The 72,089-nt window shown below is 40.7% G+C and overlaps 1 protein-coding gene and 1 long non-coding RNA gene across 3 annotated transcripts; one reads left to right on the top strand and one right to left on the bottom strand.

Moving 5' to 3' along the window:
• Positions 1–22,077: 22,077 nt before the first annotated feature.
• Positions 22,078–40,286, bottom strand: WDR75 (WD repeat domain 75). Of its 2 annotated transcripts, XM_005145590.3 has the most exons (21): positions 40,159–40,244; positions 39,877–40,006; positions 38,970–39,035; positions 38,256–38,349; positions 37,253–37,377; positions 36,866–36,936; positions 36,296–36,412; positions 35,522–35,610; positions 34,616–34,774; positions 34,225–34,284; positions 34,019–34,134; positions 33,383–33,555; positions 32,403–32,566; positions 30,995–31,178; positions 29,032–29,126; positions 28,513–28,608; positions 27,754–27,923; positions 27,159–27,218; positions 25,954–26,097; positions 25,787–25,878; positions 22,078–23,711 (listed from the first exon to the last, which is right to left on the bottom strand). In XM_005145590.3, the coding sequence occupies exons 1-21, from the start codon at positions 40,242–40,244 to the stop codon at positions 23,504–23,506; spliced, it is 2,499 nt and encodes an 832-aa protein (XP_005145647.2). In that variant the 3' UTR covers positions 22,078–23,503. The 2 variants fall into 2 exon arrangements, with proteins under 2 accessions (XP_005145647.2, XP_030901720.2); XM_031045860.2 differs by lacking the exons at positions 22,078–23,711; positions 25,787–25,878; positions 25,954–26,097; positions 27,159–27,218 and adding an exon at positions 27,254–27,354 and having other exon boundaries at positions 40,159–40,286.
• A 15,268-nt stretch (positions 40,287–55,554) lies between these two features.
• Positions 55,555–71,513, top strand: LOC115945930 (uncharacterized). Its single transcript, XR_004080114.2, has 3 exons — positions 55,555–55,787; positions 58,039–58,264; positions 70,906–71,513. It is a non-coding gene; the product is annotated as an uncharacterized lncRNA (long non-coding RNA).
• The last annotated feature ends 576 nt before the right edge of the window (positions 71,514–72,089 follow it).

The raw sequence follows: 72,089 nt of genomic DNA, 5'->3' as shown, positions 1-72,089 counted from the left end.
CCAGGAAACACAGTCATTACAAAGCCTATTAGAGAATGTAATTAACTCCAGCAAGAGCTTTTGAACTCAGCTTCTTATAATGTCTTCCTCCTTGTTACAGGCATTAAGCAGTCACCTTTTCTAAAGCCTCAGAGAGAACCGATTTCTTCTTATTAATTCAACTTTATTTAAATGATCAAGAAATGCTCTTTTCTCCTCTTGGGTCTAAGAAATAACAGGCCATGCAAGTTATCACAGTCTCACCAGAGGACTATAGTTGAGAGATGAGATATGTACTACTCATCATTGATGTGTGTGTGTAAAAAGGCAACTGAAGTTTCTTCTAAGGTGTCTCAAACTTAGAAAGCTCATAGAATGCTTTGAAAATGTTTGGGGCATTTTCTTGTTCTGTTAAAAGCTAATGTTGTGAAAGGGGAAGGAGAAAACATACTTGCTATTCTCTTCCTCTCGAGGAGGCATAGAGGTTAGGAGAATGCTTGTTCATCCTTTGTGATCAGCAGCTGTTTCAGCAGGCTTTCAACAATAGGGAACATTAGTACCCTGTATGTGTTTTGCCAAATGAATTACTGTTTTTGGTATGAGGTTAAGGGCATGATTCAGCAGTTTCCTAGCCAGGAAGTATTTAAAACCCAGAGTATTTTAAGACTCACTATCACGTGTTTCCTGGTTAGAGTTTTCCTATCCTACTTTATCTGAGATTATATGGTAAATCTATTAATGTATCACCCATTAATAAGTATGGGAGCACCCTGAGTTACACACTATAGTGAGAGGGCTCAGTCAAATGGATATAGTGAACATTAAAGGTATTCCCATTGTATAAAATTATTTACAGCACTCTTTATAATGCTTTAATTTTTGTTAGAAAATTAAGTTTGACCTGAAGAGACCTGAAATTAAATATAACCATGGCTAGGTCAACTCGTTTGTATTGTACTATACTACTCTTATGTCACTTTGCACACAGATAGAAGGATTAGTAATCTTCTTAAGGTTACTAATAGAAAGGAAGCAACTTTTACATATTTTCTGGATTGGGGTTCTGGTTACATTTACTCCTTTAACATTGACGAGAGAAAAACACAGTGATCAGAGAGGTCAGCTATAAGGCTGGAAGTCTGAACTGTCAGGAAATCAGAACATAATGAGAAAGATAGGATTCAACTCTCTCAAAATGTGGGATGTGTGAGTGAGCTGCTCTTTAGTCTGCAGTGAGATGTGCGCTACCATCGTGTGTTGAGGATTTATGCTGTATAGTAGAAATACAGCATCATTATCAGCAAGCAATGCCTTTGCCATAAAAATCTTGCATAGAGCTAAAAAGGAAACAAAACTCATGTGATGGACACTTCAGCAGTTTGTTAAGTCCCATTTCTTTATTCACACAGGAATGCTTTGCACAGATCCCCTCTCCCCACTGCTCTGCCATCTCACTGGGTAGCTGGCTAATAGAATGAGCACCCTCTCTTTCAGTTTCCCAGGGAAGAATCCTGACATGGTGCTTTCCTATGGGAAAGCACTTTGGCCTCCTTGCTACAATAGCCCACTTGTCTCATAAACTTTGAGCTTTCACAGCTCAATTTTCAGCAAGAAAATAGGATGCAGCACATCTGATGCCCCTTGGCACATCCACCCCATTCCTTGCGCGGAGAGGAAAAGCCTGTGTGCAGGGTGCTTACCCTGGGAGCCTCTACAATCTACAGGGTTGTGAGATGGCCTGAGCCCAACACGTGGCCTTCCAGCTCCCCGCCGAAATGACCATGCCAGGGACTGCCCAGACTATTTGTCTTCTGTGGGGCATTAAGATTAGTGGGATTGTAAAGGGCAACTTCCAGTATCCTTGAAATCAAACATGCTCCTCCAGAGAAAGATTTCATGGTATTTCCTTTGCAGGGAGGGGCAGAGAGTGAGAGGTGGAAAGAATCCGGTGTGATAGCACAGTGAGCACTGAGAAAACGAAGAATAACCACAGCTCTCAGCAGAGGTTAGTGATTCCCATTGTTTACATGGGAGTTAGGCACCTAAATACCTTTGCAGATTCAGTCCATGATCTAGAACTAAAGTAAGGCTTCTACCTAGGCTGTAAAACTAGATGTTGGTTCAGTGACTGAACTGGGAGGAGGGAGGGAAAGGGTCTCACTAAGCCTCAAACGCTTGAATGTTCTTGGCAAAACCAACAACAAAATTAACAACAAAAGTACGCACACTCCAAAAAATATTTTGGGAAAGCCAGAATATTAAGCCTTATCCAAAGCATGACTTAAAAAAGCATCATTCTCTACAAAAAAGTTACTCTGCAAATTAGAATGTTAAAACGCTTTTAAATGTCAACCCCCCAAGCAATTTGTTTGACTTTTTACTCAAGTGATAAGGAAAACCTGCTTATTTTGGTTGGAGCTCTTCTGTGATTTAAATCAAATTAAAACAAAATTGCTCTAACACTGTAGTCCCAGCCTGCTGATTTGTATTTCTGTACAAGATGTATGAGAATGAGATGGTGAGAATGAGTGTTATGTCACATCACACAGCACAGGAATAGCAACAAACCAAAGAATTAAGAAATGAAACCCTCCAAGAATAAATCACTTGCCCTTTGGCAAAGGTAACTTAAGAAAATGCCTGTTGAAAGTTTTGTGGCTCCTGTGTTCACTCAGCTGTTCATGGGCAAGATTAAGCACTTCGGCAATGAAAATGCAAATGTGAGGTATGCCACGTGAGGTTTTCTCTTGGCTATTTCTGGCAAAGAAGGGCCTTTTAGGTCAAGAGATGAATAAGGCCACCCTGTCAGTCAATATGACTGTGAGGGAACTGTTTATGAGAAGTTATGTTAAAAGAAGTCTAGGAGCTGGATACCATAGAGAAAGCTGACCTGTAACTACTGTCTTAATGCAGTATGAATTAGCAATTTACAATTAAAGCTATTTTCCTCCCTGGATTCCCACAGCATTTACGTTTTTTGTAAGCAAGTAACCCCAAATGAAAGCCATACAGGCCTCAGGGCTTGACAGCCACTATATGAGGCAAAGTTCAGCTCTCTGCTCTCCATCGCTGGGATTCTTGGCAGGCGAGACAAAGCTTTCCTCCTACCACTGCTGGAGCCTTGCCATGGCTGTTTTGAATATCTCCCTATTTCAGTCCCTGGGAAGCTGGCAGAGAACATTTGACATTATACATGTATCTTTTTTTTGTGGGGGGAAAAGCTAAAATTGGCTCTTGAAACTGCTGTGTTAATACCTAGAGAAATGGCTAAAAAGTCTTGAAAGTTTTGAAAGCTCCAAACACTTCAAACAGATCCTTCTATTAAAGATAAATCTGTGGCAATCCAGAGCACTGGTAAAGTTAACAATTTTACAGTATCTTGCATTTATTTTAGATTCTTGTAATAAAGGTTCTTGTGAAATTCCTAGGAGGTAACAGCCTTTTCTTTCAGGGTTTCTTTGGTTTCTGGGTTTTTATCTCCATGTAAGAAACTCCCTTAACAGCTCACATTGTGCTTCTGGATGGAAATCTGACTTGCTTTTAGCTGCTTTAACTCTATTCTTCTATGTAAAACATCATGCTATTCAAACTGTACATGCCAGTCATTTTGAAAAATGAAACACCCTTTCAAAGTAGGCTCTGAAATCACTTGACCTGCATAACACTGTTTAATGAAAACAGATGGAAGTCTGTACAGGACCTTCCGCCATTTAAAAGATAAAACAATATTGCCTTTGCCACTCATATTTCATTTCAGATTCTGAAAATGTTTATTATTAGAATGAGAAGGATTATAAGCATAAAGATTAAATGCCACAAATCTGATAAGGCTATTGATTTGAGGCCTAAACATTTATCATGTAAACCTTAATTTTAAACTATTACAGCAAGCATTTTATGCAGATTCCCTGCATGGACTATTGCCCCAAGGAATGAGAAGAAATTAAAAGCATTGCCTGATCACAGAGTAACAGCCCACTTTTCCTTCCGCAGACTTTGATTCTTTATTGACACAAGCAGAAGACCCACTCACAGGGTGAGGAAATGTGTGTTGCCTGCTATAAGAAATGTTTATTACTACTAATACATATCTTGAATTGCATTAAAACACAAACCTGAATTCTAATCATCAAGTCACATTACTGTGTTCTGCAACAGCTGTTCTGTATCTCCTTGAACAAGAAACAATTTCTTGTTTTGAAGCAAAATAATAATAATTGGGTTGTTAGGATTTTTAAATTTTTTGCAAATTGAAGTTAGGCTTCACATAAAATGGATGATGGGGAACAATCATGAGAATGATTTAAGTTTTATGAACCTAATGATGCTTCAACTCAATTGTTTCTCCTTTTGCCTGTAATAGTGCTCATTATTGGTTCTGTTTCCTGAGTTAACCAGAAACCAGGAAAACTATACAGTTAATGTGGAGAGGCTGCAACAGAAAAATACAAGTTTTTCAAAACGGCCTGGGTTCTATTGACTGGCTGAGGACACAAGAAAAAAATTATCAGCAGTAACCAGCAACCTAAAAGAAGCTCTGGTGTTTTGAGAACAGATTGTTATTCATCGCCCGTTGCAGGAAAGCGACAACGAATTGTCAGATTCTGGAGGACTTCTGCTTAACAACTACCAACAAGGTGGAAATTTCATCTGTCCTGCTCTCTAACAGAGAGGACACAAATGTTCTCTATGAACTAGCAGTTAGCCAACTTTAAACATTCCTTTAACATCCAGACCTGGTGATCATCTTTAGCTTGGTATCCTAGCTTTATCTTGCTCTTCCCCTGAGCTTCCAAGTGGTAGCACTTTAAAAAGATTCATTAAGAAACAGTTCAAAGCTCCTGCCTGCACCTTCACCATTTTCCCCTTCATCCTGCCTGGTGCAGTGCATCTCTAAGCACAGTTAACACAGGGCTCAGTTCTTATGCTACAGTCCTGTCATGGTGTATCTGTTAATGGAAAATTTTAAGCTACTTTTGATGGAACATTACTAGTCATCATTATATGTTGTTAGGCTGCAAATACAAATTTATGAATAAAATAGTGAAAAAACTTCTGTTTAAGGAAGTATTAAGAGAGATACAGGATACAGTAAAACATTTCTGTGCAAATCAAAAAGGTGTGGTTATGAGGTCAGTGATGTATAAAACATCATCTGCAGTGTACCGAGCTTATGGTTAATTTAGTACAATGAACTTTGCTTCAGCCATGAAATATGTCATCCATGAAGCCATTGGTAGGGAAGAAAGGTTGTGCTGGAGAGCAGGTTCTTCTGCTTGTTCAGAGGCTGTGAATAACAAGGATGCACTAGCTCTTGAAGAGCCTGCTCCAGTGCCTATTCAATGTCAGGAGGGCTTCCTATGACTCTTAATATAAGGATCTGTGAACTCCAAAGCATTATGTCTATGTGAATCAGAAAATTCACAGAAAATTCCTTTGCCTTAGGATCACTTGTTAGAATATTTGCTGTTATTTCTTTACTTAGAAGGAAAATTTCATGTTTCTCAGCACAGATACAGAAAATGTAATTATGCTGATACTTGTAATTGGGGAGTTTCATTTCCTTTAAGCTCTTCTCTTTACTCTGCCCTTGGAAAAACAGAAATGCAATTAGGAAGTCAAATTGCTGTCTATTGGTTATCTGTGGAGAGTTGGCACATTTCTCACATGATCTCTATTTTTTGCTTTGAAAAGAGCTAATGTCCTCTTTTACCTTGCATATGCTCTGCAGTTGAACCTATGAATCCCTAGACCCTGTTTGCACTCTTTCAGAGAAGTTACTTTTTTTTCCTATCACAAGCTAGAAATAAAAAGAATAACAATAATAATAACAATAATAAAAAAGGCTTGCAACTGAAGGTAAATATTTTATGAGTTATAAACACATTTATAATATTAGTTTTAAGTAATTTCAGAAGATATAATAAGAAGGGATTCTCAAATGACAGTGTAATTAAAAAGTGTTTTTGTAGAATTGGTATCATGGGCTGAAAGTCATTTGCCACATTGTAGACACTTGCCAGAAAGACAGGGATGACAGGCAGCAAGTGCAGAATGACTGTGTATTGCTAAGAGGCACTGGGCAGGAAGAAACTGTGACACTATTCGGACACTTTGAGAGGTACATATTGGAAGCTTATTTAGAGCAGGATAAAATCCAGTAGGGTATGTAAAAATCATATAATCTGTCTGCCTATAAAGCTAGAAGAACACTTTTCCTTACGTCATCGGCTAAAGTTAGCCAGTCGGGTGTTTCTGCCTTTTGGTGAAAGTTATTTTTCATTCAATTTATTTACTACGGCATCAGAAATGCAAATTGTTTCTTTTAAAATCCTGACAATACTCAGGCCTCAACAAACAGGGGAGGTGGATTTGTCTGCTAAGTTTTGGTGGTTCTCCCTGGTGGAGAACTACACGTTGAAAGGAAAACGAGTTATGCTATATCAGCTTTTGCTCTTTAGTACCAAACCCATAATATGTGTACCATGCATAATAGTGCATCCTCATGTAAGCATGCATGTACTATCAAACTGTAAATGTGCCAAAAAAAAAATACTGGAGATTTCAGAAGAGGAAGTTCCTTCATAGAGGAAACCTAAGCTGTAAATAGTCTATTTAAATAGATCAAACCCTGAGTTTAGTGCATTCTGATTCGGGTAATAAGCATGCTCTGTGATTTGCTCATGGGAGCAGTCACATTCATTGTGCTCATGACATACGAAAATATACAAGAAATAATACTTCTAAGGTTTCACATCCTTCCACAATGTAATCAGGAGACTCAGGAGTAGATGCCTGAGCAACGATAGGAATACTGTGGAGTTGCGTGTTTCCCATGGAAATAATTTGTGACTTCCCTCTCTTTGCTGCCACACATCTTCAAAGAACAAAACCAGCTTGTGTTCTGAGCAGAACAATTATTTGCTTTACATCAAAGTTTTATGCAGTTCTTAATTCAAACTGGGTTTCAAAGGGGTAAAATTAATGTAGGTCTCTGTAACACATGGGTGGTGATGTGTTCGTCACTCCTAGCATGTTTTCTATTGATCTTGTTATACTTTATAAACACTAATAATTCAGTTGCTTGCCAGAAAGAAAACACGTTTTTATCTTTTTAAATAAGGACCAGTGCTAATTATTGCTAATTCTTTCTGCTTTTAGGAAGAATTATAAAAGTAGTCATCTCCACATCTTAGCTGCTATGTGATTGTAGTGTGATTACAGATGATATATCTGAAAGTGTTTCAGTTTAAGTATCTGGGTGGTCTAGTCCTGTATAGTATAATTTCCCTCTTGGCATCATAACTTTTTTGCAGCTTGAATTGTTCCTATGGGTAAGAGTTTTAAAAAACCCCAAAACAGGCCTGTTGTCTTATGCTTAATGGATCAAACTGCTGCCTAAACAGGTTGTTTAACATCACTCTGATGCAACTGAAGTAACTGGGGAAAAATCAATTTAAAACAGGAATGGGATTTCTCATACTGTAAAAATCTACATGTTCTGCATATTGTACTGTAAGAATCTATCAATATTGACAATCATGGAACAGAGTTCCATGATAACCCCAGGTTTTTTGTTTTATCCAATTAGTAGACAATGTATTTAATCCTCAAAATCAAAGTTCAGTGTTCACTGATAAAAAATGTGGACAGTAATGTTAATATCTTTGTGCTGACTGAATTGTAGAATAGCTCAAAGTCTTGTCTGTGATCACTTGGTGTAACAGTGCAGCATTTGCCACTGTGGTGATGTGACCACCCTGTACTGAAGGATTCTTCTTCAGCTGGTCTGCAGGTTACATGCAAAAAGCCAGTTCTGAATGTTCTGCTTTTGAAATTCACACTCAGGCCAAAACTTGTGTGGACTGACTGTTGTTTGTGTTTCCTGAAAAGGTTCAAATGGCTTCAGTTGGTAATGCATTCTTACTAAACTATCCATTCGAGCCATTATGTCGGTACATTACACTGGTAACGTGTGCCGTTACACTGGTAACAGCACAGATGTGTGTTACTGCAGATAAATAACTTTGTCTTCCTGACTGCGTGACTTAGACAGGCAAACACTCCTCTTGGAAGAGGGAAATCTCACTCCTCAGCCTCAGCCCTCTATCTCAGGTAGAGTCCTGGTCAGGAGTAACAACTAAATGTCTCTTCTTAGTGTCCATCTACCTGTTATGTGGAGCTGTTAATGTTTCTGTTTTATCATTTTTACTCTAAACCCCCATGTTTTCTTTTCCTGCTTACAGACCCTAAATTCTTCAGAAAGAGTTTTGTTTTGTTTTGTTTTTCCCCAGCCAGCCCAACAGAGGAATCTTCGGAAATAAATAAAAATGAAGTGCTTAAAGAGTCTAATTTAGACATCGTGATTTCTTCTTACCTCTACAGCTGCCCTTACACATCTCCTGCCTGCCTTCTGACTACCTATTTGTTCAGGCTTCCAGACTTGCTGGAGTCAAAATCAAGTGGGATAACATGAACTCTGTTAATCCCAAGGCATAGTCCGATTCTCCCACGTGTCCAACTCCTTAGTGGCTCTACCTGTCTAAAGGCTAATTTGCAACATAGGGGTCAGAAAAACTTGACAATTAAAATTGTTTCTAGCAACACAGTGCCTGATGGAAGCCATCGTGCCCTTTTCGTCCTTCAGCAGTGGACAGGGTGAATTTGCATGCTCTGCTTTGCTTCTATTATTCTATTGCTCCACAGTGTATTTTCTGTCAGCATGGCGACGTGGTGCAGCTGAGGGCAGGAAAGTTGCTTCCATGCTTGGCCATATGAAATACATGTAGTCTCATGAAGGAAGTCAGCTCTCAGGAGCTAGAGGAAGGAAACACTTTTCCTGTTTCATAGTAGCCCGGAAGGCTCTAAAGCTACTTTTGTGATGAATCTAACCAAGTTGCAGTTTGTTGATATGAAAAGAGATGTGTATGTTGCTAATTTCTGAATATCTTTCCTTTTTGGGATTCGAACGTGATATAAAATCCTTGGTATAGGCACATTTTTTAATAGGAAAAACAGTATATTTTTCTTTCAGTTCTATAGTTGGCCATAGATCACAAACTGGAGATAAAAGCACTCAGTGAGAGGCATACTTCATGCTTTCTCCATCTTACTTATTAGACAGATTTTTTTGTTCTAGGAATAAAAGTGAACTTTGAGACAGTCTGAAAGACACTTCAGCAGAAAGAGGCCACACAGCACAAAGTGTGCTCTGTGGGAAGTAAATGATTAAGGATTGTTTCTGTTTCTTCTTTTGGTCCTTTCTGTGGCCCTGGAGGTCTTTGTGGGAATATATTCCAGTGAAACTACAAAACCAGTCTACTGGGAGGTTTGTTCTTCAACAGAATAATGAAAATAAGTAAATGGTGTAGGAAAACTTAAAGGAAAAACTGGAAAAACACGTTAAAAACCAGACATGAGAGCAGTAAAATGTAAGACAGCACATTACTCAATAGCTGTTTTGTTTTTTGTGGTTAGTCAGACTGTCCTTTCTCTGCACAACTGTGAAGATTGCTAAGCACAAAAGATCCCCTTTTGTAAACGATCCAAGCCACAGCATATTTGCTGTGTCAGCTTTCTCATCGGTTTAGGTGCTTGTAGCTGGAGAGAAGTGCTTGTGCCTGGTTCAATGAACTTGTGACTGGTTCAGTGACCAGACATGTCTGAAGTAGAGGTTAAGGAATAAAAATGACCCTTACATCATATGATTTTGACCTGGAGAATAAAAGATTGGGATTAAGGAGAAGTGAGGCATGGCTTTCAGCTTTGGTTTGCTAGAAGAAAAACAGTAAATATGGTAAAATACAAATTTAAAAACTATGTGTGAGAAATTAAAAACTACAGAATATTAAAGTAGACTCTAAACTGCTTCAGTATACTGTCCACAGTAGCAATATTGTTCCCATGTGAGATCAGCATTCTTGGAAGCATAAATGGTTGTGATTCATGCTTTTAGTTTTAGTCTTGGGGGTCTGTGGCCTCAAAACCTCTCCTGTGAACACAGGCTGAGAATACTGGGGTTGTTCAGCCTAGAGAAGAGAAGGCTCAAGTGAGGCCTTAAAATGGTCTTCAAATACCTAAAGGGGGCCTACAAGAAATTTGGAGAGGGAATTTTTACCAGGGCATGTAGTGACAGGACAATGGGGAATGGCTTTAAACTGAAAGAAGGGAGATTTAGGTTAGATATTAGGAAGAAATTCTTCCCTGTGAGGGTGGTGAGATACTGGCATAGGTTGCCAGTACATTATAGACATTGAAATATTACCAGTGTACTTGGAGGCATTGCTGCTCTTCTGAGCACAGTTACCTCCAACTGGATATGCACTAGGAGGCCTTCATTACCCAGTACAAAATGCCTTTTTCATTACACATTTCCCTAATCCTTTATGTAAATATCTTATATTTTTCTCCCAATTTCCTTAAAAGGCTGTACTTTTAAAAGGTTTTCAACAATATGACACATGAAACAAATTCCTCAGCAAGATCCTTAACTTCTCTAGCAGAGAAGCCTCAAATTTGCAGTAATGCTGATAGTTTCCCAAATGATCCTACGAAATGAGCCTTTAGTATGTTCCTGCCACAGAGGCTTTTCAGATAGGTTTTTTGTTGGGGGATTTTTTGGTGTGTGTTTTGTTGGTTGGTTGGGGGTTTTTCTCCTAATCGTTCACAAGTACAAATTTCAGCAGTTTCTTGGCTACTGAAATATAATCTAGTGACAAGTTTTTCTAGCTTCCCTAAGCTAGAAATCTGCATTCCCTAAGAATGCAGAAAGTTAATACCAAAATACACAATTTCAGTGCCACGGAGCAAGAGCCTTCTATTAGAATTAAATGGTTTGGGTTTCCCCACTGCATTTACAGGTCTTAGGAACTACTAACTACTTTAGGATCTACTGCAGTAGCTAATTGCTTATGCTGAATGTGTTAGATAATGTGTTTTATTGGGAGACAGTGCTGCTTACGGACATGAAGTAATCTATATTTTTCATGACTCGGAGATGTCACCACACTGGGATTCATTCCATATGCATAGAGATAGAGAGGTACACTTGTAATGGAAAATGTGAAAAAGCATCTACAGATATGCACTGTTATTTCAAAGCTGTAAATTCTTTTAGGCCACGCAACCCTAGGAAAACAGACACAAAGTACAAATATAATTACATGCGTGATTACTTTGAATCTTTATTACGCACTACAAGTAGGAACTGAGATCATGTATATGGTTGTTCAGTTGAGACTTTTGCTTTCTGTCCAACTTTTCCATCTGATTGACTTCATAGGTAGACTTCAGTGAGGTTTCTTTGTGCTTTTAAACATGGGTGTATGTACAAGTAGCTGAGTTGCTGTCCAAGTAAGATTGCTTTTTTGTTTTGGTAGATCTAGGAACTTTGGTCTTTGGGGAGACAGAAAATGTCATTAAACTTAATGGACTTGTAGGCCATGCTTAACCTTTTGGAACCTCTTGAACTTCTGTGGTGCTAGAAAACCAGAATCACAGAATGGTTTCAGTTGAAAGGGACCTTAAAGCTTATCCAGGTCCAACCCCATGCCACAGACACCTTCCACTAGAGCAGGTTACTCCAAGCCCCTGTGTCCAAACTGGCCTTGAACACTGCCAGGGATAGGGCAGCCACAGCTTCTCTGGGCAACCTGTGCTAGGCCCTTATCACCCCCATAGTAAAGAACTTCTTCCTAATATCTAATCTAAATCTCCAGTGCTAGTCCCAATACTGACCCATGAGAAACACCACTTGTCACTGGTCTCCACTTGAAGGTAAAGCAGTTGAATACAACACTTTGAGAGGGACCATCCAGCCCATTCCTTATCCATTGAGTTGTCCATCCATCAAAACGATGCCTCTCAAGTTTAGAGACAAGGATGTCATGTGGGACAATGTCAAATACTTTGCAGAAGACCCAGCAGATGATGTTACTTGCTCTTCCCATATCCATTAAAGCTGTAACCCCATCATAGAAGGCTACCAAATGTCAGGCACTATTTGCCCTTAATGAAGGCAATCACTAATCACCTCCTTGTTTTCCATGTGCCTTAGCTTAGTTTCCAGGTGGATCTGCTCCATGATCCTGCTGAGCATCAAGGTAAGATTGACAGAAGCTAATTAAGACCGTGTGGTGCCTACCTCCTTGACATGAAATTTCACCCTCCTCTCCTATCTGCATTTCCCACTCTCTGAAGGGCTCTAGAAGTCTTTAAGTTTTGCTAAATTTTATGTAAGTAATTTCTAATACATCTTAATTATCCCAGTAAAATAGTCTACCTTCATGTGCTCTAACTCATGTGGAAGGACTGGGTCTCTTCGTAACTTTAATGATATTAAATTCTGAACAGAGAAAGAAGGAGAAACTTAGATTTTATTTGGATTGGTAAAAATCAAACATTAGAACTGCATCTACTATTGAACAACTTTGAATGTCTGATGAATCAAACAGTTTCTCTGACTAGATTTAATTACTTAGCACTGTCCCTTGGTCTGTTGCTGTGCATTCCCTGCACATACAGCTTCAGGTATCCACTGTGAAGGCTTGATTTAGGGGGAATTTTTCATTTAGTGTGCTAAACTACCATCATGGCAATCTAAATTCGATTAGAATTCGTTTCTTTTATTTTTCCTTTAAACCAGTGTCTGCTCCAGAGTTTCAGAAAAATTAAGCCAAAAACATCATAAATGTTCTGTGTCTATCATCTGGTTCTGATTACCTGATTTATTGTCTAAATAGCAGTGGGACTTATTCAGCAAGCAAGTATACCATCCAGAAACCTGGTATTGATTAATGAGATACATGTGTTGGACTTGCTTGCTGTGTAGCCCGTTGGTTTCCAGGCATATTAGTGCATTGCAGAATGTTCCCTGATTTCTGTTGTTAACGCACAGCTCTGAGTTGATGTTGCTTAACCTACAGGCAAGGCAAAAAACTGAAAGGAACTAGATTCTTTGCTGTAGAACAGTGCCCTGTATTGTAGTTACAGAGTGCTTAACGGATCCTTTTGCATTGATTTTAATTTCCACAGAAGAAACCCAGAAATAAGTGGGTCAAATGTACCAGGAATGTAAACCAATTCTAGGCATGAAATTGAAGGTAAATACAGAGAAGACAGTTTCCTAGTAACTTTTTTTGGTTAAGGTGTTCAGAAAAGTGGATTAATTAAAACCAAAGTAGTCCTGAAACTGCATTTCCTCTTTCAAAATGACCAGTTGTTTTCAGACTGCAACAATATATACTATTGAAAGAGTTTAATGGAACAAGTGGCTAATAAAATCTGTCTAAGCAGTGATTTCTGACAATGTAGGAATCACACTTGATAAAGAATATGATGAGAAATTCTTGTCTTGTTCTATGGAATGTACCGTATGTCAAATTCCTTTAAAGATTCGCTATACATGTCCATAATGTGTTTTTCCTTTCTTTCATCATTTCATTTTCCCCAGCTGAGCACAGCTATGGGATAGTAAATAGGTGCTGTGTTTCCTTTCCAGCCATTCCTGGGACTCCCATACCTTCTCTAACCTATTGGTCATGTTTCTCTAAAAAGAATACACCGTAAATACTAACATCTGCTTATACATCTATTGGATGTATCAGTAGATTTATGGGAGGTGGATGGCTGGAGTAAGCCAGAGACACAGCTGTCAGGTTTCTTATACAATAGGTTTCCTCAATTGTCTCTTGAAAGAGCAGAAGTGTAACTGAGCTGTGTCCTCTGGAAACTGGAAGCTGAAGGTAGGTTTACTGTCAAGAAAACTTTCTCAGGTATTTAACTCACATTTCACATTTCTGCCCATTATCTTTAGATGTACAACTGCGGTGTGCCTTCCCCTCATTTCCACATACTGTTGTAATAAAAGACTACATACACAGTTAAATTAGTTAAATTCTCATAATCTACAAAAGTTTGAAGGGTGCTATAAACTTCCTAAACTATTTTTGAGGTTATTAATGACTTCAATCAATTAATGTTTCTTTAAATGCAAACATTGCTGGTTTACGTATGTTTGGTTTTTAATCCTCTCGTGAGGGACTCACAAAGTGAGCAAACAAAGCACATTGGGTTGACAAAAGTTATTTCTTCTGGTTTGCAACTCACCCTTGAAGCAATAAAAGGAATAAAACTGAGCTTTCAGTAATTGCTTTTAAGATGATTCTTGTCTCTGTCAGTGCTCTGTCAGTGTGACAGCAAAATGTGCAGAGAAGTATGTCCTCAGGTGTCCTTCTGTGCCATATCTGGAATATGTATTTGGCCTTACAGGCCCTGAATATAAAACCCAACACATTTGCTTTTGATTCTCATCTCTACTTGTATCAGTGATCACACACAAGGCCCTTTGCCCTGGGTGATGTTTGGGCTGTATTTAAGCAGCAGCCACTCTTCCTAGCATGAGGCAGGATCAGAAGCAAGAGTAACCTTTTTCCCCTCAAAAAACGTGGACCAAGATAATATTTTTCTGTGCCTTTCAATCCTTCTGATCCAAAATATGCACAGTGTAGTCCTATTACACTATTACTTCACAGAAAATAGCACTGCAAATACCCGCTTCTTTCAAATCTCTCTCAAAACTACCTCCTTATAGGTTTTATTTAGTGTTTTCCAATTATTTTGTTTTTTTTTTTCCCAAGGATTTCTAGTATTCTAGTTTCTTTTTCTGTAGATATATATATTTATTTCATTTTATGCTATTTTTTCATTATGGAAATGAAATTCCTAACCTTCTTGATAGTTTGGGCAAATAGTAAACACAGGATTAGCAAACTTGCACAATGGCTTGGTTCACATTTCTTTCCTTGCAGTGTGATCTCACTAATGAATAGTCAAATTGAATTTTGGAAATGAGCACAGGGTAAAAAAAAGCTTCTTTGTACTTCTCAGATTCCACTTTAGAAGTAATTCAAGTTGACAGGATCTAATAAAAAATTAGACTTTTGAATCTACCATTTTAAATAGAATTTTTACCATGTGTCCTGGATTCAGGACACTATGACATACCTTACTCTCTGAATTTCTTCAGAAATAACAACAGCTAAAGGTTCTGAGGTAATTTCTGTGGAACCCTGCTGATGTCATTCTTACTAAATTCTATAGGTCAGAGCAAGAGCTATTAGGAAACTTAAAAGAAAATGGCAATTAAAGTGATTATTTCAGTAAAATGTTAAGAAAATTAACCTAATCCCTATTGTTAAGAGGACATCTTTGGTTTCTTTTTTCCTATGGAGGGAAAAGAATGTAACAAATGAGTTGGTTCCCTGAGGTTTGTCAAGCAATTCATATTTTAAACTTCATTCAGGTCAGAGCAGTGTTTGCATTAGTCTAGATGTGTTTTCTTAGTAACTCTTGAAACTTTTAAAAACTATGTCTAAATCAATCACATGCTTTAGATTCCTCAATGAAAGTATCCTCCTTCCACAGCTCAATTCTGCATTCTTTAGCACATCAAACAGAGAACAATGGCTTGTTCCACGTTTCATGATGATATCCAGTACCAAGTAGCTGAGAATGTTTCATGTCTATAGCATTTTGTTGGATCAGCAAGTCCTTGTGAATGGAAAAATTTGCATGCTTTGGAAACAACAGAGTTCACTATTCCTGCCAGGGCTTTGCTTTTGCAAAAGCAAAACTGCACTTCATGTAAGAGTATCACAGACATTATAGCCAGAGCTTTAATTATATGTAGACATTAAACCAGAAACAAACCCCAACAGTTACCACATATCAAAAGAAGCGTGACCAGCAGGTCAAAGGAGGTGATCCTGCCCCTCTACTCTGCTCTCAGGAGACCTCACTTGGAGTACTGTGTGCAGTTCTGGTGTCCTCAACATAAAAAGGACATGGAACTGTTGGAACAAGTCCAGAGGAGGCCATGAGGATGATCAGGGGACTGGAGCACCTCCCATATGAAGACAGACTGAGAAAGTTGGAGCTGTTCAGCCTGGAGAAGAGAAGGCTGCGTGGAGACCTCAGAGCAGCCTTCCAGTATCTGAAGGGGGCCTACAGGGATGCTGGGGAGGGACTATTCATTAGGGACTGTAGTGACAGGACAAGGGGTAATGGGTTAAAACTTTAAGCAGAAGTTTAGATTGGATCTAAGGAAGAAATTCTTTACTGTTAGGGTGGTGAGGTACTGGAATGGGTTGCCCAGGGAGGTAGTGAATGCTCCATCCCTGGCAGTGTTCAAGGCCAGGTTGGAGAGAGCCTTGGGTGATATGGTTTAGTGTGAGGTGTCCCTGCCCATGGCAGAGGGGGTGGAACTAGATGATCTTGAGGTCCTTTCCAACCCTAGCTATTCTATGATTCTATATCTGTATCTTCCTTGGAGACACTTCTCTGTAATGCTCTTCCTTTTTTCTGAAGACATTGTGTCAATTTTAGTATGTATTCCTGTGATTATCAATTGGGGCATTATAGACCTGGGAGTTATTTCCTGCAGGTTTACTGAAGCCTCATCAGTTTCTTCTGTAGGTATTCTCTTTAGCATATGCTACCTGGTTACTTTAATATGTTTTTATCTCTGTTCTGTTTTTTTTACTTATCTACTTAATAGCTTGCTCCAAGTTCACAGAACCCAGAGCCTAAACATCAATAGAAACTTCCCTTAAAAAATAAAGAAGTCACTGCTCAAAGTTAATCAGTTCTACAGTGCTGTTTGCTATTGCGTGATCTTCTGCATCATACACGTTAAGTTTTTGGGTTGTCTCTGAACATCTTGGTGGTAATCTGAATTACTGTAAGAAAATAAGTACAAAAATGTAGCAACTTTTCAAATCTGTTAGGCAATGGCTGCAGGAAGCCTCCTTTCTGCTTTTCCAGATTATTCTTACTTAGAAACTATCATCTGGATTTGTTACACTTCTCCTTGTTGAATATATTTTCAAGTCACAGGTCATTGGGGTCTAGATGTGAGATTCTGGTCCCTGTGCATTAGTGTATGATCAGGATGGTCACTTCCCATTGCCTACTACCACTGGTGGCCAAGTACATGAGTACAGCAGACAGGCGCAGCAGCTGGCATGACTGACTAGGAGATAGTTACACAAAGGAAGAGAATTGATTTCTAGGGTGGATCCATCAAAAAAATGAAACCTCCTGCAATTTCTGTGTGTGCGTCTGCCTCCTGTTCCCTCCCCTTCTAAATAACTTTTGAACCCTTTGGTCAGTTTTAATCCTGTTGGATCGAGGGGTTATGGTGCAGAAAGTTAAATGAGGTAAGAGGAGCATCCTGCTGAAGAAGAGTCTGTGATTCAGCACTAGTGAATTCCTGTGGAAGAGACGTGAATGCTCCAGCTAGATGAAAAGTAGCCACTGGAGATCAAGCAAAAGACAAAGCCACAAAATGATAGGGAAACTAGCAAAAGCATGCTATGCATGGAACCTTTTTGGTTTTATTTTTTCCTAAGCCTTAAAGCATATTTATCTCTTTTTGTGAGCTCCCCTTTGCTGTTCCTTCTGCTGAGACAACTCTTGCAATCTGAGCAGGTATCTGTGAGTTTCTGCAGATTCATTCATTCTTGGGTAACCAAGAGCTATGTATGCTTAAAATGTATTTCTCTGGATGTAGGATTTCCATGTTATTCATCACATGGTTGTATTTAGCCTGAAACACTGCTTGAGAACCTCTGAATACGTTTTTTATTGTAAATAGGCAGCTCTCATGGGGTTTTTACATTTATCTTGTTTATTGAAATGACCCTGTTTGAACTGGCACACATCTTTAAGTTGAGGTTTCAAGGATGGTTGTGATATATATGTATCTCTGTAGTATATGTCTTTGCAGCATTGCTGTGGGGTCTACCGGATTGCCTCAACTATGTAAGTGGCTTTATTTATTATTGAGCTGAGAAGGGTAGGAGGAAACCTTCACCATTTGTATATCCCAGCCCATCTTTGTTTTGCAAGTAGTTCTACTTACAATGCATTATTGAAAGTGGAAATGTTTCTGGAACATTCTTTGCGGGTTAACTGGAAAGCTGGATTTTATTGCTTCCAGGTGGTTTGCACTGATAGGCGTTTTTGGGTGGTTTTCTGGCTTCATCTAAACCAGTTAATTTAGAAGTGGTTTTATATTTTGCAAGTGATGTGAGTTTTTCTTTCCATGCAATGCTTGAGATCAGGTAGTGGATTTCATAAAGAAAAGGAAAGATAAACTGTCACTGTATCCCGAGTCTACTCGCAGAAGATGCAGTCCAGAAATAGCAGTGTACTGACTGATGGAGCAAGCACTGTGAACGTTTTCCTTTCTTAGTATGTGTGATAGTTCTCAGAAAACCAGCTTTCATCCGCGCTATGGCAAGCGGAAAAGGGCTCCTTTCATTTATGGGATATTTCAGGGCTTAAATAGTCTCTTTGTGCTAAGAGTATGTGCACTGCTTTTTAGTTTTGTTTACAGTTTCAGCACTTTTCCTTCCTTGATTTTGCAGTGACATGGGAAATAGAACAATCTGCAGCCTCTGCTGGTTCATGTGATGAATAAGGAGACTAAAGCAATGCACTTCAGGACTTGCACTTCCTTGTCTTTGCAGGCGTGAGCACAACAGAGCGTGTGTGTTCCTCATCGGGCACAGTGTACACTGCTGATGGGGATGAACCCACTCCGATTCTAGGAAGTCACACCTTTGATTTGTTTTTAGCTGTCTTTTATACTGAAAGGTCATCATTAACGGAACGTTAATGAATCCCCTGAACTTTTTGCTACATTAAGTTCAATTTTCAAAGTGGAAAAGAGAGGACTGTGGAAGATCACTCTGCTTTCCCCTGTATTTCGTTCTTAGATGAGCTAGGACTGGAAGCAAGAGAGAAGCAGGGCCGGGGGAAGCTCAAAGCACAGCAGAAATTTAACCTATACAAAACCTTTTATTGCAGAAGCACCCAACTTTGATGAAAATTGCATATTGCCTTTGATTTACAAGAGTGATGAGGTACTTTTTCTTCATTGTTTGTAAAGTAGGTGGCTAAAAAATGAAAGAGGTGACATCCTGTATAATGTTAGAGAATTTGTTTGTTGGCTTATTTTAACATTTTGAGGAAAAAATGAAAACTCCTTTGGTCACTAAAGGAAATGAAATAGCCAAGCTTTGATCACAGTCTCAAATCTAAAAATATAATAAACTAAGTAGCACTGCAAACAAACATAAGTTGAGGCGTCCATAATAGAAACTCACAGTCAGCTTTATGGCTGAGGTAATTTAAATTCTGCGCTATTTTAAAATAAAGGGGTTAGAAATATGAAAAAGCCATTTTGAAAAATTGGCAAAAAAACCCTTGCTTTTCTGGACAATCCCTTCTATCTCAGACCCTATCCTTTTGTTCCTGCTTTTATGAAGTTTGATGAGTTTATGGCTGCAGTGTATGTTCCTGAAAGATAAGCCTCATTCTTAACAACACAGCTGTATCTGTGCAGGTCAAGAGAGGACAAAGACCATGGCTCCAATAATGATACTTCATTACATGTTAAAAACTTCATAATTCTTTAACTGATTTCACTCTAGAAGCTAGGAAAAGACCCCCCCTCAACAGTTTAATGCCATGCTGGTCTCATTCTGTTTAAGCTGCAAACCGCTGCTTTATTTGAAGTTTGTTTGTTTAGCCCCTTAGCTTGGGAGAAGAGGATGTAAGGGGAAATCAGGAACTGCTGCTTTGGAGGTGAGGTGTCTCCTGTCTCACATCAAACAAACACCTCTCAGGAAGGCTCTAGGTGTGGTTGCAGCTCTCCTAGCACAAGGGACAGGCTCTGGGACAAAAGAGTGGGATTTTGGTTGTGTAATGTTAAAACCTCATCTCCTGAGCATACACAAACCTCCTGAAGTCCTTCCCTTTTGGTGGAATTTGGCTGTTGTTTTGTGAACATCTTAAACTATTTTTGTGTATGTTCTGGTTTAATTATAAGCAGAATTCTTTCCTCAGCTTAGTTTCCAGTGAAGGCAGTGACAGCTTGTGTTGGCACCAGGGATGCAGAAGTAAGCAGCTGACGTTAGCTGGAAGGTGGGAATGCTTCATTCCGTGGTGGCTGCTTATGCATTCAAAGCATTTGGAAAACCTGCAGCCTCTTGAAACTGCTGATACACACGTTCAGAGCTGTGTGGTAACTCTTCCTTACAGCCACTTCGTGTCATTTACCTAAAGGGCTTCATTTGGTGTAGTATGAATGATATTAGTAAGTTCTTTATGTAGCTTGGACTACATTTACTTTCAAAACAAACATAACACTAAAAGCACTGTTTATAGCAGTACTTTAAGATTTTGTATTTTATCTTGTTGGGATATGTCTTTCTGTCCCCACACTATAAAGTCAAAACGTGCTTTGTCAAAGTCAGGATTTCATGCTGAGGTCCTTTACAGTAACACAAATTTCAGTCATGATTTCTGCCATCCGGTAATGATTTCTTCTTGTGAAGATACCCTTGTGACAAGTTCTCCCCTTTACACACCAAGTTAGGAAAGCAGTTAAAATCCTGAGCTGTTCAGAGTATTATTTAAATGTCTTTTGCAACTCTAGAGGTGAGTGACCCTGCTGCACTGGCTAAATTCCAGTTTACGTAATTATAATCTACTACTTAACTCCCATAGAAATGCTGTGCAGAGGCCAAACTAATGCCCATGCAATTTGATCCAACTGGTGTATCCAGAGAGAAAGGTGCCCTGCAAAGATTCTGCATCTGAAGTAGTATTTGTTCACAACAAACATGGAAGAAGTTTTGCTAGAAAGAAAGGTTACTTTTATAAGGAAAACTGTGACTGTCAGAATAGGTAAGCTTTCAGCAGATCACATAGCTTAACAGCATGACTGTTATTGGATGTTTGCAAAATCAGACAAGTATCTGTCAGGATTAAGTATACCTGGACTATACTGTCTGTTAAGTCTCCCTGAATTGTATTTCAAGTTGTTGTTTACATCTGTCCTGTTCTCTGCTGATTCTAATTCTGGCTGTTACTGCATGCTTTGAAAGACTCATTGCAGACTGAGATACCTGAAAGAGGCTCCCCCAAGGCTAAACATCCAAATGACTGTTAAGACAGAAACACATGTGATATACAAAGATCGAGGTGATCCTAAAGCACGCTCTACAATCTGGAGCTCTTACGGTTCCCCAGTTCTTGAGCATCAGAGGAAATAAAGCCACTGACTAGTAATATCAGCCTTTCCAATAGTTTTCCTGTCAAGTCTGCCCACCAAAGACCAGACTGTGTGTTGGAACTGCTGTTTACTAAGAACCAGCCCAGGGCAGCAAAATACCAATGCACAGCAGTGATTTTAAGTCTCTGTGGAACTAAGCTTAACTGGAACCAGCAGGTTAAAATGACTGGTCACCTCTCCAATAGTTTCAGAGCAATGTCACAGAGAAGCAGCATCTCAGTCAAACCCCATTGCCATGATCCATTTCCATAAGGCCTTATCTGTTTTTTATAATGGCTTCCATAGCTGCTTATATTTCAGGTCCTCTTGCTTATCTGACCACTTGTTCAAGTGGAGGATTTGGTAAGTAAGCAATTTCCTTTCTAGGCTCCTGCCTAGGACAGACCTAAAGAAAGGTGGACTGCTTCTGTGAAAAATCGCTGTCCTGGGGAGATGCAGAAGGCACCTCCAGTTACTGAACACTGGCCTCTAATTGTTGCAGAGGTATTTAATACCTACTGACTTTTATCATGTAACTGGAATGATGAGATTTAGTTCAATGTATTTCTCTATGGTTTTTTGTATCAAATCTTTCTCTAAGGATTATTATTTATCAAAGTAGTCTTTAGAAGGAAGATGCAGAAGCCAAAAACTCAAATTAAGATTTGACTTAGTGCAGTGCAGTAAATGTAGAGAACTTTCATGGCCACTGAGATAGGAAAAAAATATCCTGTTTTAAAAAAACAAATATTGAGGAATAGCAGGAGAAAAAAAAGTTTAAAAAATAATGCATTCCAAAGCAGGCACAGGTAGATGAGTTGCAGCCCTCTGAATTCATTGTTGTAATTGCAATATCTCTCAGAAGACCTTTTCAAAAAGGTTGGTCAGAATGTGCCTACTGAATGCAGCCAAACTCTAACCACAACTGTATTTCCTGCTTGAGCAGAAAAAACATATACACAAAACTACAGAGTGAGGACTGTTAACCTAGTGCATTTAATCAACTGTGCAAAGCAAAATGAATTTAGTAAAGGCAAAGGTTAGAAAACATAACTGCAACAACTTTTTTTGCTTGATGAAGACTCCTAAATGTAGCTTCACTACTTGGAACATAAAATGAAATTGTATTTTTAGGAGCTGAATTGCACCTAAATTGTCTCTTTTTCATACCTGCTTGTTTTCCAGCAAAGAACTTTACTTTCACAACATGTGGGGTTTAAAAACCCCCACATTACCAACTAGCAAGATTCCCTTCTGACCTTTAAAGCCACACTTAAGTGTTGCTGACACAAAAACAGAATACCAGGCTTCGATGCAGCCAGTGTTTCTGATACATGCACCCTGATCTCTATTCAACTTGCACTTGTATTTCCACAGAACTGAAGTCTGATGTTACTTAAGAAAAAAGACAAACTTATTGGTGTCTTTCCTAGATTAGGTCATATTGGGGGAGATCTGTTTACTAAGCCTTTTTTCCCCCCTCTACTTTGTTTTATAAACCTCCGAGTTTCCAAATGCTGTCAATTGTCTGCTACAGTCTTAACACATTTTTCCTATTTGTTCTATTGAAACTTTTCATTTAGAGAAAAATCCCTTGGGTCCAAGCTTCTGAAAAGGCTTTATCAGTTCTAGATCTGTAGGTAAGAGGATGGAAATACAAATTACATAATATCTGGGGACCTGTGATTTTTTCAGTTACATATACAGGTTATCTGAACAGGGAGAAAAAACCAAAAGCATAAAACTGCTATAGTTATGACTGTTGATGTGTTTTCCTTTACTTCCTGTAAATTTGAGAGATTGTGCTTACATAAGTACCCTATTGCCCAAGAATCTCCATACTCTATGACCACTAGCAAGTATGTAGATAACTACTTTCAACAGTCAGACTTATTAAACCATTTGTCATCAGTTATCAACAGTAGAAAGAAACTTTCTAGAAGGAGATTTGTGACTTACCTGTATATACAACACTACTAAAACTATCCTGTTTTCCCCTATCAGACCTTGAATTAAGCAGTCTTTTAACTGAAGCTCTTAGCTCCTGTTGCTTTGGCAGCAGTAGGCCAGCCTCAGTGGGGGAGATTTTCAGGAGCTTAGCTGTCACTTTGCTAACAGATCACAAGTCAGATAATGAACTGTTTTGCCTTTTAAATACACTTGTAAGGGGTAAACCCCCCCCCCCAGGTTAAACGTTTTCTAAGGTCACAAAGAACCAGTAACAAACTAGGAGCAGAACCAGCTTTTTTGAACTTTAACCCCTTCCCCCAGTTCTCCTTGCTTATGGAAGTAGAGGCTGCTAAGATTTATGGCCAAAAGACTTGACTTTCTTTTTCTTAATGAATATTTAATCCACAAAAGCTTCAGTTTAAAACCCCAGTATAAAACTCCAAAGATGTCCATTTAGAAAGCTGATATCCAACTGTAGTCCATTTTTCTTAATTTCCGTAGCTCTCTTTCCTGAGATTTAGACAGTTTACATGTCATCTCTCCTAATAATTCCATAGGATTTGTATCTTCTTGTTCCATTTCAGTCACATCTCCTTCCTCATCCAAATCATCATCTGTTTTTTCACTTTCCATTTCCACTTCATCAGCAACTTCTTCAGCACTGGAAGAAGATGATTGGAAACAACTCAATTAATGGATACTCTCACATACTACAGGAGACGTACATTATCCTGCAAATAACTAAGTAAACATTAGATTTTAGGATTTAATCTCAGGCTACTTGCAAACTGCTATACTTCTCAGTTACAAGCCATTTTTCAAACAGCTGTCCTCTGTTTTAAGTAAGCTTAAAGAAACTATTTTTCTTTCTCCACATATTATGCATAATGTCAGAACAGGCAGATCATTATATAAAGAGTTATAATCTCACAGGATCAGAAACACTGGATGCACTGGTAGAGGAGATAACATTCAAGAAGGCTATTCTTTTCTTTCAAATCAGAAAAGGGTTACTTGGTCTTAAAAATTTCTACAAGATCTAGTGCTACTAGAAAAGAAAAAAAGTTGTTTTTTAAACACAGGGAGGTGCTTGCAATGACTGCTTCCTTTTGACTTCAAGAGTGAGACTTGTGCTGAACTAGAAAGCAAACTTGCAAAGAATGATATAGAACATCAATGTTAACACTATTAATTCAAATGTGTGTATATATTTTTAATCTCATTAGGAATGACCTGCATGGCAGAACAGTACTCCCAAAATCGTCTGTACAAACTATTTATCACTCACAAAGTGCAAAGGGTCAAACACAGATAGTATACTGTCTTATATCTATATAGTGACATATTCTTGTCGTTCTTCAAGAGCCCAATCCTACAGCCCTTATAAGTAATTTAAATGTGCACTGATGCTAGTTACCCATGTCAAAGTACAAGATCTACATGTGCAAATATTTACACAGGCCCCTGAACTCCCAAATTCTTCAGTACTGAAACCAGATGCAAGTTTCTATACATTCTTTGTATTAGACTTTTGCCAGTGTTTTGCTGATGTGGCAAAAAGACTTCTACTTGTGTCACCCAGAAGAAAGCCAGCAACACTAGCTGACACAATATAGCAGACTTGACTACACCGTTGTTATGACAGAATACAACATGCACCAAAACTGATGCAAACAAGGTTTTTTTTTTTTGGGTAAGCCCTGGCAGTGTAACCCATCTTCTCTCTGCTCTCTGCAGATTCAGGATGGCTGCTAACACAGTGACATGTTTTAATCTCTCACTTGGTAGAGTTTCATTAAAGACTTTAATAGACTGCTCAAAGAATGCAAGCATTTAATTGGCTTCAGTGTAAGCAGCAAGATATGAATCCTAATACAAGACTATAGTCATAACCCTTGTGCCTGCATTCATTTTTTAGCAGCATGCATGAATCTCAGAGGAGCAAGCTACAATACATTCTAAGTACCTATCAAACTTCTCCATTCAATTGGGATTAATGCACTGTAAGGCAATCTTAGCTGTATTCACAGTATACACTGGGAAGTGGAGTGTACACTACTCAGATTGTGTTGTTTGTTGATTTTATAGAGATGAGGCATTGGAACAGGCTGCCCAGGTCACTGGTGTAATTGCCATCTCTGGAAGTGTTCAAAACCAGCACAGATGAGGCCCTTAGTGATACGGTTTAGTGGGGGCCTTGGCAGTCCTGGGGTAATGGTTGGACTTGATGATGTAAAGGTTTTTCCAATTGAGTTGATTCTATGATTTTAATTAGGAATGAAATTCGAGCTCTAAACAAACTGTTAAGATTAAATTTAAGAACTAACCTCTTGCTGTATCTAGAAACCAAAACTAAGAATCATGCAGGAAGTTATCATCTCAAAGTTGAGAATCTGACATTTATCCCAAAATAGCATTAAAAACATTAAATCCCTGGAATAATGTTAAATTCATACAGAATATTTGAGTATCAAAGGCAACATTTTGCATACCAGCACATTATGCCAAAGAACAGCAAAAATAACAGCAAAAGAGCCAACAGACCAAATAGCCACTCTGCATCTCTCCCCAAATCTAAGTTATTTTAAAATAACACCTTGCCACAATCAAATGATACACTAATTTATGTCAACAGAAGAATGAAGAGTGTTGGAAAGCTGCATTTATGCTTTAAACAAAGATGTACATAATTTAAAGTAACTTCAGTAACCAGGAGAGTTCTTCCATTTTTCTTACCTTTTGTTCTCTTTGGAGATGAGCAAAGAATTAATAAATATAGGACACAGGAAGGAAGCAGATGGCAGAACATGTGCTGGAGTGTGCAAAAGCTGAAAAATAAAAGAGAAGCTTTATGAAAGCTTTTGTCATGATTTTGCTTGTACACTTACTGTAATTACTCTTACCTCTTTGACAGCAGGTGAATCTTGCTCATGCTTGTTATGAACAACTAGTTTTCCAAGGTCTGTATCCTCTTGTGATTGCTGACGTCTGTGCTTTCCCAGTAGCAAACTAAACGGGGTCACAGGAAGACTTTCTTCTGTTGCCAGCTTGAAAAAGGTGAAAGTTTTAATTAGACTTTTAGTGTCACAAATCTATCCCATTTTGAGTTATCAAAATTCAGGATCAACTGAAGTGACAAAATTTGACTCAACTGAGCCATATGGCTCTTTGTACTCATTCTCTGGTAGACATCCTGAGAGAAATCTACACAGAGTAGTAAAAATTTCCAGGATTTGGGGTTCAAGAACACCAGATTTAGCCGGCTGATGTACCAATTAACTTCCAAATACAGAAACTGATGTGTGTGCCAGAAACACTAAGTATGGCTTTCAGATCCCACTTATGACTAAAATATCATTTACACCCCAGCATCATCTGCTAAGCAACTTAATTACGTAACTGGAAGCATTTTCCTAGCTCAATAAACCTTGAGTACTGATTTACTTCCCCAGCCTCCAAAGAAAGCAATTGCTTGTACCCACATCCCCACTAGATTTTGTATTAGAAAGATATTAACTTACATGCTGATCTATTTCACCTAACCAAGCAAATCAATTGAGTGCTGTTGTTTTATTCTGTTCAATGGATATGAAACACTTTTCTTCAACATGAATTTAAAGGACTGAATTTCCCATGGTACTTCCCCACTGAAGTACAAACTGGGATGTAATTTTGAAATTCCTTCTCACTGATACTGACAACTGTTCATCCTCATCAGACTCTGCAGATCAGGCTACACTCAAGGTTCCAAGTGTTAAAGAAACCAAGATAAGTGAAGAGCTTATTCAAATATCAAATGGTTTTGCTTCACTTTTGTGAATCCCTTTAGGAAAGTGTAACTTTTTTGTTCAGGGAAAACAAGGGAAGGTGAGAGCAGCTCATTAATACTTCTTTTACTTTTTAAAAATATTGTTACCTTTTTAAAGAATAGCAATTCTGTCAAAAAATAAGCAAATTCAGATGACTGCCCCTTCAGCTAAGTGCCTATGACCCCATCTAAGTATCTGGTGTGCATTTTGATGACAGAAGGGAATTTGAATCTGACAAATAAACCAGCAGAATTCTGAACTGCTCTGTACATCTCTGTCAGAGCTTCTGTAAGAGGTACCTGTTTGCTGGATGGTGTGAGCCTTTCTTCTAGAGACCTTGTGCTAAGCGTCAAAAGCTCCTAAAATACACAATAAAGCATCAGAGTTATAGTATGCGAAACTGCTTTTCATATTCCCATACCTTGCCTGTGGAAGCTTCCAACTGGTTCAAAAGCTTTTGTTAGTCAAGTGGAAGAAGGCAGGAGGTCGCTTCTTCTTTATTTTATAAAGAAATGGAAAGGAAGCAGGAATGGACATAGAGGCTCTGTATTAATTTTTTGGGAAAACGAATAAGAAATTCCCCACCCATCCAAAAAAAATTACAGGAAAAACTGAGTATCATATAAAACATTTGGATAATCAGCAATGCAGCTTCTAGATGGCTGTTGAAGTTAAACAGCATAGGCAATGTTCCCAAAATATCTAGTTTCCTGGATGGACATAGTAGAAAAACAGTTGAAAGCTTTTAATAATGAACAAAGCATGGCTTACACTGCCCTGAAATCACAAAAAGAAACTCTTACACTCAACAGAGCAGAACTCTGAATCTGTATCAATCTACATTCAGGAAAGTACTTCTTCCCCAAGAACCACCCCTCCATCACTATTTCTTACTTGCGCATCTGTAAGAAAAAACAGTTGGGAACTTCTTAGCCAAAGGTATTTTTCTGAGCCAGTCATTTCAGGTTCATCTCTTGGAACAAAGGCAGCAAGCAGGATCTTCTCTTTACAAAGGTTTCTCTGGATATAGACTGGCCGTGGCTCATTTGGTTTAAACACAAACACTAAAAAAAACAAGAACATCTTATCTTTAAATCATGACATTTTGCCTTCCTGAATAGTTGTGAAAGCCCTGTGTACCACTGCCAGTAACGGCTGGGCAGGATTGCCTTTAAGCACTAGTTTGCAGAAATTATAATTGGATAACCTTACTGCATAATAGAAGGTGCCTTTCACAGTACTTCAATCCAGAGAACATATTTGGAGATTAATGTTTTTGTAGAACAGTAGCTCTAGGAAGTGTAATCATAATTTAGAGTTAAATCTCTAAAATGTAGCTGTTTTCTGAAATTCAATCAGTTTTCTATTTATAGGAGAGGGTCAAAACCATTCCACATCCTCACCCAGAAAGCATGGCTGATCCTGTGCTATATCCTGCATCAGGAACTAACTGTTAGAAGGTGGAAAGCCAACATGCTTGACTTGACTGCTGCTGTCAGGCATGGCTCAGCTTCCCCCAGGTGCAACCACAGACTCAAGTTTGTCTTATGGCTTTCATGGGGCTGAATTCCAGGAAAACCTTTTCTAGAAATTATGCTTTCACAGCTTTAAATTCCACTAACTCTTACTTGTCAAAGAAGCCCTTGTACTTACAGCTGGATTCTTTGGAGAGCCATGAGACAGCAGCAATATGTTCTGACAGGGGATCAGGTTGCAGAACTAAGACATTGAGGTGGGCACTCCATTCCACTGAAAAGCAAACACAGCAACAGCCAGAAATGAAGAGGGGGCATTCAGTTCTATCCCACTACTTTGCCACACAAAAGGTCAAATGAGAATGACATGCAGCGTCATTACCTCTGGAAAAGGCATGCAACTTCATTTATTCCCAAGTGGATTAAAATGCACAAATACTATTAACACCTACACTACCACGAAATACTACTTATTGCTGTGTTATCCATCATCTAACTTAGAATTTACTCTGCACATCGCACAAGGTGCACATATGCTGCACAGGATACTATCTTGCCTAAGTATGAAAATTACTATATTTCCATAGGATATTTTGTAGTGGGTCAACCTGGAATCAAACTAGAATTGTTTTAAGGTTTCATAGTAAATTCAGGTGTTAAATGTTACCACACTAGCAAACATTTAAGTTGATCTTACATGCACAAGTGAGCAGGTTCCAGCAACACAGAAAGCCATGATCAGTGGCACCAATAAGGTACTTGGAACATGTTAGTCTCCCAAAGCAGATGTTCCTACAGAAGTAAAAAGTCAAAACAAGTCAGTGACCTTCAGACTTCATCTGTTTCTCTATGTAGTGATGATTCACAAGTCACAAACATTCCGTTAAGATTTAGTTCTGATATTTAATTTAGAAGTTCGCTTTTTTTGCTTTCATCTCTAGTGACATAAAACTTCATACAGAGCTACCAGATAGGTCTGGAAGATTTAAAAGTATGCATAAATCTACCACAATTATATATTCCTGCAACATTCCAAACTCAAGGAATGATTTTAATATCTTAGACAAGTTTCAAACCCTTAAGTAATTGTAAGTGTTCACACTGGGACTGGAAAATAAATTCCATGTTTAAAGAATTCCTACTATTGCTCTAAGCACTAGAGAAGAGAAGCAGTAGAAGTTATTCTTATAGGCTGCTCCACTTGAAGAAAGTGTGTGATTTGTTTTCACTGATTTTAATTTCTCATTCTCTTGTCTGACAGCAATACAACAGCCTTCTAATTTCTAATGCTATACAAAGTTTTCAAGAACACTGATAAGGGTTGTAATTTCTGTATTAAAACATAACCCTTTTAAGTTATGCAATTAATATAATCCTAGAGGAATTTATTTCCTTTTAACATAGCATATAGTAAAGGCTACAACAAAAGGAGCAGCTGGCCTGGGAAAAGCTTGCCACTCTACCAAGCTGTCAAGAGAAGTTTTCACCATAGATGCAGTAAAGGTGTGACTTACATGCCTCGCACAATTTTCCTGCACACCAGTTTCAGAATCATGTTTCTCAATTTCAAATCTTAGAGGGCAGTAGAAACAAAACACACTTGATCATGCAAAACAAAAGATTACAAGCATACACACACGAACATGGAAGTGAGAAATCTATCTTTCTGTGATTCTTTTTGTCAGTCTTTTAAACATTATGACCACACAACATTTTGCTTTCCATTTTATGTGGTTCCTGGAAGCTGGTATATAAAATACTTCTGACATTACTGCAGAAATGATTATGAGAAGCAAGTTTGAGAAGCAGGTAGAAAAAACCTCCACACTAAAAGAGAATGCTAACAGGAGGTTTGTAGCATCTTCCTGTTCCAGGAATTGTTTAGATACAGAGATCTAGCAGAGAGATTAAGCAGATGAACCCGTGAGGTCACCTACTGCCCTATTATTTCAGGGTTATTTTAAGAAAAATGGTACTTTACCTGGATCAGAAACTGCTGAATTTTAGTACAGTCCAGGAAGTTCAATATTGAGGTAGTCCTATTCTTCGAGTCTGTCTTTTATCTCTACCATCAACCTATGCCATTCCTCATTATCCTTACACAACAGAACAGCACCTAGACCTTCAGGATGTCTTTTATCATGACAGCACACAATGGAGCATGCCGAGATAGTCTGCCAGGCAAACATGGCTTTTCCCACAGAGGTTAGAAAGGATCAAGAAGTCGATTTTATAATACAGATAACTAGGTCAATATACCTTTATAGTTTATTGATATAACTGCTGTTTTTATGCATGCATGCATGAATAAAGAACAAATTTCTTATACTTTTTCAGTACTTTGATTCATCCATAGATTAATAGGGAAAAAAGAAAAGGGCTATTAACACATTCCTGTTATGGGCACAGTGACACATATTTGAGTATGGGAGGTACAGAAGTCACAAGAAAGTAAGAAGTTGGAACTGCAAAACTTGATCTTACTATTTTTGACAGTGTGTTACCCACCACCTAGAAGCCATTTTAGAGTCTTTTCTATATATGAATTTAAAGACTGTTAAATTCAATGTTTAGATGAACATACAGGAGGTCTGGGGCTGCTATGAATTGATTCTTTCTGTTCTGAGAGTTCAAGACATAAAAAAAACAGATAAACATACCTTATTTTTCCAGGTGGATGGCAAAACGTACACTTAAGTTCCCAAGTAACTGAATCCCATACAGTGACAATTTCTTCAAAGCTAACAGCAAGCAAAGAGCCATCTTCTGAGAAACAGCAGTTTGTGGCTTGGTAGTTGTGGTAGCTGCCTACAAAGTCACAGCTCCAGCTCACACTCTGTTGTGCTGCATTGAGCAAACAAGGTAGTTAATTTGAGTTTATACAGGAAGAAAGAATTCAAGTATTAGAGCTGCAAAATAAGCTCAAGAAGACGACAGATTTGTTTCAGAAGTCTTACATTTTTGAAGAGCACAGAGATTCTGTATTGTTCTAATACATGAAACATTTAGTAGGTTTTTCATTTGTCCTCGGTTTTGCTTTCAAACAATGAATCCTGAGACTGATATGGTATAGTATTCTTGTATTCTTGTTTACTTTGCCAACTACATTAACTGTGCTCTCAAACATGCAGATGTTAGATAAAAGGAAAAAAGATACTGAATGAGATTCAACATTTAGTGTTCTGAAACATACTGTTCTTTTAAACTGTAGCAAGAACACAAGCATTACTAAAAATCTGAATACAGAACGCATTTGAGTCCAGCAAAGCTTACAGTTCATTTACATGAAGTCTGAGGATCACAGTGGACCATAAGCATGGTCAACTTTGTGTTGATTAACCTATCAGTGTAGTCTGCTGGGATACCTGCCCCAATGCTGATAATAACCATCAAATAAACAGCAGTGATGTACTTACCACATAATATACGCTTCCGAATATAAATAAGCTTTTCATGCTTTTCAAACATGAGTAAGATGAGGAAAGGAAGGCAAATAAGTTCACCCTATGCTAAGATATAAGTTCACCCTTTATATAATGACTAGAAGTTGATGATTAAAAGACCTGCCTGTAAAAAAAGGAGCCAGAAACAGTTCACTACTTTAAACTGCATGGCACCATCTAGAGGCAGACTGAGAGATCTGCTGCAGTTAAAAACATTCCAGTGTGTTCTACTTCTGAAGTGATGAGTTTATTAAAAAGAAACTGCAGCACACTGAATCTTTCTATCTGAGCATTCCCTGCTCTGTCCCTGCTGGGCAAATACACCACATAAATCAGCACTAATTTCTACTTTTACACTTTTAAACAATCAACAAATGCTGCCTTTCTCTTCTGCAGCAAGTTCAGCAAGGCCTTTGCTGTTTCAGGAACCTCCACATCAATCCATAGAACTACAAAACTATGACAGAACTCTTGTTACATAGGAAACTCAGGAGAACACAATAATTCATGCAACCGCAGAAACAGGTAAAAGCATAAGACGCAAGGGCCTAGTTCTGACAGGACGAAGTTAGGGTAAGAATTTCTATAGCATGTCACAAGATGACAAGCATGTGACCATAGTTACCTTCTGGATCAGTGTCTTCTACCATCACCCAGACTTTAAACACACGGTCTCTGCCAGTTGTTACTAGTATCGGAGAGTCATCTTCCAATTCATCCATGTCACGAAAGCACATGTCTGTTATGTGGTTCTCATGGGGCGTATTTACCCTAGTATTCAGCTTAAAGCTAGAGGAAAACAAAACAGAAGCTGCAATTTTATTTCATTTTGAAACTTGGGAAAGATTTCAGTTTAAGGTGATTCTGAAAGGGGAAGGGAAAAAAAAGGAATCAAAACAACTTCTAATTAGGTAGCTAAATGGTATTGCATTTACAGATCACATTTCCCTAATCACCTCCATACAGCGAGGGAGGTTGTGGCCCAGCACTAAGAAGGGATTATCACTAAGCAAGCATAGTTCTCAAATACTCAGCCTGAGCTCTGGGCAGTTTTTCCAGTACTTAGAAAATCAGTCACATATCTACTACACAAATCAACTTTATTTTGCTTTGTTTCTTCTTTAAGAAAATAAGAACTTATAGTAAAAAAATATATATTTTTTAATAAGAAAATAAGGGAAAGTGTCTGAGCTAGGGGTATGTTAGTATATTAGCTAAAAAGTATGTTAGCTAAAAAAAGAGATCAACTATAAAACCATAATCATCTGTACCCTAGAAGGACTAATCAATTCATGATGGATTAGACAGAGGCTGGTAAACTGAACAAGCTATAGAAACCTTTCCTTAAAGGTCATGATTTTTAATACCAAGAAAATCCGTGAATTTAAGTGCCATGGTTAAAACAGCTTGTCTCATTACTGTAAGTGAATCAGATTGAGAGCAATAATTTTTGATCTGTATTAATGTCAACTTTGTGTTGTTTCAGATGCATGGCAAACCCTTTGGAGTTCATCTGGAAAAACTGCCTTTACAAGGAAAGGCTGTGCAGAATTTGTGTGACACTCAAGATTTTGACACCTAGAAGGTCAGTTCTATTATCATTACCTTTGTGTTTCTTCATCATAGAACCACAGTTTCAACTGTAACTCAGGGTCAGCTGCCTCTTCTCTCTCTTCCACTGTTGCCAGCCACTTGCCTCGGGCACTAAACGCAACCTTGACTAAGTCAGCTTGCTTTAAACCTGCCTGGTGAATGTATTGTCGCTGCACAATATCCAACTGCAAAACAAAAAGGACAAAATTAAATTTCAAAATTCAAGTATAGATTTAAAGATATCATTTATAAAACCATGGAAAAAGGATGTTCTGAAAGCACCAATTAGAACTGACTGGCTCTGGCATACAAAAATAATGTGGGGAAAGTATAATTAGGGCACGTAACATTCCACAAGAATACTATGGATTCGTGTGGAATTTCCTTGTAGGAAAGGATGAAAAAAAACCCAAAACTGGGGGGATTTAACCTAGAATTTCTTGATTTAACATACTGTATTTATTCAACTATCAACATTTAGCTATGTTTCACAAGAATTTCGTGATAAAGCTGAAAACATCTCAGCTTGGAATCCAGTCTTACAGTATACCTGCTGGCTTTTGTCCTGTTTGCCATATTAAGTCTCAAATAAGTTCTGATGCATGACTTATTTAAGTTAAAGTTTTAGTATAAGCCCATCCAACTTACACTGAACAGCTGTTGATCACTCTGGAGGGAATAGAACTGCAAGTGACCAGGCTCTCCATTCAGCACCAAAGCTTTGGTTCTAGGATCAACCACTAGACCAGTCTTCACATCTATACCTAGAAACAAAAAGTCAGATGACAAGTTACCCAAGATGGAAAGTGAGACATTCTGCCCCCAAAGTGGAAGACAAATTTTATTGCACTTACTTTTGATTAGCCCCTGAATACTTTTGGAAAATCTGAGGTTGCTGTTGATAATTGTAATTCCTGAAAGGAAAAAGCAGATAAGGTGTTGTGATAGGTTTCTGCAATATAACCACATCTCACGGCAGGGCAGGGACCTTAATCAGCTGTACTTAATCCTATAAATGTGTCTTTTCTCTGTCTATGACAACCCTACACCAAGGTGGGCAGCCAAGTTACAGCAGTCACCAGGCATATTCACAAGACTAATAAAAGAGCAAAAGATCATTTAAAGCATTTGTTCTTTCAGATCAATATTGAATTTTTATGTAGCATTTAGTTAATTCACCTGAAATTAACAAAATAAAGCTCAAAGATTTGCATTAAGCAACACATAAAATATGCTTTGGCTTACTGTTGTCTTTGTGCAAGGTGCAACAGAGCGAGCCATCAGATGACACGGAAATGTACTCAATAGGAGATCCCAAACGAGGAAGAAAATCCTTCCGACAGTCTGATTCATTGTGCCACAGAACTAGAACAGATTCAACTCCACCACTCAGCAAGCTGGTTCCTTTTCCAGAAATAAAAATACAGTTACAGGTTTTGGTTAAAAAAAGTGTCATCAGCATACATGTTTACAATGACAAACAAGTTTCTAAAAAACCTTTCCTAAACTGTCATGAACAAAGCAATTATTCCTCATACTGAGCGTGGGCACAGGTAAGTTTCTCATCATCCCATGTTAAACTGCTACAGAAACTAGGAAGAAGTAGCAAGAATTTGTGCTAACAATAAAATTTAATCTGTTTTGGGAGTAGCAGATCCCATTACTGTCTGAATCATCTGAACTATCTGCGTTAGAACATAGCTGAATTGTCCTCCTAACAGAAGTACTTAGCAGTAAGAAATGTTCTAAGGATAATAGCTCAGGTCACACAATTCAGATAAAAGTTAACTATTTTTGCCACTAGGTTTAAGCTCAGACAAAACTGGCTTGTTTTATTTGGAGACAAATAAGACTGGCAAGAACTCATCAGTATTACTAATGGAATGAGGGGAAAGGAAGTGGTGGTGGGGGGAAAAGAGATAAGAGGAGGGGCTGGATTTTACATTCTAACACAGAAGGCAGGTATTTGATACTATGAATGCCAGTCAAAATATATAACAAGAACTTCCTCCTTTTTTGTTTCAGATCCTTCCTGGACATACTTGAAGTTCTAGATACTACTTTGTTAATGGACAGACGTCTATTGATTTTTCCCTCCCTGCTGCAACTCTAACTTCAAGAGCATTTGTTTGCTTGTTTTTTTTTACTCACCCTCCACAGAATAAGCTAGATCCATGACAATATCATGATGCCAGTGCAGTGTGGAAAACGTGTAGTCTTTCTTGTGGTAGAAATTCCTCCTATGTGGGGAGGAACAGAAGAGTTCTTTAAGCACAACATCAACAGAGCAAATGAAAGGAAATACTTAAGTATACCACCCTCTCCTCTAACTTCTAGACAAGGGTTTCTTGTATGCTCAAATGATGCAAAGGGAGGGAAAGAACAGCTCAACATCAACAGAGCAAATTAAAGAAAATACTTAAGTATACCACCCTCTCCTCTAACTTCTAGACTAGGGTTTCTTGTATGCTCAAATGATGCAAAGGGAGGGAAAGAACAGTGTTAGCAGGTTTTCAGCACCTTCCTGGTGCACACTGTACATCTTAGACATACTCAACAATTCAGCAGTTGGGAGGAACTTGGCAAGCATATTGTTCCTATCCGTGCAATTCTGCTAGTGTGCTGTCACTAGGCCTCTATGTGGCCATAAAGAGTTATTTTAGCTGTTTCTGCATTACCTTTTTCGAAAACAGTTTAGATTCGTGGAGCACAGGAGTTATTTTCCCATATGATATTAAACTGAAGCTGTACCTTGAAGTCAGTGTGTCAGTACTGCAGCTTCACAGGGCTTTGCCATTCAGTGGTCATTATGACTTCTGAAAATGGCAATGCTATGGGTGAATCAGACTGCTTTGCTCAGGTTTCACTTAACTCTTATGATCACATCAGTTTATGGGGTACATAGTCGAACCAAAACATGCATACCAGAGGCGAATCTTTCCATCAGCATGGCCCGTTGCAATACAATCCTCTGTAGGATGACATGCTATGCAAGTGAACTGACTGTTTCTATTTTTTGTCTTCGCTGTATTTACAGAAAACCTTCAAGAGTTTAGAAAATAACTTTAATTATATTAGGGTAAACAAAGCTTCAAAAGGATTACCTAATGCACATACAAATAATTCTGACTAGCAAAATTACACATCTCCAAATTGTTATCGTCACATGCACTCTCAAAAAAGAGACATATTTTTCTCTTTGTTTCATTATTTTTTTGCCTTCAATCAAACTGAAAGATTTGTCCTTCCTTTTCTCTCCCTTTCCATCCCCACCCCCCCTTTCTCCCTGACCAAACTATGTCACTTGTTTCAGTCCAGCATCAGCCTAAGCATTTATCTGAAAAGAATGCATGCATGAGCTAAAAAGCTAAGCTGCTATTGTAGCACCTCACTGTTTGCCTCTACAGGAGGCTTCTTACGTAGTTACTACATCCCCAGTTAAGAGACATTTATGATATATCTCACTGAATCAATACCTGATGCTTTCATTCTCACCTGTTCAACTGCTTCTGTTTAAAAAAATAAACTTGGAGATTAGCCTCCTTCACTGATGCCACATATTGACCCTGTTATAGTAAAACAACAACACAGGACATAGTTTGTGTTCTTACACATGAAAAAAAAATCATATTTCATTACAAAATATTTATAATTGAAGATAATATATAAGCTGATGTTAAGTAAATATTTTCCTATTTTAAGTATTCTTCTTTTATTTTAATAATAGAAAGCATAGGTCAGACATATTCATTTAACTTGTTTTGTTTCTGTGCTGCTGTGCTTGTATAAAAGCATAACAGCATATAGTTCATTTGAGAGGCAAAAAAAACCCAAACCCAGCCAACACCCAAGAGAAGAAAAAACCCCAAAAGGTGAATATACTTCTCTTCCAAATGCAATATGCTTCGGTGATGCATCCACACCATCCAAAACCACTGACAGTTCCTTGGCTTCCACATCTTGGCCTGCTGTTTTTGTCAGCTTAACTGAGACCAGCTGGAATGCATCTGAGCAAAGAAAAATCTGTTATCAAAAGGCTTTTATGAACAAGCTTATGTATGTTCCTTACAAACGAGCTTTACACCCTTTCTATCTTAAAGCTAACATGAAGTGGTAAATGCTCCATCCCTGGCAGTGTTCAAGGCCAGGCTGGGCAGAGCCTTGGGCGACATCATCTAGGGTGAGGAGTTCCTGCCCATTGCAGGGTGTTGGAACTGGATGAGCTGAAAGTCCTTTCCAACTCAAACCATTCTATGATTCTATGATAGTACCTTCCAACATTTTTATAAGTGTGAAAAAGCTTTCAATACCTTTCAAAAAGTAACTTTCAGGTATTTTGATTGAAACAATAATATCGAAGATTAAGGACCAGCTAGTGCAACTGTAAGCAAAACCCAAGTAAAATTACATAGAATTTGCTCTTGGTTTGAAGTAACATTTGTAGCAATACAGTTAAGAGTAAAGTCATGCTATATTCATATTTATGTTGGACAAAATTTAAGGAATAAATTATTTAGGCATGCTGTTAAATATGACTTTATCTACGTTAATGCTGCTTAAGGTGGGTCAGCAGACACAAGCACTGCAGCATACCCTGTATCATGGTAAATACTGCTTAAAGATTTACTACACCTACAATATACGCATGCAGTATGTCTGTCAAAAGTCAAGATAAGCACTCTTCCAGACAAATGTTAGAAAGCAGGTATCACAGAATGAACACAGAAAAAAGAGGTACAGAATGCAGGACTGCAGACATCTGACACAGGACTTAGAAATACGTTCAAAACTAAGACATTAAAGAATGTTCTTGCAGCATACCATTCACTGACATGACTGTAGCTTAAGACACAGAATGACAAGGATGATGCTAATCATACTGTACCTCTTTCACCACTCTTTGGAACGATTACAAATACTGAATCCTCAGAACTAGCAAGTGCATACAATGCCAGAAGTTTGGATCCTACACTGAAAGTCTGAAGGAAAAGAAGATGAGATCAACAATTACTACACTTGTGTACTGTTTACAATACTGAAAACACATGTTCTTTAATAAAACTGATGTATTAAAATTCCCAATTCTACAATAAGTGGGAAGACCTTTATTCTAAGAAGCACTAATACAAATGCTAAAACAGTACTAAAAATATAAGACATCAGATTTACTGAAAAACCTGAAGGTACCTTATACCTAATACAAGGCAGAAGGTTCATCTATAGGAAAGTGCCTCTCTTTAGCAGCAAAGGGACAGTCAGCAGCCCACATTTTCAAGCCATCATATCAGTTTCTATTGGCCTATCACAAACTGCAGCACACTCCCCAAGAGCTACACTGGACTCTGAACTGCAACAAGGAGCAAAGTTATATGTCAGTACACATCCCACCTTTTCTCCCCAGAAAGATTCTGCATCATCATGAATTTCTGCAGTGACACACACAATTCCCACATTCTATCATGCTATAGACAGACAGTTTTCAGGCTGTTTTAATGGGAGAACAGCACACCTCAGATTGATTTGTGCCCATTTGTAGTAACAGCTGCAGAAATCCTTATTCTGAGTCTGACATGCACTCAACAAGAATGACTAAACATACTTTAATGGGAATACCATCCATGAAGTCCCACAGCTTAATGCTGCCATCAAGAGAAGAAGAATAGAGCTGAGGGGGGGAAAAAAAAAAGTTAAATATATCAAAGCCAACTTTTACATAAAATCACACCTTAAAAGTTGATCAGTGGAACTGATTCCAAGTGACTGAATCACCAAAAATACAAGACACAGGCCAGCTCTGTGCTATCTTCAAAGAAAGCACAATGCAAATACAACACTATTATTCCAGTCTGAAACATAAATTTTCACCAAATGTAAATGAACCAACAAACACTTGTGCTTAAACACTTGAGACTAATAGTGCACACGCAGATATCCATTATGTAAGCATGTACCAATCTTTGCATCAGATTTTACATACATAATATGCAGATGCAATCCATCTGTGCAACTGTATCTTTCTTGGCGTGTAACACCAAAAAACCCCAAGCACACTGAATGCCAGGGCAGCAGCAGCAGCGTACAGGGAAGGCAGGCTGCCAGTGGACAGAGAGCCACTGAGCAAATTAAAGGGATTAAGTCCAATCTGCATCTGTATCGGCAGATGGAGAGGGTCAAACACCAACCACAGTAAATGTTACTGATTGTCTTGCATGCTTCTTTTCCCCCTTCAACCGACAAAATGAAAACCCGGATATTTTGCCGGTATTTCCATTTTGCCATTGCTCCCTTCAACCAGTAGTAACCCATACGATGTTTCACTTTTCTGTTTGTAGAAAACAGACGTAAGGCTTGCCCTTCCAGCCATAAACATTACCTGAACAATGCTCTAATAGCTCCCAACCCCTTCTCAAAACTCCAGCCAGCCCCCCCACAGCGCCAGCCAAGTTCGGCCAAGGGGCAGGAGCACCCCAAGCACCCCCCAGCCAAATCCTCCTTCCCCCCCAGACCTGCATGTGGTTGTGCGGGTTGAGCTGGATGCCTGTCACCAGGTCGGCATGGCCGCCCATCAGCCGCAGCGTCTCCTCGGTAGCCACGCTGTACATCTTCACGAAGTCGCCGGAGGCACATAGAAGGTACCTGAAGCGTGTGTGGGGAAAGCAACGCCGTTAACCCGCACCCCCGGGAGCGGCCAGGCCGCAGTGACACCAGCGGGCAGCCGTCCCCGCGGCAGAGCTTAGGAGCACATTCCCCGCCCCAAGGGTAGAAGCCCAGGTCCCAGCGCCACTTACTTGGAATCGGAGGAGAAAACGGCCCTGACGCCATGGATGGTGCCGCCGCCACAGCGCACCACGCGGAGTGCCGCCGGCGCCACCATCTTGGCCGGGCAGAACTCCGACCTTTCCCCCGGCCCCGAGTTCCGCCCGACACCGGCATGGCGGCGGGGGCGGTGCCGCGCCGCCGCCGATTGGCTCCTTGGCTGTGACGTATACGTGGCGGGCTGCTCAGGCAATCACATGTCTCCACAGGCCTGTCCGCCGCTTAGAATCGGCAGCGCAACCGCCGGGTGTGCTGTATGTCACGGGGAGAGCCCACCCGGTGCTGCCGCTGCCCGCGGGCGGAACCCGGCCGTGGGCCAAGGACAGCGCTCCTGCATGGGCCTCAGGGTGGCGGCTGGACCCGTGCCGCTGCGAGGGAAAGCCCTCTGCCCGCATCAGGAATGGCGCAGGCACGGTGATCTGAGGGGCGGGGGGGGGGGGGGGGGGAGTGTGAAACTCCTTGTTTGAGCAGGCAGAAAGGCTCAGCTGAAAAACAGGTATGTTTTGTTAAAACCCTGTTCACAGTGAGGGGTCTGGAGCATCTCTTATTAGGTGAGACTGAGGGAGCTAGGCCTGTGTAGCCTAGGGAAGACAGAAGGGATCTTGTTAATGCATGTAAATATGCAGGCACATGCCAGGAGTATGATGCCAGACTCTTCAGTGGTGCCCAGCAATGGCCATAAACTAAAGCACAACAGGTTTCACTTCAACATGAGGAAGAGCCTTTTTATACTGAGAGTGCAGAACACTGGAACAGGCTGCCCAGGGGTTTATTGTGGCATCTCCTGGAGACGTTCCAAACCTGCCTGAATATGCTCCTGTGTAACCTGCTTTGGGTGGCTTTGCATGATCTCCAGAGGTCCCTTCAACCCTAACTAAGGATTTTGTCATTCTGTTATTGTATTCATCGACTTGGACGAAGTGTGAGTTTGCTGAGTCGGAGCATGAATGTTCTCAAGTCTGGAGGAAAGCTCCTGTCAGAATGTCAGGAATAAGTCTTGATACAGGGTGTCTGGGCCCTTCACTTCAGCTCTGGGTTGGTGTTCTGAAGGTATTTTGGGCTGCCGTTGATGCTATTGAAGCAATCCCTGTAATTGTTGAACAGTCCCACTTCATATCTATATATGAGCACAAATAACAATGACAGGTGCATTCAGGAGGTGTATTTGTGCTAATCTGCTGTAGGCCACTTGGCCTACAGGGAAATCCTACATAACGAGAATCCTACAGGGAAAGTAGTGCATGTGTTTTGAGTATTGAGGCTATAGGGAACTGGGTATGGCTGTTAGAGCATAATGCAGCCAGAAACATGGCTCCTAATCCCCAAGGGCTTCACAGTTAAACAGTGTGTGCTTTCTGGAGCTGACAGTGGTATTTACAATTTCTGACTGACTGCAGTTGTTGAGTTTTACAGCTATGCCTCTCTCATTCTGGTGAGTATTTCAGGATGTGAAGGCAGAGATGCTCTAATGCTCTTCCTGTGTGGGACAGTAGGATGTGGTCGAGCTCTGAGCCACAGAGCCTGAGTAAACCCAGAGTTCTACCGTGGGAGAAGAAGCAAAGTCTCTAGGAAGAGACAACCCCTTTAATTTAATTTAATTAAAGTCTAATTGTCTCTTTAGTCTGAGCCTATGCTAAATCTAGTTAAAACCTGGAAACTTAGCCTGTTCAACTTTCCTTGATGGAGAAAGGCTAATATCTTGTCTGTCTTAATACATACATTTTTTAATTATACTGTTATAATACGCATTTAATTTTATAATTTTAAGAAGTCTGTCATAAGCTTTGAAGATGTCGTGGTTTAAACTAAATCTGCACAGTTCCCCCTTTGTTTCCCCTCCCCCCCTTCACCTTCCCACTCCCGGAGGGATGGGAAGGAGAGCCAGAGGAATACAGCTCCCACGGATTGAGGTAAAATCAGTCCAGCAAGCAAGGTATAACAGAATCGCTAACGGTACCAATAACAAATCAATGTTAGAGGAGACAAACAGGGAGAGTGAATACGATACCACCCGCCACCACGAGGCCAGCCCGGCAGAGAGAGCTAACCCCTCCCCTCCTGGCCAGCTTCCATTCCCCTCCCCGAGCAGGACGTGCTGTGGTATGGAATACCTCCCCGACTAGCCCAGACCAGGTGCCCTATCTCTCCCTCCTCCCTGGCAGAGCATGAGCTACTGCTGAACCCATGACAGAAGATAATAAGCCATGTAGAACTCAAGACTACCCCCAAACTAGGAGGGCAAACACAAAGCCTACTATAGTGACACAATCTCATACAAATTAACTGGGCTGCTGGAAGCAGAGAAGCCAGTGCTGAAAGCTGTGACTGTGCTGTAGGAGAACTGTGTTCTACATTGGTACTGCTGGTGTGTGGCTTATTTGAATTTGATCCTAAAAACCTTTTATCGTGTTTAATGAATGTGAGGTTATGTATACAACTTATGATCAGGTCTCGCCTCATGTTACCGTTTTCTGAGTTTCAAAACTGTAAAACATAGTCTAAAAGAGTTCTTTCTAAACAAGTGTTACTAGTTGGATTTATGTACAGTGTCTAGATTGTAAATTTCTTTCCTGTTCAAACCCTTGTGAAAGCTTATATAAATGACAGAATGCAAGAGCAACCAGGAGAAAACTGCAGCTCTGGCTTCAAGGGAGTGGAATGATAGTCCTGTAAGGCAGGGCACGACATGCTGCTGTGCCATTGTAATTTGTAAAGTCAGGAATACAGCTGAGGACACAAACTGTTTTGAAATGATAATTCTGTTTGACTTTCTTTTCAGTAGATCTCTTATTTTCTTTGACCTTATTTCATCTCAACCTTACACCTTAGCGTAGTACTCCCCAGCTATGTGTCATTGCTCTGAAGGCCACTCAAGGTAAGCTATGGTCAACTCCCTTACTGTCCCCTGCACCCTGCTCTGACATTCAAATCCCTGTTGGCTGAGGTTTCAGCAAGCATGTCTGGTATTTTTCAATTTTCAATCTGTTTGTAAACTCAGTGTTGGCCTTGAATGTTGGTTTTTTTTTTTGTCATCATAAATCAAAGTAATTGAAAAAATTGCTATGGTGACAGGCAGTCCATTTTGTGGTGGTGTTTTTTCTTTTCCTTTTCTTAACCAGCTTGTAGATTGCAAAGAGTAGAAGGGGGTTCTGAAATTGATGCCTTGTAGTCTTACCTAATGAAATAAGAGATGAGAAAGGCTGCTTGTTTTAATAACTCATTTAAGAGGTGATGTGACTAGCTCAAATGATCAGTTGCTGATTTGCCTGCATAAACTTAGCGCAAAGGTAGTGAATTCACATGTTAATTTCCAGTTTGGGAAATATTTATTAATTTGAAGGGAAATGACAAAATTTTCTGTGGTAAACAAAACTAGCATTTCATTTATTTACTGAAAGGAAGTTCAACATGACAGAGGTTACAGCTGAGTATATAAGAGGAACACATGTTGTTTGGGGAGCTTCTACACTGGAGCACTTTAGTAGTTGTTTTTTTTTTTCCAGCTGGGAAAGCAGTTCTTCCCGGAGAGGAAGGTTGATTTGTAATGCAGCCATGTCTCAGTTACGACGATGATCCATAGGTGCTCTGAACACCAGAGGGTGCTAGAAGAATGGCTGCACCGTGGAAAAGTCTGTATTTAAAGTCTTGTATTCTGGAAAGGCAGAGGTTGCTTAAGCTGAGATGTCCCTTAGGTATCTCTCCAGTCTAGCTTTGCTGTGAACTGCAGGCCTGTGTTCTGCTTCTGTGTCTGCTACAGTTGAGGGGAAGGCAGTGACCCATGATGACTCTGATGTATATGACCCGTTCTTTCCTTTGTGGTGCTCAACAGATGTTAATGTCTCATCTGACACCATAGAAACATGTCATCCAAAGGCAAAAGCGTAAGAAGAATTAAACTGTAAATGCTCATCCTAATAGCTGTTACCATGTGTAGTAGTGATCTTAATGGGAAGAGCATTTGTACCTGGAGGAGTTCATGACCCATGGTAGTTGGGACTACCTTGAGCGTGTCTGGGCCTGCACTGTGCTGCTGGTCCCACAGCCCGTGTGTGCCACACAAGCCCCATGGCTGCAGGATAAAGCTGACTAATGTTGTCTAATGGAGGAGTCTGCAGGCAGCTCCCCTTGGGGTCTGGCCTGGCATTTAAGAAACAAAGAATAGTTTGGGTTGGAAAGACCCCTAAAGATCATTTAATTCCAACCCTCTGCCATGGGCAGGGACACCTTCCACTAGACCAGGTTGCTCAAAGCCCTGTCCAGCCAGGGGTGGGGCAACCACAGCTTCTCTGGGCAACCCTCATGAGCCTCACAGTAAAGAATTTCTTTCTTATGTCTTTTTGTATGCTTCTGTCTCTGGTAAATTGTGAAATAGAGTAATGAGTATACTTTCAGTTTAATTTTAAATGGTTAATTTTGAATGCACTGTTCTGTTGGAAGTTGTAAGACTATATAATATTATGGGTTTTTATTATAAAGTCACCCCATAATAGTTTGATTTAGAAGTTAAGTATCTTGGAAATATTGGCCAGGAAGTACTCACATTTTTAAAGTATATTTAGTTTGTCAATAGAGCTGTTTGGAATTTCTGTTGCCAACAGAAATGTTTTATGATAGGTATTTTATGATAAGTAGATGTCAGTTACCTGGGAGGGAGGCAATGCCATGATGAGAAGTTTTGCAGATAAACAAAATGGAGAATTCATGTTTGACGCAGCATGGGTTTCATTGAAGTTTCTTCCTATTTTATGAATTTCTGCATTTTCCTTTTTTTATGAGAAACAAGCGAATAGACTTTGTTTTATGGCCATTGCTAGTAGTTAATAATCTCTTCCCTTTATGGAAATAGAGTGAACTGTAATATAAAAGGCAAGCAGAAGCTCACATTATGGTGCTGCAGATGTGCTTGGCCTTTTCTTTGTGCATCGGATTGTGCCTTTCCCTTTGGAAAGGATGTTCTGTGGAAGATGTGGTGCCAACTGAACTCCATATACGTACAGCTGTGCTTTTGTCTGCAGGTTGTGAATAGTCTTTTAGCCCACGTATGCCACCTGTATATAGTCCTATGTATATGTAGTTCCATAAGGCAATTTTTAAAAGCTGTGCATCTGCATTTTGTGCATCTGTATTTTATGCATGTGTATGTGCCTTGTACCAGTGCAATCATAGAAGAGTCAGGGCTTCGGCTGGGTGAGTGCCTGGTAGGTAAGATGCTGGGAGCATCTTCTAGATCGACCCAATAGAGAAAGTGGAGCCAGAGTGTTAATGCACATGCATTTTACAGCTTGGGTTTTGCTCACTGAAAAATAGATGCTATGTATTGTACACTTCTGTGATGGCAATGCCCGTCAAATGGCATCACTATTAAATGCTTATTCCTACCAGCTGGATGTAGAAGTGCAGTGCTGCCTTTAGGTTCTGGCATTTCTCCACTAATCCAGTAACAAAAAGAAGTTCTGGTATAAATGAGAGTAAGACCTTTATAATCAGCCACGACAAAAAATGACTATAAGTTACTTTATCAATAAGGCATTGGCTCTGTTGGGTAATTTTTCCTTTCCATAAAAATGGAAACAGAACAACTCAGAACTTCCCAAACAGATGCTGAGTATTCTAAAAATACCCAGGTAAAACAGCGCATCTTCAACTTCTTCTTGAATCTTCAACTTCTTTCTGAACTGAAACTGTTCTGTGCAAAGAATCTGCTGTAAGGAGACAGACATACTTGAAGAATATATTATTTTGTGTCAAGAACTTGCTTCCAGGTTTTGTTCTCTTTGAATAGCGACAGCAAGTGAGGATACAGAGGATATGGTGTGAGAGGAGTGCAGATTAAACGAGCCTTGTGAGTTTATTTACTTCAAACAGCTACTAAATCTCTGGTGTTTCTTGTTCCATATCTTTGAAGATTTCTATTAGTTTATATGCTTACCACTAGCAAAGGAGGCCAAGCTTTGTTCCTGCTGGGGAAGCAAGTACTGTAATGTTCACAGAAAGGTCCTGGATTAAAAAGGAGCAACTTTAGAAACTCTCTTCTTGTAGCCTATCAAATTTTCACGGCCTTTCCTCTGATACAGCCCAGCTGTAACTGCATTACTGCGTGTGTAAACAGTGTCCTGCTCTTACCATTCCCAACCACAGAGCAACAGATCGTAGACTTTTCTGTTTTCATTTTACCTGTGTTATTTCCCTACTACTGAGAATCACTGAGATTTTAAATGCTATCCCTTTTGAAACCAGCAAGAGTAGGGCTTAGCAGTGGATGCTGTACCTAGGGACTGGGAGGAAGCAGGCCAATGAGACTGGGATCTTGGTGCGGCTTCTAGCATCCTTGGGAAAAGCCTCATTGTAAAACTTGGAATTCATGGAGAAAAATGGCATTTCTCTTGCATGACTTCATTATGATTAACTGCACAACATTTCAAGAAGCAGTTAGAAAGCAAGCACAGACTTTTTTTTTTTCATTATTTTCATTAACTGCTTTATAAATATTCCTGAAGGGAGGTGGTTATCTTTAATGGGAGAGAAGTCTCAGAGGGGCCTCAAATATTCATAGGTCTGATCAGTGGGAGTGACACTTCAGAATTTGTGGGTATCCTATTGCAGGTAATTTAATGGGTAAGGTGTGACCCAGTGTATATGACAACTGGTAGGGTTTACCTGCCTTTTCCCTTTCACACACCATTGAAGTAATGCAAGAAAATTTTGAATAGCCTTTTGGAGAATATCAGTGGTAAAGAACCTGACAAACCCCCAGCAACTTCCTCTGTCTCTGAGGAAAAATGTCCCAAACATATTCCACAGACTAGTGGATGGTGTATCCTGCTGTTTTGCTGCCTCAATAGGTGTCTAGGTAGCTAATGTCCTTTAACTACAGTAAGAATCTTCCATGTGCCTACTTTTATCAGTCATATTGACATAGCACGCAGGCATTTCCTATTTCTAAGATGATTAAATAAGATTATGTGACATTTGTGGATAAATATTTTGCCTCCACTCTTCCCCAAAACTTGCAGCTGTCATCCTTTAGGAGAACTCATTGTTACCGGCTAGGAAAGGCCAGACATAGCCCCTGCCAGAGACATCAAAATCTCCAATTTGGTCAGCCAGCAGACGAGCTGTTGAGCAATGTGAGGCCCTCCCTTACTCCAGAGACTTAAGTATATTGTCACTGCAGTGCTTCCAGACACTTCTGTGTGCACCAGGAAAAGGAATCAGCAATGTTTAGTCTCTTCCATGACATAAGAACTGAAGTACCTGGCTGGCAAGGGAGAGAGTTAGATAAGTGCTCAGTTTCTGTATAAAATATATTGTTTGTTAGCCACATCATGACTGCTGTGGAATCTGTGCTCTTAAGTAACTGTCAGGTCTGAGGAGCAGGATGAAGGTTAAGTAATCTTGTCCTAGAGGATGTGTAGCTTGTTAATTATCCAAAATAATCTAGGTTGTCAAAGGAAAATAGCAAAGGAAAATACAACTGACTTTTTTGGCTACATTTTCTTCCTTTATTGAGCAATTATGTCTGTAGACGAAAGAAAGATCCTGAGAGCTCCACAAGAGAGCAACTGCCAAATACAACTAAGCTTTCCTTTGCAAAGCTGGAGAGCCAGACCTCAGCCGCATGGCAAGTGCTGGCATGTGCTTGCATCTGCATATTGTTTCAATGGGTGTGCTGCACCCCTGCTTTACCTATGGAAGGGACCAACTGCTGACTTTGTGGATTACAAGTTTTCAATAGAGGTAAAGAAAATAGACTGGTGTACGAGAGTGCCATGTTAGATGATTTGAGTGGAATTTCATGCACTTTTACGTGGATGCTGGTCTTTATTACTAAGAACCTACAAGCAAAAAAACCGTAATACTTTTGTATTTCTAAACTATTTTTATGCGCAGTGCTGCAGGTTTTCCCAATTCTTTGTTACTTAAACCTGAGCCTTAACTTTTAAAAAGTTATTTCTTAGTGTCACTCTTGTATAGTGTGGTAATAGAAGCGTTTTTGTTTCCATCACACTAGCAGACCTTGCTGCTTCTGTCTGTTAGGTGGGTATCTGGCACAAATTGGTTAGTTGGGTAACTCTCCTTGTTTTTCTCTTTTTTGGCTATGTGTCTCCGTGTCATAAGAAGAATCATGGTAGTAAGTCTGTTCTGGGTGTGTGCAGGAGGAGTGTTTAATTTATAGGTGTGAGGAAGGAACTAAAACATAAGCCAAAGTAAAATGGAATAAATATGAAAATTCTGTAACAAACCCCTCTGATATGTACTGAAATAAATAGAAATGTTTTCTTTTTTTGAACCATGCTACCTACACTTCAGTTGCAAATCAATCTGTTTGCTGCCTTGTAAGTCCAAAAGGAAAAAGTCCTATACTTGTCATGCTTTGGATTACACAGGCTTCCAGTACAGAGCCTGCTGTGACCCACAATGTCCAGATGTCTAAAACACAGTTACCTGAAACTGTAATGGAATAATCTTGAAAAAAACCCCAAACAACTAAATCAAAACACAAATCAAAACAAAAAGAAACCTAAAGCTTAAATTTTCTATTTGTGGATTCATTTGTTATAATAATTTTGCTTCAAAACTTCAAGCTGAAAAATAGCTTTTGGTATCTGTCAGGCATTTCTCTCAAATCTGTTCCATATTTTATGCTAGATTCCAAAGATGCATGTTAATGTTAGCTACAGAGGGATGAAAATTCCCTTCCTTCAAGGACAAGAGGAAAATCTTTTGTGTGAATAGAGTAGTTCTTCTTTCTCGTTGTGATTTTGAAAGCTAGAGGACAGCTGAGTTTTCCAGCAGTGAAAGAAGAAATGTATGAAAAAAGAGAGAGGAGTCAAGACAGCAAAGCAAGATAGTGTGGAAGATAGAAATATGAACAGTCTTTTCTCTTGACAGTATTGAACAGAACATATAACAAAGGGGGGAACGAGTCTCAATGTGGTTGTCTAGCTTTCTGATTTATTAAGCACACCAGGAATTCTTAGAAGATGCTGAACAGAACAGCACATTTGGGGGGAAAAGGTGAGTCTTTTGGAAAAGAGGAAGAGACAATATTCAGAGCAGAATGTTGTAAATTGTTATCTGAAAAGGCAGGCCCTAGGCTGAAACTTTTGAGACTTAACAATGCGGAATGGCTTTCCCTTTGGTCCTTTGTGAAAGGATCCAAGAAGGTTAAGATCAGAAATGGTGTTTATGGGATGTGATCATCACACAAAGATGAGTTTATACTTGGAGCAGAGGATCAGCAGAAGTAAAAAGAACTAGAAAGGCATGAAGCTGAATTGCTTTCATTTGACTTTTTTCTAGGTGTGGTAGCTAATCTAGAGTTTTGAGAGTCTGTTGAGAAAGTTAAAGAGATACTGTACTGCCAGCTCCCTGTGCTGTACAAGTGAAATCAGTTTCTGGTTTTCACCATTGTCTCTCACTTCAATAAACCATTAAGTTACATATAGATGGAAAAAAAGGAGAACTTCTAAATTAAACAGTGGAAACTGCAGCCTAATCTTTCACAGATGATAAAATGAATGTGTTTCTGGCAACAAAGACAGGCTTCTTTTATCACACTTTTTGTATCTCTCCCAAAGGTTTTTCACTAGCAATCCTAATACAGCATGAAGTGTGAACATCCAGCTTTTCAGTTTGCAGCCATGCTGCAATTCCATCACAATGGAAAAATCACTTATAATGTAGGCACTGTTTACCCTCAATAGGAGAACAGAAGGAGGTTTATAGAGGTTTATTTCTGTATTGCCTGTGGATGATGCAATCCACATAGAGTATAGTGAAAGTACCTGAGGGAGAGCTTGGTGATAATACTTTGAAGGAAAAGACCTTGCCACTGGCAGTGTCATGCAGTCTGGGAGGATATCAGCTGCTTTTGTGTGAAGATAATATGGAAAGCATCTGTTTTCAGACACTTTCATTAGATCATTCCATTAGAAATGGAAGAGCTGTTTTTTTTTGACTAGGAATTATGCACTGAAAAAAGAATGCAGTTGTATTTTATCTGTAGTAGGTCCTTGTAATTCAAACAGAGGAGTTTACATAAAACGTGGGCTACTAAATATGTGAAACAAGTTTTAAAGTATGAAGATCAAGCTAAAAGTGAACTTGATAGCTGCATCTTCAATTATGAAGCAAAAATGTGTGATGAGTATTTTTCTTACTCAGTTTAAATTATTTCATGTGAAACTCTGGATCTCTGTGTCAAAAGGGTAAAGTCAAATAATGCATATTTCTGTCACAGACAGAAAATTGTTAGTAGAGGCATATGAGAACAGTCTGGGGAAGTGGTGATTGTAGGAGCTGGAAGTGATGGATTCCCAGGTAACTGTCATGACAGGAAGGGTGTATAAGAATAACTTCTACAGTTTTGGGGGTTATATTTGTCTTGTTTAGCTTTAGAAGTCCTAGTTCCTGTTTAAACTGTTAAAGATACAGAGTTGCTAAAACAGGGAACCTTGGTGGGCTAGATGATAGTTTAACCCCTCTGCAATGTCAAGAGTGTGCCGCTCTGTTTTTACTCACTTATGGCTTTCTCTGAGACAGTCTCCTGTGATCCCTGAAGGAACTGTAGAATATGATCAACTTATATGACTACTGTATCTTTCTCCTTGGCAGCTGCACAGTGTTCTGGCAGTGAGCTGAGTGAGAAGCAGGCAGAGGAACAGTTTGGTCATGTTTTCCACTGAGCTAACCATTAAGCACCTTATGCTACACACTGGTGTTTAATAAATTAGCTCTTGAAGCATGAGTGTGAGCAAGTCATAATTCATGTACAGCAGTAGGGTATATATTTAAATATACACTGTGTAGATGCTGGTAGCTGCTTAATAAATAGTCGCCATAGCAAGTACTAAATGATATTGCCCTTTGTATGAGCTTTAGGAGGAGTACACCTGTGATACATATTACAGAACCTGCATCAGGTCATAATGTTCCCTCTTGTTTGTTAGTTCACTTTTATCTATTTACACCATTTCAAAATCCTTTCCTGTACTTTCTTTGTGCCAAAATTTCTATTTTTTGATTCAGGGGACAGTCCTGATTGAATTAGTTTACCTGAAGTCAGCCTTTAAGTCATTCTCCCCACACTTTGGAAGATGCTTTGGCATAGAGGAGTGGCTGGAGCCTAATGAGTCATTACCCAGCTGGTAAGCAAGATTTTTGTTGATCAGTTAACTGAAAACAAAATAGTGACATTTTTGTTTTGAATGAACTAGAGGTTTCTACTTCACTTTCATGAAAATAAGTGTCCTTCAACTCATTTCAGCTGTGTTCTTTAGTTCCAGGAGACCTTATTATAAATAAGGAGAATGTTGTGAATAACTTGTCCTTTGTCTAAAGGCTTAACTTTTCCTTCAAGCCTATACCCTGGCAAACACGGGATTTGCTTTCCAGAATGTGACCTTGTATTTTTTTTAGAAGAAATAAAGTAATAATTACTAATGCTCAAGCAAGAGGTCTTCAAGACAGTCTTCCTGAATAAATTCATTTTAGTCCTCTCCGGCAAATTTGAGGGGAGTCTACAGACATTGTGTAGTTAAGGGTCATGAGACTACAAATTTATTTTTAAGAAAGTAAAAAATACCCTAAAACCTGAAGCACTGGACAAAATCTGTGAAGAAGCCTGAACTGTGCATGTTTCCATTCAGCCTTTAGGAGTACAGCTGAGGCTTGGAAAGATAACTTCTCCCATACCAAATATTTTGCTTGAAGTATATAACTTCTTGCTCTGTACTGAGACATAAGTGCCAAAATATTTGAACTTTAAAGTGTATGGTGCTAAGGTGAGAGAACACCAAAGCTTGTATCTCATCCTAAATAAACTAGTTCCTTTTAGGTGAGCATTACTCTGTGTAGGAAAAAGACTAATCCCTTCTGAGGTGAAAGAAATACAGTTGTTAAACAAGAATGGTGTTCAGTAACTGGTAGTTCTGTAGGAGTGAACCTTTTCTGTTCCTTTTGCTATTTTGCAGATGATAATGAACTGTTTGTGGATTGAAGAAAAGAAACATGAGACTGCTATGTTTAACTTGCAGGTAAACTTTTGATGTGAGAATACATTAGGAGCCTAGGGTTACACTGGCTAATGTAGATAATTAACAACATGTATTCTGCAAAGGTATTTTTTACCTACATCAGTCATAACATATCCCACCTTCTCTGAGTGGTGGAACTTGTGTTTTACCAATATTCTACATATAGATTACTCAAGCATATAAACTGTTCTTTAATATTTTAGCTTTAGTTATTTTCAGCATCTTAAAGCCTTTTTCTGTTTTCAGGATTTACTCAGAGTCAAGTTCAGCAGGACTGACCCTCCCAGAGAGTAGAAGAATCCAGGTCTTGTTATTTTTAAGGTGTTGCTTAAACCTGTTTCAAAGCCAATTCTTTAGAGGAAAGCAAAGTCATAATTCATCTGCTGAATAGGAATAACTTTTCTAGTTAGAGTGGAAAAAGCATTTCATCATGTTGTTAGACCAGCCAAACAAATCTCTGACGTGTTATTCATCAAAATAATATATGGCTTTTAGTAGGAAAAGAGAAGATGTATTTCTACTGCAGCAGCAGTCTTGGTTTTGTGGCTATATCACAGAATAGGCATTTCTATTAGTGATTGTTACAATAGGGGGGGGAATTTGATTGTTGCTTTCCTTTTTTTTTTTCTCCCTGAGGTCTTATTTGAAAATCAGTGCAAATACTAGAATCTTTTTGGAAAACAAAGATTTCTGCTTATTTTGCATAATCCAGACATCTATAGAATACCTTCCTGTATTGAACAGGGCAAAGCCAGCATCTTCCAAACACTTAATGTAATGCCATATCAAGTGACACCTTTCTTCCCATTCTGATTTGTTCACAACTACCTGTCTTCACTGAGAAATACACATGATCCACTTTTTTTGAGAAACAGGCTTTAAAATTTAAGATTAAAAATGATGATCTAAATAGTGATTATTTTGGTTCTTTTGTGTTCAGCTTTGGTATGGGGGCTTAGTACTCATATGTATTGTTTGTTGATCCCCCACATAGCTCTTTTGACTTTACTGCACTATATAGCAGCTAGCAATGTAAATTGTGATTTATGGCTGGCATTGATATTAGAGATGATGCCATAAAAGGTGGAGATGGGAGAAATGGGAATTCTCTAATCTGGATTTACACCTGCAGAATAACAGGAGCAATGCAGGAATGCATGGATTTAGGAGGCAAACTGAAAACAAAGGTAATTTGTACATCGCAAATGTACAAATGATTGTAAGGTAGTTTTATGGGATATGCTTGCAAGCAAACACACAGAAAATGTATAGGCATTTTAGGAGGAGCAAGGCAGTACACTGCACAGCCATCCTTGATGTTTTTCATGCTGTATTTCTCTCTTCACTATTTACTTCACTATTACTCTTCACTTTGCAGTTCACAGACTCCATGTATGAGCACCAAAAGTCTCTTTGTAGAGAAGTTTGGGTTTCTCCAGCAAAATGCTCTTAACACAAATAGTTTGCATTCTTGCTTCCGTGTGGCTTTGTTCAGTAATGAGATTATTTTCTCTCAATCCCCTATGCTGCTTTCTGAATATGTGGCATTTTAAAAAAGATACTGAAATAGTAGCTAACTTAAAGAATGGCTTTGTTTTGTATTCTTGAGACTTTCAACATCAATTAGAATACATCAGTCTTATTTGGCATTTAAGAATGATCATTACAGCTAATATGAAATTCTTCTTGGTTTAAAGCTCTCCAAACAGTACATAGTATGAAGGTGCATGTCACTATTTTCAGGTTGGGTTTTTAAATGTGAGATTAAAAATAGTTTTTGTTTCTTCATTCTTGTCTGGGTTTAGTAAACTAAGCACATTTTCTTACTCTTTTTTTTAACATTTTCAGTGTTCATAAAGGTAGTCATATTTTTATAATGAAAGCCTTCCTTCTAACTACAAAGCTAAGGAGTCAGGAGATGCAGAACATGCTGATGGAATTCACCTCCTTGACTTCACAGTACATTTTTTTTACTTTCCTGTTTTATTTGGTTGTAATTTCATGCAATCTTAGCTAGTACTGCTCAAAAAAAAAAACCAAAACCCAAACCCAAAACAAAACTGAAAACCAGATATCTATGTGATCATTTGAGCTTACTATCTAAAAATATCTGTGCTGTCTTGGCTCTTCTCTGTGCCTTTGGCTAATGGGACCAGCAGGGTCTACCTTTGTATTTTAAGTCCCATTATTTAATAATATTTAAATAATTATTTTTAACTATTAAATATCTTTTAAATAAATATTAAATTAATATTTGTTTAATAAATAGCTGGTAGGTTAACAAAGATAACTAAGATCTTTGTGATGCATTATCCAGTTAGAGCCTGGGTTCTCCTCAGTCTCTACTCATCTGACATTTAATGGGCAATGTTGCAATCAGTAAAGTGTTTGTTTATCATACTGTAACTCCAGTGTACCTGGTCAGCATGTACCCCCTGGGCAGAAGCAACAGCCCACCGGGAACTTCACTTTATTCTTTGCTGACGGGAACTGCTGGAAGGTCATCTACTGCTCTGGAGAAGAAGAAGCAACAGCATTTTTCTGGAGCAGAAAGACAGCATAGACCTAACTGATGGCCAAATCTTCCCTCATTTTTATTTGGCACTCTTCTAAAAGTGTGTCACTTTCCTTTCTACTGCACAAAATATTGGATATTCCCTGGTTAATAGCATTAAGGATGGAATTTGTCATGTAATGCACATGATGTATTCAGCTTAAACTGTGCTTTCAGTTACTCAGAATTTCTGTTTCAGAGGTGTTCTTTTACTTAATTTATGAAAATTGCTGATGAGATGAATAAGAAAGTCTTCCAGCAGCATCTGTCCAGAGACAACTGGAAAAGTCAGTGTCATGCTCTGCTAGTCACTGGCATGTGGCAGCCAGGTAGTAAACCTCTGCATCAGGAAACTGAAGCTTCCTCTGGTTTATTGATTCTTTACAGATAATTTCTTTCAGGATATGCAGAAATAAAATTATTATTGAAGGCTAATCAGTAACTTTTAACTCCGGGGCACTGTGGCAGGATGAAATTATTCATGCCAAAACACAAAACCCCACTCGCAAAAGCAGAAGAAAAATCACAGTGATATTTTAACATTTATTAAGAATTGTTGTGTGAAGATTTCTTTTTCTAAGAAAGATATCATTACATTTTTAGGATGAAGAAATCAACAACAGCATAAATGGAGTCATCAAAGTTCAAGGAATTTGCTTGCTTTGAAATGTGTAGCTTTAAAAGTATAATTAGATCACTTTTTGATTTGTGTGTGTTTTGCCTTTGTCAGGTCACAAGCTTTGTACATTGGTGTGTTCTTTTTCTCCAGGAAGAGACCAAAGCAGAGGAATTTAAATACTTCAACCCTAAGTAACTCAGAGCACACTTTAATGATCATCTCCTTCCTTCACGAAGGAAGAGGATGGAAGAAAAGGAGATGGGAGGCTGAAGGAAAACGAAGTAACACATTATGTAGTTTGCATTATGGTGTTGGAATGTTTAACGCTCTTGATGGCAATAGTTCCGGCCTGTGTATATTTCGGCAAGACCACTGGCAGAAATAGCCTTTGTAAGTAGTTTTTCTAGCATCCTTATCAACTGCTTCTTGCTGACAGTTTTAGTATCACTTATGCAATCCTTTCTTCCAGAAAGTCCACTGATCTTCTGATTCATAATCTAAACTAAAACTTTACTGCATCTGTTACCTGGCCTTGCTATGACAAAGTGCAGAACCACATGTCTATAGCATGTTTTTTTCAAGTTAAGAGGAAAGTAAGCTCAGTCATTAAGCACTTGCCAAAGCATGCCTTTGAGTTATTTCTCTATTTGAGTTATATCTCTTCTCAAATACGCATGTGCTGGGAAATGAGTGTTTTGTGCATGAAAATGGATCTTTGGCAATTTGTCTTTTGACCAGCATCATCAACTACACGTTTTAAAAGTTTTTAATCTTCCTTCCCCGTTTGTTAGCATGCTGTTACAGATTCCATTTTGAAGGGACACGGAATTTTCTTCTGTATTTTAGGCCTAGTTTGATACCTTAAATAATAAAAGATTAAATAAAAAACTAAATAGAAATTAAATAAAAAATTATACCCTAAAATAAATATTTTAGGCCTAGTTTAATACCTTTTTTTCAAGCAGCAGCCTCATCACTCTTTAATCTTGTGTTACGGTGAATTAGAACAGAACTGCATGACAGAATGTCTGCTGAATTGTGCTTTTGCTGAATGCTACATTTGCATCATTTAGTTTTTATGGCTACAGTTTCCACTGGAGAAAGTCTGTGGGGGAGAATCTGGTATTCTTGTAATGCTGCACAGTGTTGTTGGTCTGGAGTTTAAATATTTTAAACTGTGTGTACTTTTAGTTGTTAAGAATCTCCAGCATTTCTGAGTAAAACAGATGCTGTACAGCAAACCCTATTTATAATGTGGTGTAGCTTCCTTCTGCAGTGACATGTTTTTGGTTTGGAGAGCAACTGAAGTTGCAGCCCAAACCCGAATTACATAGTCACTGGAAAATGCACACTTTGAACTGGCCAGCAGTGAGGGAAAAGAGTATGTTAGACTGTCAGTTTATGCTGTGGAACAGATGAAAAGCCAAGTGCAGCAACTGCCAGTTAAATGATTCCTAAAATAAGACGGTGAATTTTTTTCAGCTGAAAGGTCAAGTTTTCCATAACTCCTCTAATCTTCTAGTTACACATCTGGGGTGTCTGGGCAGGGGCTTGCAGGCTTTCTCTCCTTCCTTTGGCTGTGATGTGACATGCAGAAGGTTTCGGCAGCTCCGTTTTAATGGCTTGGTGGCTGCACTGCTATGAGCGTACCCCGGGCAAGAGCAAACATGTGCAGTCCATGCATCTGGACTCTGCTCCTCTTGCCTGCCCTCTTGCAGTGTGGAGGAAGGTTGCTTCAATAAAGTGATAACTGCAATTCTGCACTGTCTTTGACCAGTAGAAAGAGAATTCTCTAATTATAGGATTTGGGAATATTTCAGAGCCTCAAGATAAAAATGTGGATTAAAGCATTAGAGGATTTAGGACTCTCTTCTGTGGATTGTGTAACATTAAGATAGCTCTTATATCCTCATTTGTCCATGTTACTTCCAAGGGACTTTTGTTTCTTTATTCCCCTTTCCCTCTTCTCTCTGAAGCCTTTTTTGTCACTGACTTGTCTTTAGCCCTTTCTCCTTGCTTTCTCCCACAGACTTTGAAGCAACATCATGGCAGATAAAGCAAGATTGGTGGGGTTTTTTTCCTGCCTGTTTTTTCTTCTGCTGGCAAACAGCCAGGGAAATGGTGGTCCCTGTTACACACAGGGGCAGACCTTCCTCTAATGCTTTGCTGTGGAGAGAATGCAGCCTGTAGAGCCACGTGCCTGTTGCATGTAGCTGCTCCTGGGGAAAGGTGGCTCAGGTTCATAGGACCCTCTAGATTTGCTGCTTGGGTCTGGGCTGCAGCACTCCCTCTCTATGCTCTCCTTGTCTCCATTTTGTGGGCAGTCTTACCTGAGCATGAATCAAAACATGGCAGCACAACATAACTGTTTGGATTTGATCAGGATTTGGAGGTTTCCAAAGGAGCTGAATTTGTATCCTTTCTGACTTTCAATTTCAGGAATGTCCTTACTAACTCCTGTTTGGTGCAGGCAGTGGCCAGGCTGAGGAGCCTTGAGCTGCCAGCACTGAGTGTCTCTTGCTCCAATGCTGGGTGTCTGGGATAACCAGCATCAGGAGTGCAGCAGGATGCCTGTTTTGACTTTTGGGATAGCATGTAGGCCACGAGTGATTCTGCACTTCTGCTTTGTTTCTCCCACCAGGTGAGACAGTTCTGCAGTATGAGGGTGAAGAAGGAAATGGAGAAGTCCGATGCAGATCAGACCACCTGCTCTGCCTGTACGGTAATCACTGCCTCTGACACACATCAGGGACAACTGGGAGGATGTGTGCTGGCACTCTGTGAACAGACGGTGGTGAGCTAACAGCATGTTCTGCTTCTCCCTGCACTACTCTCCTCTACTCTTTGTGGAAGTGGCTCTGCAGCAGGTAAAGGAATGGAGATGGTTTCTGAAGTGTTCTTCTGGCCTGCTTTACCTCTTTTTCTGCAGAAGACTCTTCTTTGAGGAGACTCTACTTGTATCATTTGGTCTGCTCCTTCCTAGATGCAAATGACCTGTTCCATAGTGGTTTGTTTTTCAGTCTTCAATGACTTGATTTGCTTGGGACAGTATTTAAAAACAAAGAGAAGAGTAAACTTTCCTCAATGAGGCTGAACGCAGATTTTAGTTAGAGCTGCATCCCTGGTTTCTCTCCTGGTAGATTTTAGCGTTCTAAAGCAACTGAAATGCAAAGAGTTATCAGGTAAGCTTGGCAGCAGTCCTGTCTGCCATCAGGTGTTTGTGATAGTCCCTTAAACAGTGTTCTTCTTGGCTTGGTGCAGGATTTCTAGTGACATTTTCAAGCACTTTGTGAGGTTGGGGAATAAGCTCTGTGTGTGTATCCTTCTGAGATGTCACTTCATGGGGTTTTTGACCCTCTCTCTGAGCAGTTTTCAATGAGATGTGACCTTTGAGAGTTATGTATTTGTACAGTACCGGACCAAATACCTGTATGAATACATTCTGCTGCTCCTTGCCTGCTTTCAGCTTGCCCAGTTCCTTCAGTGTCTTGTTTCTGGGCAGACTTGGCCTCTGACGTGCCAACTTCTGACTGCTGAGAGCCTTTTGGGTGTCAGTGCCATCCTACCTCCTCTCTGGTTCACCATGCTGGGTACTGTGGGCTATGCTTGAGCAAAGGCACTGCTGGCAGTGAGCTCACTGGAATGAGGATGAGCACAAGAGGAAAAAGAAGCTTAAATGGCAAAGCTGCTTCTGGGCCTTTTGTTTGTGGAGCAAGGGACTACAAATACACTGCCAGATGTGGCATGTTCCAGCTCTCTCAGCATGTTGACAATCCTGTTGAATGCATCCATTCTCAATATAACACAAACAGCTGCTGGGGTCCCAGCGTTTGCATCAATAGGCAGCTCTGAAGGGGCTCTGCAGCAGTCTGGGGCTGCTTCTGGCTCCTGTGTCTAAAGGATGAGAAGAGTCCAGGCAGGCAGCCCTGTGGTTGATGTACTTGTCCCAGAATCCCATCTGGGACCATGTGCTGGAGATCTGACACAGCCCATTTTCAGAATGGCCTGTGTATTTCGTTGAGGGAACTAGCTACTGCCAGCAAAGGTGAGCAATGGTGTCAGCTCATGAAGAAGAATAAGGCCAGGCTGCCAGACACTAGAACTGGAGAAGGGTTGGAGTTACTGGCTGGAGGAGGGGGCTTGTCTGGGGCCTTGTCTTTTAATTGCAACTCTGATGTTCTGGGTCCCAGCTTTGGGGTCCTTTCAGAGGCTGCTTGTGCTGGGTATCATCACATGTAAGGCAGGTGGATATTTTTTGTTTCTCTCCATGGTGGTGTTTGGGAATTGAGTGCATCCTTAGTTAAGGATTTTGCATATTCAGTTTCTGAGAAGGTGGTAGGAGAGGCATAGAGAACTGTTTTATGTGGGTGCAGTATGAACAGGTAAATAGAAAGAACTCCCAACCCCCTCTGTTCCTTATTTCATGGTCAAGCTCTCTCCAGCAATCAGAAGCACCACTGAGGTTGGGGTTTGGTTATAATGGCAATTTTATTGTTTTGATCATAAATGTCAAGTTTAGCACTTAGAGTGTTTGTGTGTGGTCTTTGAGGGTCGATTGCAGGTTGTGATGACAATCTGAGTCACAGCAATGGAACAATTCTGTCCATAAGCCACTGTCGTGGTTTACCCTTAACTGGTAACTCAGCACCATGCAGCAGCTCGCTCACCCCTCTCGTTCCCCCTCCCCAGATGGGAGGGGTGGAGAATCAAAGGAATGTAAAACCTGTGGGTTGACATAAGAACAGTTTAGTAACTGAAGTACAATATAATATATTTATATAGAATGTAAAACTAAAAGAGCAAAGGAAGAGGAAAAGCCCAATAAACACAAGTGATGCACAATACAATTGCTCAGTACCTGCTGACCTACACCCAGCCTGACCCTAGTGCTGATTGTTCCTTTTGGGGTAACTCCCTATAGTTTATATACTGGGCATGATGTGCTGTGGTATGGAATACCCCTTTGGTTAGTTTGAGTCAGGTGTCCTGTTTCTGCTCCCTCCCAGCTTCCTGTGCCCCTCTGTGTGGCAGAGCACAAGAGACTCAAAAGTCCTTGGTCAGGGTAGGTGCTCCTGAGCAACAACTAAACCATGAGTGTGTTATCAGTAGTGTTCTCAGTGAAACCAAAACACAGCACTGCACCAGCTACTAGGAAAAGAATAGCTTTATCCCAGTTGAAACCAGGACATTATCCACCCCTTACTTCATAGCATTCACTTCATACCAGGTCTCACACTTTCCACCATCACCTTTCCTGTCATTTCAGGGTTGCATATATATATGTATATATATATATATATATACACACACACACACAGATATCATTCCCGTAGTCTGTGGACTATCCCTACAAGTGGTCATTGAGACTTGTTCCATCTGTTGGGAGTCTCTCCGAGCAGGAAAGATGGATGGTGTATGGTGTTGGATTGTTGTAGGCTGATGGGTGTATGGCCACCATAGAAGCGATAATATTCTGTGTATACAGTATCATACAGTTCAGTTCAGTGGCTGTTCTCACCCAAGATTAAATCCCCCTGAGGTACACACTGGACTTCCCCATCCTCCCACATTACCCACCAAGTGCACCCAGGTCTTTGAGCAAAAGCAGTCCCATGAGTGGCTTTGCCTTTGCCTGAGGCAGGAATAACTCAGGCTGTTTTCTTCAGCACACAGATTTTTTGGTCGTTTGTTGTACAATGGGGCCTCCTCAGCACGTCACCTCCTCCTCTGGTGACATCCCAAATTCTTTGCCCTCTGGCCAGCCCACGATGACTTCTAGGATTCCTGGGTGACTGGGTTTCCTGTTCGAGCTCATTGTGTGCTAATTCATGTCGTGTCAGTTGCATGATGTGTAGAAGAGACCATGCCTTTGAACATCCAGCCCAGCATGGGCCACCAGAGTGGCAGGAGGAGCTGTGCTTCATGCCAATCCCTTCCGAAGCAGCTAGAAGCCCTTCACACCCTGCCAGTATCTCTTTTTCAGTTGGAGCACAGCTGGCTTCAGATCCTTTGTATCCCCAACTCCAAAAGCAGAGGGGTCGACCTTGAGTCTCCCTTGGAACTTTCTGACAGAGGCTTCGGGCAAGAGCGTTCTCCCCAGCTGCAGTGTAGAGCACATTTTTCAGATCTGCCCCTGTCTGGTCCAAGGGCTAGTGCATGAACTATCTCGTTTAATTTGTTCAAAGGCTCATTGCTGCTCAGGGCCCCATTTGAAATTGTTGTTCTTCAAGGTCATGTGATAGAGAGGGCTTACAATCAGACTGTAATTTGGGATGTTCATTCTCCAGAACTCACACTTAAGAATGCTTGTGCTTCTTTCTTATTAGTTGGTGGACACATTGCTGTTATCTTGTTGATCACATCTGTGGGGATCTGGCAACATCCACCTTGCCATTTTATTCCCAAATACTGTTTTTCCTGTGCAGGTCCCTTGGCCTTTCTCTATTTAATGGCAAAACCAGCTTTCAGCAGGATTTGGATTATTTTCTTCCCTTTCTCAAAGAATTCTTCTGTTGTATCACCCCACATGATAATGTCATCAATGTATTGCAGGTGTTCTGGAGCTTGCCCCTGTTCCAGTGCAGTCTGGATCAGCCCATGGCAGATGGTACGCTGTGTCTCCACCCCTGGCACAGTCAATTCCAAGTGTATGGGAAGCCCCTCCAAGTAAAAGCAAACTGTGGCCTGCACTCTGCTGGCAAAGGGATTGAGAAAATGGCATTGGCAATATCAATTGTGGTATACACTTGTCTGCCTTTGCAATTCATAGTGAAGTTCTAGCATGTCTGGTACACCAGCACTTGATGGTGTGACTTTAGAGGAGGGCTATGAGGATCATGGGAGGCCCACACAGATGATCAGGGGCTGGAGCATCTCCTTTATGAAGACAGGCTGAGAAAGTTGGGGCTGTTCAGCCTGGAGAAGAGAAGCTGCATGGAGACCCCATAGGAGCCTTACAGTAATGTGAAGTGAGCCTACAAGGATGCTGGACAGGGGCTCTTGATCAAGGACTGTAGCAATAGGACAAGGGCTAATGGGTTCAAATGAAACAAGGGAAGTTCAGATCAGAAATAAGGAATAAGTTCTTTACTGTGAGGGTGGTGATGCACTAAACAGGATGCCTAAAGAAGTGGTAAATGCTCCATCCCTGGCATTGTTCAAGACCAGGTTGGACAGAGCCTTGGGTGGCATGGTCTAGTGAGAGGCGTCCCTGCCCATGGCAGGGAGGTTGGAACTGGATGATCTTAAGGTCTTTTCCAACCCCAACCATTCTATTATTCTATGATTCATTCAGGCCACAATAGGCTACTGTTAGTTTCTGCTCCCCATTAGATTTTCACACCAGCCTCATGAGGCTATTAAAGGGTGAGCAGGTTCTGCTGATCACTCCTTTGCTCTCCAATCTGTGGATCAGCTCATGGGTGAGAATCAGGGAGTCTCATTTGGTGCAATATTGCCTCCAGTGCACTGTTGTGGTTATGACTGGCGCTGGTGGTTGTTTGACCATCAGCAACCCCACAACAGAGAGACCAGGCAAGGTAGTACCAGCCCATGGGTACCCTACTGGGTCCTTGAGATACTTTCTCCTGAGATAGTCTATGCTATGGGTGCAGGGAGCATCTGGGCCAATCACACTGGGGTGGGTTCTTTTCCCACTCCTTCCCATTGAGGCTGATTTCAGTCTCCAGTAGAGTGAGCTGCTGGGCCCCTGTCACTCCAGGAATACAAATGTGTCTAACCTTCAGTGATATCAGGGTACACTCTGCAGAGGGGTCTATGAGGGCCTTATAGTTCTGTGACTCAGATGTGCCAGGCCATGTAATCACGCATACCACATTAATGTGGTTTTCCCTCTCCTGCACCTGGCTGGAGGTAGGGCCCCTCTGTGCCTGGTCTTAGGACCTAGGTCCTACTTCTTGTAAAAATGGATGAGAATTCATGACTTAGGATGAGGTGTAAGGTCAGCCCTCCCACTCTGTCTGTGAAGCTGTCCCCCAGAGACTGGAGCAATATCGCTTCTGGAAGAACCCCCATATATGGTTGTTCATGTACTGGTAGGTAGGTTTTCCATCTAGGAAAAGCAGAACTGAGGTAGGTTTTTCATCACACTTCCTCATGTCCTCTCCGTGGTCTTGAAGGTTAAACCACAGGGAAGCCTGTGGAGTGTGCCTTCTATATCTTCCCTTTCGAGACAAAGGCCACTTACTGTCAGTAGCTGAGATGTTGGTGTCTACAGGTGGGGAGTGGAACCTCTCCTCTATTTGCTGCTGGAATTCCTGGAACCGTTTCTCCCATCATTTGGCTGCTTTCCCACAGCCAAGATGTAAGATTGTTGGGAGGAAGAGAGTTTTTCTTAATATTGCTGGAGTTGGCAAGCAAATTCGTTCACCACTGGCGCCTCTATGCGTACATAGTTCATTACTGCCAGTGAGTTAGCATGTGATGATGGAGTACTTCATACCAGTTTCTGCCACACGAATCATGCACTAGATGATGTCTAGGCCACCAGCTCCATTGTCCCAGCATCAGAGCAGCCAGGTGATCATGTGCTTGCCTGGATGGCAAGTGAAATCCTTTCATCTGTCCTTCAGCTAACTCAGGGACAGGGATTGAGAGGTTACTTCTGGTTCTGCCTCTTCCTCTGTTTGCTGTGCTGGCCCTGCCTCATCCTCATTCACTACACGAGGTGACTTCAGTGTCCATTTCTTCTATACAAGGGTGACTGACAGCAGCACAGACTGGTTCTTTGCTTCAGCTACAGTGCCTGCTACCAGGGTTGGATTTGCCACAGTATCTGTTGCTGGCATTGGTGTTGCTGTGGTGTTTGTCACTAGGATTGGAGTAACTGCAGTGTCTGTCACTGGGATTGGAGTAGGTGCAGTGTCTGTCACTGGGGTTGAATAGGTGCAGTGCCTGTTGTTGGGGTTGGAGTTGCTGCTGTGTCTGTTTCATTGCCATCAGAAGCTGCAGTGTCTGTTGCTGGGGTTGGAGTTGCTGTTGTGTCTGTTTCTTTGCATCAGATCCAGAGACATCTTCCCCTTGAGGGTATGGGATAGTGTTGAGCAGGGCTCAGTAGGCATGGGCCAGGCCCCAGCACGTTGCGGTAGTTTGTCGCTCTCTGATGGTGCCAGGACCACAGCACACCTTGTCTATAAGTGTTTTACTAGTTTGTCTGGATTTTACACTTGTTCAGGGGTGAAGTTCCAAAGCACTGGAGGTGCCAGTGGCCTCAGTGCTTGTCCATGCTGTCCCCCACACCCTGCCACTCATGATGCTTCAGCCTTGGGGAGTGTCTCTTGGTGGCATTCTTAGATAGTTGTTTAACCTGAAGCAAGGCCTGCACCATATGCAGCAATGTGCTGGTTCCCAGCAAAAGGGCCAGGTTGGCCTCAGGGGTGTTCAAAGGATATTAAATTCTTTGAAATTCTCAGACGCTTCCATGAATAGCCACCAGCTGGGTTTCAAGCTGGTGTAGACTGGTGCTACGCTGATGAAGACATCTATGTGTGGGACAGCATGTGCTTGAGTTCAGCCTACTCCTCAAAGAGTCCTGAAGTTGCCCAAATGTGGGACAGCTTTGGCTCTGCTGAGGTCCTATCCACCAGGTCAGCGGCTGGAGCGGGGTTTTATTTATGACAGCAGGCACAGCTCTGCACTTCTTCAGGACAGTGATGAACAATGTGGAGCATTATTTCAGCTGCAGGGATGACTCTGAAATAAGGGTACTAATGCACATGGGTGCAGTGGGGCAGAGAAGTGAATGATATTGGTTGCTGCAGTGTGGAAGGGGGAACAGTGCTACAGCTGTAATTGCGCTTCTGCTTATAGAAGCATGAATTCTGGTGGTGTGGGTGCCACAAGTCCAGTTTTGCCCAGACTCACACCAATTGGGTGCTTTTGAAGAGTTTGTGCTTCAGGAGCTGAGCAGTCCCAGTCCTGGGTGGCAAAGGGACTTAGCAGTCACCGTGGAAATGGTTTCAGTTCCTTGCTTTTGGGCTTGCGATTCTGAGTGTTCAGTCAGGGGGATGGAGTCATCTTGGAAGCATCTTGTGCTTGGGAGCACAGGGGATGGTGAGATGGTGGTCAGACTGCACCATCTGCTCTGGAGGGCTGGTCAGTACAGGGCGTCCTCAGCATTCTCCTTGCTGCTTCCTGCCCACTGCCTGCTGCTGCCCATCATCATGCTGTCCCCATCAGTCTGCCCCTCACATAGCATTGCCTAGTGCTTGGTCAGGGTTAGTGTTAGGGTTCATTTTCTTTCACGGGATGTAGTCTTGCTGGGAGGACTCTTGCTCCCTGTTGATGCCATCTGGCACTGGGTGCTTGGCTTGCTCACCTCTGCAATGTGGGCACCCCCTGGTGGGAGACAAGGCCCAGGGACAACACCTGGGCTGCCTGTGCAGTGCCTTCTGCACCAGTGTGGCTCTGCAGGGTAGATGGTGCTGGAGGGCAGCTTTGGGGCTGGCCTGGGGACTCCCCAGTGGCAAGTGGGTCAGAACCACCCTTGGCTGCCACTGCGGGCTTAGCAGCAGATTCTCCACACGAGCTGTCGGCATCCTTCCTGGGACTCTCCACAGCACTGCTCCCTGGAGCTTCTGAAGCCTTCTTGTAGCTCTGCACAGAGGTCTTCAGAGAGTTCTCCCCAGAAGGAATCTCAAAGTTGTTCAGTGTTGGCCAGGGTGGGAGGTCTGCTGACCCCCTGACCTGCTTCCCTTGTGCGTCCCGCAATGGGGAGTCTACCACCCCCAGGAGGGGTTGGCATCCCCCAGCATCAGTGTCACCAAGCAGCCCTTGCTTCTCCTGTGCTCCACCCAGTGCTGCAGCAGGTCAGGGACCTGGCTGTAGGAGGTGGTGCTGGCAAGGCTGTTGAGGCCATCCCAGCAGGTGTCATTGCCTTCCTGCAGCTCCATAGTGCAGCTGTACTCTGCCCTGTACACCAAGAGGAGGTGGAGCTTTTTGAGGGAGCTGGTTAGGATGGGAACTTTGGGGACATCGGGGACTGTGTCCTCAATAGCCCCCAACCCAGCCACCACCGATAGCTCTTTGGGGTAGTCGCCCTCTCTGTGTACTTGGAGAGTTTGGGGAGTTCGTGGAGGACCTCATCAGAGCAGCTGGGAGCATTGGCAGTGACTGTGGTGTCATCAGTGTTGGGAGGCTGTGCCAGCACTGCCTGTCCAGTAGGCACTCATCACTCACTACGTGCTCTAAGAAATTGATGAACTTGGTGAAGAACGTGGTGATGGTGAGGCAGCTGGGAAAATGGAAGACATCAGGGCAAGTGTCCTCAGCGTCTCTCAGCCACAGCACCACCATGCTGCCATCATGCACAACATACTCGGAGAATTCAGGGAACTCTTGGAGGAAGGCAGCCCAGTCGGGGACATGAGGGATGGTGTCATCTCTGTCTGCGGTGTCAAACCAGGCAAGCCAATGGCTGAAGATGGCGTCCTCTGGCTGCTCAGCAAAGGCCTCAACGCATGCAGCTGGTCCCTGCTCGGATACCTCAGCTGGGGTGGTCACCACAGCTGAGAAAGCAACCAAAGGCAAGGCAGGTGCGGGGCAATGCAAGCTTTGCTCAGCGTGGCTGCCCCCTCTCAGGCTCCTCAACCTGCCAAGCCTCACCTCTGGGCTTCATGGTGGTTCTGGGGGTCAGGGCATGCTGGTGGGGACTGGCGGTGGGGATGGTGTCCTCCAAGGCTGCTCTGTCTTTGCTAGAGGCCACCTCCTGTCCATGGAGCTGTGGAGCATGGACAGACGGGGAGCTGTGCCACAGGTGGGAGTGGCACCACGGAGGGGAGCTGCAGCAGCTGCCTCAGGGTCCCGAGGCCCCCTGACACCCCTGTGCCAGCTGGTAGGGGACAGGCTGGTCCTGGGCAGGCCCCAAGGACACCGGCAGCCCCAGGACAGAGGGTAACACATGGGACATCACAGGAGGCACCATAGCCAGAGCTCAGACCAGACACTTTGTTGTGGTTTAAACCCAACCACACAGTCTCTCACCAAGGACTTTGTGAGTTTTGTGCTCTGCCAGGGAGCAGGGGAAGACAGGAGGATGCAGACACAGGACATCTGATGCAAACTAGCTAAAGAGGTATTTCATACCACAGCATGTCATGTATGTATGGATGTAACTGGGGGTTACCTGGAAGGCACTCACTGCTTAGTCGGGCTCCGTCTGCAGGTGGTATTGTATTCTCTTCCCTTGTTATTTCCCTTATCATTATTATCACTGGTGGCAGCAGTAGTGTTCTGTGTTATACCTTAATTACCAGACTGTTCCTATCTCAGCCCATGGAAGTTACATTCTTTTGATTCTCCTCCCCATTCCTCCGAGAGCAGGGGGGAGGGGAAAAAAAGGGCGGGGGGGAGGGGTGAGCGAGCAAGACTGCGTGGCTGACTGGGTTTTAAACCACGACACATGACCACAATGGTTTCCCATCCCAGTGGTGTTTGTTGGGGAGGTGAATTTTGTGTCCAAGGGGAAGGGATGGGGCTGACACCGCTGGCCCTGCGATACTGATGTGTGCACTTCCCAGTGTTTTGTGGTGGTGGTGGGAAGGGGTCTTGTGGCACTTTTGGGTTGTTCTTGTCCTCCCCGCTCTGGTGTGGGCCAGAGCTCGGTCTCTATCTCGCTATCGGAAAAGCGAAGCTGTGAGATTTGTGTGCCCTTTCCTGGGCACTTGCTGTGAGCAGAGCAAGGTGCTGCAGGGAGCAGTGCCATGAAAGGCTGTGGGACAGCTCTGGCAGGGATGCTGCAATGCCCTGAGTGCTGCGGGAGGGTTTCTGACTTGCTGATCCTTCCTGGATGGCATCTTTGCTGGCTCTTGTCACCGTATGACTGACGTTTGCGGCCCTGGCTGGTGGGACCTGTTATGAAATTTCACTGCCCCCTGAATATCAGTACATTCATTTTTTGCGAAATTGCAGGAGCAATTTTGCAGGAGAAATTGCATCACTAACAGAAGAAGCCTTTGATTCTTAGCTTTTCTTTAAATGTGTTTTATGATAGAACTAGTGATACCTTTTTGAGCAAACATGTTAAAATTTGTGCTTCAACTGTAGTTTCAGGCTTTCTTTTATTTTCTTATTATTCAGTTGATTTGGTTTTTTTTGTTTTTTTTGATTTTTGTTTTTAGTGGTGAGGCACAGTTTCTCCCTATTGCTTCACAAATCATTCGGGGAGATTTGAAGCAAAGCAAGACAAAATTTGGAATAGCTTTGTGAAGGAATGGGAATTTGAGATTTTGGTTTTCCTTTTAATGGGGGCTATAAAACTACAGGAGGAGAATAAAACCAGATAAAAAGTATCACATATTCCAGAGATTATGTCAAACTGGTTTTGATGCCATAGAAAGTAATTCAGGAACCACCTAAAGTTCCTGTCAAAAAAAAAATACCCTGAAATTGAACTTCATTGATAATCCTTGGAGTTGCATTGGCTAGGTAGGAAGCATAGCAACTGCCACTGCTTTGTAAATCAGTAAAACTTTACTGCTTGATTTCAAGCATTTATTAAAGTTCATATCTGAATCAATGTAGAAACCATTTTCATGGGCTTGTTTGTCCTTCTGTAAATCTTTCCCTGGTATGCCAATACTAAGCTATTCTTACAGAGGTGCTTATATTTCTTATCGCCTTCTGCACTATCTCTCTTTGCCATGTTATGACTGTAATTCTGAATTTGAGGACTTCAGTAAGTAGTTTTATTTATTGTATGCTTGGTGTTAACACAACATTTTACCCTTGCTTATGATGGATCTGCAGCTGAGCTCAGAGTTACAGTGATGGCTGGTGCTGGCACTTTACAAAAGCATATTACAGGATCATTTCCTCACAAAAATACATTGATTACCAGAATCACTGGCTAACTAAATGCTACACTACCACAGCAATAAATGCTTTTTTGAGAAAGAAAAATAAGGGGGTTTTAGTAGATCTTCCCATCTGGTTATGATTGCAGCCCTTTTGGACAATGAAACCACACATAGCACTCTCATGATAGAATTTTCCATGACAAAACCTTCTGGGCAAAGCCTGTGTTTCTGGTACTAAGTAGGGAATTTCATACAGAGAAAATGTATTTTTGAAATATTAATTGCACTAAGAAGCCACCTCTGAAGAAGATATGGAGCTTTGAAATTTAGTAGGAATTTGGTTTTGAGAAGTCTTGCCACAGGCTAGTCCAAGAAAGTCAGTAGTTAATAGCACTTAGCTCTCATCTTAGCCAAGAAGAAATATGAAGAAGTATGAACCATATTATTATGGGATTAAGTGCACCCTCAGCATGTTTGCTGATGACATTAAGCTGTGTGGTGCATTTGACATCCTGGAGGGAAGGGATGCTCTTCAGAGGAACCTGGACGCTCTTGAGAGGTGGGCCAGTGCAAACCTCATGAAGTTCAACAAGGCCAAGTGCAAGGTCTCTCTCCAATTGTTGGGCAATCCCAAGCACAACTACAGGCTGAACAGCACTGGACAATGAGGAGAAGGACTTGGAGGTGTCAGTTGACAAGAAGCTCAACATGAGCTGGCTTCAGTGTGCACTTGCAGCCCAGAAACCAGCCACATCCTGGACTGCATCCCCAGCAGTGTGACCAGCAGGTCGAGAGAGTGGATTCTCTCCCTCTACTCCACTCTTGTGAGACCCTGAGTTTTCAAGCACTAGAGGATTCCTTCTCAGTTGTAACTCAGGATTTGCACGTTTGTGAAAAGAATGGAAATAACTGATTGGCTTTTGTGGACTTGACTTTCTTCTCTAATTTGTTTTAATAAGAAATATCTTTTAGTAAGATTAACTTGTTCCAGAGCAGTCACTACCATGACTACAGTAACTACAGATTTTTTCAAGACCTCAGTTTGTAGAATTCCCTTCCTGTCTCAGGCTTTGTTAGTTATGTGAGGGATTGACATTTTAATGAAAGCTGCAGAAATTGACAACAGGAAAATGGTACACTCATTGATAAATGTGGTACATGAAGTAAAAGTTGTTTCTTGAAACCAAACCAGAAAACCCAACTATGAGGTTGTGAAAGCTATCTGATCTGCAAACCATATGCTGAATCTCTTTTAAGTTTTGATTTGACAAGCAGCTCAAAAATCTATGAGAGAATTTTTATAGACATATTTTGCTTATATCAGAGCTTTATGCTGGATCAGTTTACCTGACTGACAAATCATTTCTGCTGTTTTGGTTAAAAGACATTTGTATATTTCAGCTTGTTCTGCAGGTGATTTTCAAGGCAGCCTAAAATGATGCAGTGGTGAAACTTTGTTCTAATCTTCCCTGTTCACTTCTGAAGTGACACTCTTCTGATAAGCATTTGAGAAAGCACATGTGTATGTAAGATATGGGAAACAGAGATAGTTTTCCCTATTTGTAATGTAAGGTAGTAGAACTTGTCTATTTTTCACAGCCTGGACTGCAATGTCAAAGCAAACTTAACTCTTCGTTTAACTTCCTGTGATGGCAAATTTCACCCACATGTTTGAAACTCTCCATTGTTTGTAGGAGACCAGTGAAGTAATTTTATATTCAGAGAGAAGAATGACTGATGTAACTCATTAACTGGACTTTGATCACCGTTTACCCAACTACACAAATTGAGGAGCATCAAGAGAAGTCTCAAAATTCTCACCTGTCTGCAAGCACCAAAATTAATATTCTTTCTCTGAGAACTGGCAAGTAAAAATGTTAAACATGCAGAGATATGTTTAAATTTTTAAAAATTAAGTAAATCAAATTGTCACTCGAGTGCATGAAAATGTACTGTTAATTATATTTTCTCTTTTAAACTATCAAAATGTTTATGTGCTTGTGTTGCATGTTGGATTTTCCATTCAGCTAGATGTTTCAGGTCACCAGCAACTGATCCTGACTTCCCTCCAATCATCACCCCAAGAAAGAATGAACTTTGACGAAACTAGATGGGCTCAGCAGTAACCATACAAGTTCTCTGATGTCATCAGCTGGCAACAGTCTAACAGTACACACTGTCTGTCCTGGTCTGAAAGACTGTTATGAGAGATGGAGCCTGACATCAATGGACTGGATGAAGTATATTGAAAAATGTGGGATCTGAGCATGATGTGAATGGTATGGAATAAGGAGTGGATACTGTCCTGGGTTCAGCTATAGCAGTCATTTTTCTTCTTCTTAGTAGCTGGTGCAGTGCTGTGTTTTTGACTTTCAGCCTGGGTACAATGCTGATAACACCGATGTTTTTAGTTGTTGCTAAGTAATGTTTACTCTGACCAAGGACTTTCTGAGTCTCATGTTCTGCCAGGGAGGAGGGGAAGCTGGGAGGAAGCGGAGACAGGACACCTGACCCAAACTAGCCAAAGGGGTATTCCATACCACAGCACATCATGCCCACTATATAAACTGGGGGCAGTTACCTGTAAGGCCCAGATTGCTGCTGGGGTTGGGCTGGGTATCAGTTGGTGGATGGTGAGCAATTGTATTCTCTTCCCTTGTTATTCCCCTTATTATTATTGGTTGTAGCAGTAGTGGGTTTATGTTATACTTTAATTACTGGACTGTTCTTATCTCAACCTGTGGGAGTTATATTCTTTCGATTCTCCTCCCAATCACTCCAGGAGCTGTGGGGGGAAGGGGGGGGAGTGAGAGAGCAGCTGCATGGTTCTGAGTTACTGGCTGGGCTTAAACTGTGACAAATTGCTCACAGAAAGACA

The sequence above is a fragment of the Melopsittacus undulatus genome, chromosome 8 (genome assembly GCF_012275295.1).
Source record: "Melopsittacus undulatus isolate bMelUnd1 chromosome 8, bMelUnd1.mat.Z, whole genome shotgun sequence".
Taxonomy (NCBI): domain Eukaryota; kingdom Metazoa; phylum Chordata; class Aves; order Psittaciformes; family Psittaculidae; genus Melopsittacus; species Melopsittacus undulatus.
Note: the sequence above shows the minus strand (reverse complement) of the source record. Positions and strands in the feature narration are given on the sequence as shown.

Bases quoted from the DNA above. Each gene is read 5' to 3' on its own strand.
- WDR75 (XM_005145590.3), bottom strand. From the start codon at position 40,244: ATGGTGGCGCCGGCGGCACTCCGCGTGGTGCGCTGTGGCGGCGGCACC. The intron at 40,007-40,158 runs GTAAGTGGCGCT...CACACGCTTCAG, and splicing joins GTTTTCTCCTCCGATTCCAA to GTACCTTCTATGTGCCTCCG. The intron at 33,556-34,018 runs GTAAGTTGGATG...TTTGTTTTGCAG, and splicing joins GTGATCAACAGCTGTTCAGT to TTGGATATTGTGCAGCGACA.